General features: G+C 48.9%; 3 protein-coding genes and 1 pseudogene across 6 annotated transcripts in view; 1 reads left to right on the top strand and 3 right to left on the bottom strand.

The window, feature by feature from the left end:
- Positions 1 to 24,385: 24,385 nt before the first annotated feature.
- On the bottom strand, positions 24,386 to 40,422 carry LOC308578313 (U4/U6 small nuclear ribonucleoprotein Prp4-like). Of its 3 annotated transcripts, none has more exons than XM_081178592.1 (14): positions 40,372 to 40,422; positions 38,794 to 38,971; positions 33,530 to 33,716; positions 33,340 to 33,427; positions 33,071 to 33,150; positions 32,750 to 32,843; positions 32,210 to 32,304; positions 31,685 to 31,743; positions 30,710 to 30,833; positions 28,456 to 28,545; positions 27,737 to 27,859; positions 25,940 to 26,047; positions 25,416 to 25,534; positions 24,386 to 24,999 (listed from the first exon to the last, which is right to left on the bottom strand). In XM_081178592.1, the coding sequence occupies exons 1-14, from the start codon at positions 40,393 to 40,395 to the stop codon at positions 24,806 to 24,808; spliced, it is 1,563 nt and encodes a 520-aa protein (XP_081034718.1). In that variant the 5' UTR covers positions 40,396 to 40,422; the 3' UTR covers positions 24,386 to 24,805. The 3 variants fall into 3 exon arrangements, with proteins under 3 accessions (XP_081034718.1, XP_081034717.1, XP_081034719.1); XM_081178591.1 differs by having other exon boundaries at positions 40,363 to 40,419; XM_081178593.1 differs by lacking the exon at positions 40,372 to 40,422 and adding an exon at positions 40,164 to 40,349.
- Positions 40,423 to 40,718: 296 nt separating this feature from the next.
- On the top strand, positions 40,719 to 42,774 carry LOC308578248 (anaphase-promoting complex subunit CDC26-like). Its single transcript, XM_081178494.1, has 2 exons — positions 40,719 to 40,824; positions 42,343 to 42,774. Exons 1-2 carry the CDS (start codon positions 40,744 to 40,746, stop codon positions 42,487 to 42,489), a joined length of 228 nt encoding a protein of 75 aa, XP_081034620.1. The 5' UTR covers positions 40,719 to 40,743; the 3' UTR covers positions 42,490 to 42,774.
- Positions 42,775 to 47,128: 4,354 nt separating this feature from the next.
- Positions 47,129 to 47,692, bottom strand: LOC308577887 (barrier-to-autointegration factor pseudogene; annotated as a pseudogene). The gene has a single exon. The product of its transcript is annotated as a barrier-to-autointegration factor pseudogene (transcript).
- Positions 47,693 to 63,074: 15,382 nt separating this feature from the next.
- LOC308578163 (carboxy-terminal kinesin 2-like) overlaps positions 63,075 to 69,536 on the bottom strand; it is a gene marked incomplete at both ends in the record, with an annotated part of 7,942 nt that continues 1,480 nt past the window's right edge. The window contains 13 exons of the mRNA XM_081178421.1: positions 63,075 to 63,078; positions 63,240 to 63,335; positions 63,527 to 63,600; positions 63,932 to 64,071; positions 64,254 to 64,392; positions 65,564 to 65,731; positions 66,139 to 66,312; positions 66,762 to 66,878; positions 67,530 to 67,661; positions 67,741 to 67,887; positions 68,706 to 68,904; positions 68,996 to 69,212; positions 69,316 to 69,354. Coding sequence (XP_081034547.1) covers positions 63,075 to 63,078; positions 63,240 to 63,335; positions 63,527 to 63,600; positions 63,932 to 64,071; positions 64,254 to 64,392; positions 65,564 to 65,731; positions 66,139 to 66,312; positions 66,762 to 66,878; positions 67,530 to 67,661; positions 67,741 to 67,887; positions 68,706 to 68,904; positions 68,996 to 69,212; positions 69,316 to 69,354 — 1,646 coding nt within the window. The remainder of the gene's footprint in view (positions 63,079 to 63,239; positions 63,336 to 63,526; positions 63,601 to 63,931; positions 64,072 to 64,253; positions 64,393 to 65,563; positions 65,732 to 66,138; positions 66,313 to 66,761; positions 66,879 to 67,529; positions 67,662 to 67,740; positions 67,888 to 68,705; positions 68,905 to 68,995; positions 69,213 to 69,315; positions 69,355 to 69,536) is intronic.

The raw sequence follows: 69,536 nt of genomic DNA on the forward strand, positions 1-69,536 counted from the left end.
CCATTAATTATACAGCCTTTTGGGTTCCCTCTCTTTCTAAATTGCATAATCTTTGTCTTATCATAATTAATTTTGAGATTATTGAGAGAGCAGTAGTTTGAGAAACTCTTAAATAATTTTTTAAAACCCAAAACAGAGAGTGAGATCATTACAGCATCATCTGCGTAAAGTAATAAAAAAAGTGGGCTATTGTTTAAATAAGGAGTATGAGTGGTTGCATTTTGAAGAAATAATGGTAGGTCAGATAAAAATAGATTAAATAGGGTAGGGGCCAGGATACAGCCTTGCCTAACTCCTCAATTATTCAGAATAGGTCATGCAAGTCTACCATCTTTTGATCTTTCTTGGGGGAGAGCGCAGTAGGAATAAATTAAGTTATTTTCAAAACTTTCGAACCAGTTACCTTGGCTCGCCTCATATAAAGTCTCGGGAGAATCTGGTCTTTGAAGATCATTAGTAAGTAACTCTGGGTGGTGATTAGGCAAGTCCTCAGTGGCTTTTATATCAATTAAAGTGTGGTATTCAGCCTTTTGATGAGGTGCTGCAGTCGAGATTGCAGAACTGGGGACTAGTGGGGTAGGAGAGGCCTCATTTTTAAAGTACCTTGATATTTTTACACCACTTGTCCTTAGGTGTTCTCTATGTTTATATATCAGTTTTGCCAATCTCCGATCATGGAATGTAACCACCGCCCTGGCAAGCAAGCCATCGTAATATAGATATTCCACTTGGTCCAACTCCGAGGGATTACTCAAAATACCTGGCATGTATGCCTTAAGGAAGTTCAGTAGATGGACTTTGCGATCCTCTTGAGATAAAAATCCTGGGGGCTTAGGATAGCTTGAAAAAAAAAGCTTGTTTTGAAGCAACACCAGCTTCCAGTTCTTATTTGTTGGAATGCTCCCCTTATTGGATTTGGTGTTGTCTATGGTTAAAACATAGGCCCATGGATCTTGGGGCAGTAAATCTTGCTTAGAGCTTGGTGGTGGAGCAAGCGCTGAAGGTTTTAGACAATCCAGAGCTTTATCAGCACAGACGTTTGAGGGCAAGTCCTGTTTGACTGACTTCATGGCTAAAGACTTCACCAGGTTCCCTCTAGTCCCAGAGGCTGTTGTGCTCTCGAGTAGGTTAAAAAGCTTTTTAAAAACCATTTTTTAATAATACACTGTCTTAAGATTTTTTATGTTTTTACTTTTTAAACATTTTTTACAGCTGTGAATCTCCTTTTACAAGCATTAGCTCTGCAGACTTTCTTACCCTTCCTTAATGGGCCACTCCTCCATAGGGTGGAGGCGAGTCCCTGATTACTTTCCAGTTCTGCAGGCATTCCGGGTTTTCTCTAGAGAGTTTTACAGGAGTCAGCCATGATGGTAAGGATTTTTGTACAAGAGTCCAAGTAGGACTTTATGGATTCAATGTCCTCAGTAAGGAGCACTAGCCATTTGATGATTGAGAGACCCTCTTCATTTGTCTCGTGGGGATGAGGATAAGAGTCTTTCGAAGGTTTAATATTTCCCAAGGCCAATTCCGAAATTTGTTTTAACATTAGTTCCTCCATTTTTTGATCTAACGATGGTTCGGGGAGAACTTGGGATTTGGCTTTCAGTTTCGGGGATGCTTCGTCGACTGTATCAAGGATATTTTGTGTTGCTTCCATTATATTCAGGCTTTTATCACTGCTTTTAGTACACTCCTTTCTTTGCATAACCAGTCCTTCACTATGGCTGTAAGAGAGGTTGGTAGGAGAGAGTAGAATTTCTCTTCCCTTCTTGTTCTTATTCTCATTGATTTCAATCGTTTCCTCATTTGTCCCACATTTTACTCTGTTCATGTAGAAGCGAGTGATTTTTGTTTGTGCTTTCTTTAGAGTGGCTCTTTTAAAGGTGGGTCTTACAGCCTTCAGAGAAAAGCCTGAGGTTTTGCAGCCACTCCTGGTCGTCACCATTGTTTCTTTAAAGTTGTAAATTATTTCTTTTTGTTGTAATAAATACGCTACAATGCATTGATTGAGATAAATAGACAAGAGGTAATTGCAAAAGTGAAGAAAGACAACGCGGTGGAGAAAGACAACGTGGTGGAGAAGCAAGTGTGACCTTACTTCTTCAGTTGCTGCAAAGTGATTACCGCAGAGGCTCTGGCACTCCCCCGGTAATAATCAAGATGCTTAAAAATGATGTGGTGTGGTGAGCCAGTGTGGTGTAGTGGTTAAGAGCGATAGTCACGTAATCTGGGAAACCGGGTTCGTGTCTCCGCTTCTCCACATGCAGCTGCTGGGTGACCTTGGGCCAGTCACACTTCTGTGAAGTCTCTCAGCCCCACTTACCTCACAGAGTGTTTGTTGTGGGGGAGGAAGGGAAAGGAGAATGTTAGCCGCTTTGAGACTCCTGAAGGGGAGTGAAAGGCGGGATATCAAATCCAAACTCTTCTTCTTCTTCTAATATATATATATATATATATGCTTTCGTAGATTTTCACGGGTACAGGAATGCAGGTTTTGGTGTTTTCGGGTATCTTCCCGTGTAAGAGTTGGGGTGTCTAGGCGACGTTTCGACGAGGTCTCACTCGTCATCTTCAGGCTGGTGCTTTCGGCTTCTTGTTACTAGAACAGAGCAGGATCTCAGTGTTTGAGTTCCTATAAATACTGTTGAGGGGGTGTGGTGTATAGCCTCCAACGTTCTGGGCAGAGAGGAAGTTCCCAGGTTATTGTGCCTTTTCTTCTTTTGTTCATTAATTACTTGAGGGATATCTTGAGTGATTTCTTGAGTGATATTCTGAGTACCACTTAGGAGGGTCATTAGGTGTGGATTAGTTGCTAAAGCTTTCGTGTCTTGACCTCTTGAGCTTGTGAAGAGTTTTTCTGAGTTTTTCTGAGAAGAGTTTTTCTGAGAAGATGGCTGTACTGCACTTAGTTGTGCTCTTAGTTGATATGTTGACGACACCTTTGTAATTTGGCCACACGGGAAGGAAAAACTAGATAGCTTCCTCACACATCTCAACAGCCTACACCCCAAAATACAATTCACTATGGAAATAGAAGCCAACAACCAACTTCCCTTCCTTGACGTCCTAATCTACAAAAAACCTGATGGCTCCCTAGGACACACTATCTACCGAAAAAAACACACACCAACCGCTACTTACATGCACAATCACACCACCACCCTGCACAAATAAACTCCGTAGCCAAGACTCTCATCTCCAGAACCAAACGCCTGGCTGACAAAGACCACTTGACAACTGAGTTACAGAATCTCTCAAATGTGTTAATCGCCAACGGATACCAGCAAAACAGGGTTACGAAGCTAATCCAAAAAGAAACACCCCCCAAAAACCAAGACACAGAAGAAAACAATGGCATGGCCCTCCTTCCTTATATCAAGGGCACTACAGATAAAATTAGCAAAATCCTCCATAAACACAATATCAAAACAGCCTTTTGCACCAACCAAAAAATAGCCAATATCCTCAGAAACCCAAAAGATAAAATCCAGTTAGAAAACCAAGGGGTCTATGAAATACCCTGCAAAGTCTGCCCAGCCACGTACATTGGACAAACAAACAGACGAATAAATGCACGTATCGCAGAACACAAGAATGCCGTCAAAAAAGAAGAAAAAACTTCCTCTCTTTACCAACACATGAAAGAAACAGGACACGAAATTAATTTTGCAGATTCCAAATTGCTCTTTAACATGGAACATCACCACAAGAGAATAATCATGGAAGCCATCGAGATAGAGAAACACCCTCACAACATGAACAAGCGTGACGACACGTCCCGCCTGCCAGACATCTGGAAATTAGCCCTCCCCACAAAAACCGACACCAGAACCAGAGGCACACAGAACGCCATCTCCAATCAACCACACCAGACCCAAACCCAGACCCTCTCCACAGATAAATTACAGACACCATCCAGTAGCCAAACCATAGTGGCACCTCCGGATGCTGCACCCCCCTGCAATCCCTACACAGATCTGACTGGCACAGGGCACAAAACCACAGCTCGCCCCTATACACGAAGCCAAGCCAGAGCACAACTAAGTGCAGTACAGCCATCTTCTCAGAAAAACTCTACACAAGCTCAAGAGGTCAAGACACGAAAGCTTTAGCAACTAATCCACACCTAATGACCCTCCTAAGTGGTACTCAGAATATCACTCAAGAAATCACTCAAGATATCCCTCAAGTAATTAATGAACAAAAGAAGAAAAGGCACAATAACCTGGGAACTTCCTCTCTGCCCAGAACGTTGGAGGCTATACACCACACCCCCTCAACAGTATTTATAGGAACTCAAACACTGAGATCCTGCTCTGTTCTAGTAACAAGAAGCCGAAAGCACCAGCCTGAAGATGACGAGTGAGACCTCGTCGAAACGTCGCCTAGACACCCCAACTCTTACACGGGAAGATACCCGAAGACACCAAAACCTGCATTCCTGTACCCGTGAAAATCTACGAAAGCATATATATATATATATATATATATATTCTTTCAGGGCCTCAGTACCTTAAAACTTGGAGTTAAAAATTTAATTAAACTAAACTAGGATCATTAGCTCCATCACAGGGCTCCCTGCACGTCAGTTTTGGGTAAAAGGGAGAGGTTCCAAGGCCTCCCCAGGCCCTTATCAGGTAAGCAGTTTTTCTTTCCTCCCAAAGATTTCTCTCTAATCACGTTCTGTTCCTTTAGGGAGTTATACTCACTCGGCTGCAGTAAAAGTTCACAGCAAGGTTCCTTCAGCTATTAATCTCGGAACTGAATTTCGCAACGCTGTTTTTCACAACAGAGACCTACTTCTTTTTCTTTCTTTTTTATAATATTTTATTAGGTTTTATCAATAGAAAAGTTTAGAAAAATACAAAAACGAAAAAGATACAAAATTACAAAATACAAAAATACAGACATTGAACACAAAAAAGAAAAAGAAAAAACACATATAAAAGAAAACAAAAATTCCCTCTTTCTTAATTTCTCATCTTTAGTTAACTTATTTTCCTGACTTCCTCACGTCTCCCATTTTTGTATCCCTTTTAAAAATTGGTTCAGCAAATTCATGTCCTATTAGTTTATCTATTATTAATCCAATCTTACATTTTACCTTGTTGCTAGAACCCCTGCAATTCATTTCAATGTCATCAGCATTCAAAAATTTTACAATATTTCTGCAAATAAGTTTTAAATTTCCTCCAATCTTCTTCCACCAACTCTTCTCCCTGGTCTCGGATTCTGCCAGTCATAACAGAGACCTACTTCTTGTTGTCTTGTTGTCTTTGAGTCTCTCTTGCTCTCTCGAACTTTTAACTTGAGCTTTTAACTCAAGCCTTGTGAGTATATTAGTTGAAGAGCAGCTGCCAAATGTTGTAGATAAAATACTGAGGCTGATAAGAGCTGAATAAAAACTGATAAAACTAATAAAAACTAATAAAAAACTGCACAACTGCTGTGGAGCTCAAGTCAGTGCTTCCACTAACTTTCCACCAATCAGTCGACTGATTTTATATTGGGGAACCATTTGTCCCAGAGGAAGAGGAATGAGATCCTCAATGGCGACTATGTAGATATGTTTACACCTTCTCCCTCCTACCAAGCTAACTGGGAAAGGGGAAAAGAAGCGCTCTTTCAGTAAACGGAGGTATAGGACGAACGCACCTTTGAGACCTGGTTGGATGGGTACCAGGTCTTCATGGGAGTTATCTGTGTGGCTTATCCTAAACGTTCAATGGATCTGGATGCTTATTTGGCTCATGTGAGGTGGGCTCACACGCTGGCAGGTGAGACTGCGGCATTAACGTATGAGAATTTTCGTAGAAACGCTTCTCTCGTGCCCTCCACCCGGTGGGACCTAAGGGACCCCAATTACTGGGGCGAGGACATTAACCCCTATATCGAAAAGAAAAACCAGGAATTGGCCAAGTCGGGTAAGACAGAGGCAAAACGGTGCCGCCAGTGCTGGGAGTACAACAGGGGTGTGTGTTCGCGACCTTCCTGTAAGTATCTTCATGAATGTGAGCGGTGCCTGGGAAACCACCCCGCCTCTGTTGGGATTCGCAGGATACTGGATAAGTCTGCAGGCTTCAACAGGATGATGCAATACTCTGCTGGGTCAGAGTGACTCAGCAGGAGTGTGATTAGTGTAATTGGCTATCACCTGTTTTAAAAAGGAAAGCCTGTTTAACAGGGGGTGTGGTGGTTGTGCCGTAGTGTGGTGGTGCTGTGGTGGAGAGTATTCGTTTGTAAGTACTCTGTATGGACTGTTTCTTTTGTAAATGCCTGTATATAGCTCACATTAAAAAGGACTGCACTGAAAAACCTGGAACTCTTAGTGTTTCGCTGAAAACGCCGCGTGGAATACGCGACAGGGTTATGGGCCCAGCACGCTTCCGCTGCGCAAGAGTACAGGAGGCAGTTATCTAGCCGTGGGTGCTGGAGGAGAGCTGCAGGGATGGAGCAGTCCAGAACTGGCGTGTTGCTGGAGAAGCTGACGGCCACGAACTACAGCATCTGGTAGGTCCGCATGCAACACTTCCTCAAGCGTGAGGGCCTGTGGAAGGTGGTGGAAACTCCACCGCAGCCCCCTGAGGAGGATGAGGACGACGATGAAAAGCTGGCACTAGCAGAGGCCCAGCTTGAAAAGGATGAGAAAGCTTTGGCTACGATCATCCTTGGAGTGGATGACAGCCAGCTAGTCTACATAGATGATAAGGTGACGGCAAGTGAGGCGTGGAATGTGCTCAAGGCTGTCCATGTGCGAGAGACAGCTGGCTCACTGATAACACTGACCAGGAGACTGTACCGGTGTCGGAAGAAACCGGGGGACTCCCTGGTAAACCACCTAAAATTCCTAACAGGCTGTTTCCAGGAGCTAGCCTTAAGAGGGAGGCCTGTGGGGGAAGAGGACAAAGTCTTTATAGTCCTGAGTTCCCTTGACGACAGCTATGATATGCTGGTCAACTCCCTCGAGTCTGTAGAGACTGATAAGCTGACTCTGGAATACGTGACCGGACGGTTGTATGCAGAGGAGGACAGGCGTGCAGAGCGAAAGATGACCTCAGCCCAGCTGTTGGAGCATCCCAGAGGGAGCAACAGCCGGGAAGAGCAGAGGTGTCGGGAGCCGGAGAAACAGCCAGGAGGAGCTGCTGCAGACCAGCCGGTGGTCAACAAAGTAAAAAGGTGTTTTTGCTGCAAGTCCAGTGGACATCTGCTTCAGGACTGCCCGAGAAAACAACAAAAACAGCGGAAGCACAAGTGGCAGCAGAGGGAGTCTACCGCTTGGGTGTCTGCAGATGGTCAAGAAAATGAAGAGCTGTGGGTTCTGGACAGTGGAGCTTCTCAAACCTTTTGTAAAAGAAAAGGATTGCTAACTGATGCTAGGGCTTCAAACAAAAAACATGTAAGTCTTGCTACGGGCCAGAAAGCAAATGTGGTTTGTGAGGGGGAGGTTGTGTTTCCACAGCTGGGACACACATTCAGGAATGTGTTGTGTGTGCCTAGTTAGCAAAACAATCTCCTGAGCATTCCTGATTTGGCAAAAGCAGGCTTTGAAGTAAATTTTGTGGGAGATCAGTGCCAGATAAAGCAAAATGGGGCAGTGTTGGCAAATGCTAGCCTTAGAACTAATATGTATGTACTGCAGTGTGAATCTAAGGTTGCGAATGTGCAAAATGTCCTGACCCATGATATGTGTATTCATCTCCTGCACAGGCGTCTAGCTCATGCTAGCTATAAGGTGCTAAACAAAACATTGGAGTTGTGTGGGGGGATGAAAAACATAAAAAGTTGTGATAATTACTTAGACTGCAATATCTGCAAGGAGGTTAAAAGCAGGGCTTGCCCAGTAGCAAGAGCAAGCCAGAGAGAAACCAAAAAACCACTGGAGTTGATTCATGCTGATGTAACTGGTCCTTTTCCGCCAAGTGTCTCCCACAACAAGTACTGTTTGATCCTAGTGGATGATTTTTCTAGATTTGGCTGGATCTATCCATTAAAGCAAAAGTCTGGCATTGCCCAAACTTTGAAGTTCTGGGTAAGAAGGGTAGAAAGGCAACTTGGTGAAAAGGTGTGCTCTATTCAATCAGACAGGGGAGGGGAGTTTATGGCAAGCTCCCTAAGAAACTGGTTGCGTTCCCAAGGGATTAAACATAGGCTTACCAATGTGGCCACGCCTCAAAAGAACGGAGTAGCAGAGCGTAGGGGAGGTGTCTTGCAGACACAAATGAAAGCATTGTTAGCAGATGCAAATATCCCAATTAAGTACTGGGCTGAAAGTATTAAGACTGCGAATTATATTGGGAATCGCTTGTGGTCAAGGGTACTAGATAACATACCCTATAAAATTCTCTATAACAAAAGTCCCAGTTTACAACATTTAAGAATCTTTGGGACAAAGGCATGGGTTGACATACCTGTGAAAAACCGAAGAAAAGGTGGGAAAAGGGCACAGCAGTTGCTATTTCTTGGGTATGAAAGTGGTACGAAAGCCTACAGGTTTGAAGATGATAAAAACCTTTTGAGTTATAGTCGATCAGCCAGCTTTAATGAGCAAAGAAATTGGCCCAAGATACATGCAAACCTGCTGCCAGGAAAAGTTTTACTGCCGAGCATACCTGATAAGGCAGCTGAAACAAAGCTAAGAATTGGCAGCTCTCCCAGAGAAACTGAAAGGGAGGAAGTAAAGGTTGAGCATTTATCTCCAGCTGCTAGCATGGAGCAGGGAAGAGAAGAAAGTGGAACAGGGACAGGAGGAGGTAGTTCTACAGAGTCAATCCACCCCAAAAGCAGTCCTGAAGGTAGCCCAGGGGGTGAGATTAATGAACCAAGGAGGTCTGCAAGAAGTAATAAAGGTCAACCTCCAGACCGTTATGGGTTCCCAGCCACCATAAACCAGGTTGTGTAACTGAGCCAGAAAACTTTGAAGAAGTGCTAGAGTTACCTACTCTAGAGAAAGAGGCGTGGTTAAAGGCAATGCAGGCAGAGTATAACTCTCTGCTAAACAACAATGTGCTTGTACCTTCAGAATTGCCTGAAGGTAAAAAGCCCATAAGCTGTAAGTGGGTTTTTAAAGTGAAAAAGCTGGCTGATGGAAGTTGTCAGAGGAAAGCCAGGTTGGTTGCATGGGGCTTTACACAGAGGAAAATGATACATTATGATGAAGTGTTTGCCCCAACAGCAAAGGCTGAAACAGTAAAATCAGTTTTAGCAATGGCAAGTCTGAGAGGGTTAAAAGTTAATCATTTTGATGTTGCCTCAGCATATTTAAATGCTCCTATTGACGCTGAGGTGTATTTACAGCAAATACCAGGTTATGAGCTGGGAAAAGACAGCATGGTGTTAAAACTGCAAAGGGCACTATACGGTTTACACCAAAGTGCACGTCTATGGCATGACTGCATAGACACAACTTTGAAAAAGATGGGATTCAAACAAAGCCTGGCTGATTCCTGTTTATATTCAGCAATGGTGCAAGGAAGTGTTTGTTATTTACTTTTGTATGTTGATGATATCTGTCTAATAACAACTGCACAAAAGCATAGAATCATAGAATCATAGAGTTGGAAGAGACCACAAGGGCCATCGAGTCCAACCCCCTGCCAAGCAGGAAACACCATCAGAGCACTCCTGACATATGGTTGTCAAGCCTCTGCTTAAAGACCTCCAAAGTATCCAATATTTCCAGGCCTTTGACCATTTTGGTTGCCCTCCTCTGGACACGTTCCAGTTTGTCAGTGTCCTTCTTGAATTGTGGTGCCCAGAACTGGACAGAGTACTCCAGGTGAGGTCTGACCAGAGCAGAATACAATGGCACTATAACTTCCCTTGATCTAGATGCTATACTCCTATTGATGCAGCCCAGAATTGCATTGGCTTTTTTAGCTGCCGCGTCACACTGTTGGCTCATGTCAAGTTTGTGGTCAACCAAGACTCCTAGATCCTTTTCACATGTACTGCTCTCAAGGGACGGGTTCTCCATGGGATTTAGAATCCCAGTAGCATTCCCCCCCAACACCGTGGACCCCCAAAATCAGAAGTCTGTGCGGGAAAGGCCAGAGATAGTTAGGAAAAATATACAGAAGGAGATCACGGCAGGCAGGGTTGCAGGCCCTTTTCCCGAGCCCCCTCTGGAGGGACTTCACCTATCCCCTCTGGGCATAGTACCTAAAAAAGCTCCGGGGGAATTTCGCATGATCCACAACCTCTCTTACCCAAGGGGAGGTTCAGTGAATGATGCAATACCTCAGGAACTGTGCACGGTAAAATACGCCTCTTTTGACCAGGCAGTCAAAATGATTTGTAGATTTGGCCGAGGAGCGCTCCTAGCGAAATGCGACATCGAGTTCGCATTCTGCCTCCTGCCTGTGCATCCAGAAGATTTCCGTTGGTTGGGGTTTAGATTTGAGGGGGCGTATTTCATTGATAAGGCAATGCCTATGGGCTGCTCCGTCGCATGCTCTGCATTCGAGTCCTTTAGTACCTTTCTTGATTGATTTGTCAGAAACAAAAATTCTCATGTGCTTGATGTATGGTTTCTTGCCAAACATCTTTTCATAGGGGGTACAACCAATCGGTGATTATAATCTGTGATTATAGGTGTAAACAAAACAGCCGAGCGCTTCTGCCCAATAACTCTCTGGAAGATTGGCATCATGCAGCAAGGTTTTCAAGCCTTGAAGCAATGTTTGGCTTGCCCTTTCACAAAGTCCATTCATCCAAGGAGACCGTGGACTTGACAGGCCATGTTGAATTCCTTTCTCAGTCAGAAAAGCTTCAAACTGCTGAGAAATGAATTCTCCCCCTCGATCTGTAAATAAACATTTCACCTGTTTATCATGCACATTTTTCAACCAAGCACAGAATTCCTTGAACCTAGGAAATGCTTCTGATTTCTGCTTGAGATTGAACACATGAATATATCTGGGATATGAATCAATGAGAACCATAAGGTACCTGGCTCCACCCAAAGAGTGTGTTAGTGGACCAACGAGATCAGCATGCACTACCTGGTATGGTTCTGTAGCTTGTCTACTAGACACTTTACCTTTTGCAGCCATTTTGACCTTGTTTGCTGCGCATGCCTTGCACTTCATGTGGTACCTGCAGGGTTTAATTGTCATACCTTCAACTAAGGCAGGCATTTTGGAACTGCCTTGAAGTTTAAATGACCAAATTTCCTGTGATAATCATGGATACATCCTGCATGCAACACCTTGTTAGTATCTGCAATACAAGTTTCATCCTGCACAACATCAACAGAATCATCATAATGCAATACAAACAAATGATCAATATAATCAGCATGCAATACAAAGTCATCTTTCTTGGTGATGGTGCACTTCCTCTTCTTGAAGGAAACGTCTATGTCCTGTTCAGTCAGCTGCGAGACGCTCAATAGGTTGTGTACAGTATCTGGAACAAAAAGAATGTTGCGTATTGATGCATCCAAGCTGTGAAGAATAACCGTTCCATAGCCTTGAGTGGAGATCGTGTGGTCATCCGCTTGGTGAATTGCACCTTCCTGTGGAGTAAAGGACACGAACAGGTGTTTGTCTTTGCAGATGTGCCTCCCGAGTCGATGATGAAGAAAGATCTAGACGTCTTCTGGACCTTTGGAGTGAAGCGTGAGACCATTGCCTTGTGTTGCGTCGTCCTGGACTTCTGACCTTTGCCTTTGCCTTTTCCATGTGTTGAGCTTTCGCTGCGCTGCTCTGTTGCCTTGGCCTTGGGATGTTTGCAATCCCTCTTCATGTGGCCTAGACGTCCACACAAGTAGCATTTCACTGCCTTCAAAGCTTTGGTGCCATCTAGTGTCCTTCGGAATCGCCCTCTAACAAATAATTAATGACCTGAGCCTTTGATAAGGCTCCAAGGCACGTTCCCCCATTCAGCAGAGTTTCCAAAGCAGCAGAAGTGATGAGATTTATGGCTACATCACTATGCTTTATTTCTTACTACACAGACAGCAAAGAAATATACATCCTCTCTCTATGAAAGCAGAGAGCAACTGGAACAAAGGAAACAGGAAACCAGTAAACATCACATCCGTCTCCCTTCTCCCGTGAGACTTCCAATAGCCTGGACTGTCTCTGGAATGTAAACAGAGCCTTGTGACTCTAAGCAGCTGCTCAGTGGCAAACAGAAACTAACAGTCACTCCCTGCTGGGATATTCATGGTAACTACTCAATAGTCGTTATATTGACCCTACTCAATAAATATGACTAACTAGGGTATAGGGACGCGGGTAGTGCTGTGGTCTAAACCACTGAGCCTCTTGGGCTTGCCAATCAGAAGGTCGGCGGTTCGAATCCCCGTGATGGGGTGAGCTCCCGTTGCTCGGTCCCAGCTCCTGCCAACCTAGTACTTCAAAAGCACACCAAAAAGTGCAAGTAGGTATTGCTCCAGCGGGAAGGTAAACAGTGTTTCCGTGCACTGCTCTGGTTTCGGTGTTCCATTGCGCCAGAAGCGGCTTAGTCATGCTGGCCACATGACCCAGAAAAACTGTCTGCAGACAGTTTTTTTTGCTCCCTCAGCCTGTAAAGCGAGATGAGCGCCACAACCCCAGAGTTGTCTGCGACTGAACTGTCAGGGGTCCTTTACCTTTACCTTTTTAACTAGGGTATATGAATTTCAGTGTGTCTGCTGTCAAGAAAACTTAGTTGAATGAAAGCTAATGTTTTTAATTGTTTTTAGAAGTCTTAAAAAAGTCTTGAAAATTATTAATGACCTGGTTGCCACCTGGGGCTCCTTCAGAAGGAGCAGGATATAAATTGAATAAATAATAATAAATACATAATGTGTGCTTGGGACCTGAGATCTTTGTACCCATTTTTCATACCTGGCTGCAGTGCCTGATAAATCACTGAAATTGATATACCCTAGTTAAAAAGGTAAAGGTAAAAGACCCCTGACAGTTAGGTCCAGTCAAGGGCAACTATGGGGTTGCGGCGCTCATCTCGCTTTCAGGCCGAGGGAGCCGGTGCTTGTCCACAGACAGCTTTCCGGGTCATGTGGCCAGCAAGGCTAAACTGCTTCTGGCGCACGGAAACACCATTTACCTCCTGCCACAGCAGTACCTATTTATCTACTTTCACTGGCGTGCTTTCGAACTGCTAGGTTGGCAGGAGTTGGGACAGAGCAACGGGAGCTCACTCTGTTGCAGGGATTTGAACCGCCGACCTTCTGATTGGCAAGCCCAAGAGGCTCAGTGGTTTAGACCACAGCGCCACCCGCGTCCCTTTTCCCTCCAAGGTAGGCAGTGACTGATAAAGTACTTCTAGCCTTTCAGAAAAGTTGTTGTTTATTAAATTTGTATACCACCCTTCATCCATAGATCTCAAGGCTGTTCAAAACATAAAAATACAATATAAGAACATAAAATACTTAATAAAAACAATACAAACTAATACTCCCTCCCTCAAACACACGCTTACTCAGCCAAAAAGGCCTGGTTGAAGAGGAACATTTTTGCCTGGGAATTTAGAATATGAGATGCAGCTGACCAGAGAGACTTTGAGTGCATAGAGACATGCCTCACGGCTGTGCAGGGTTGGGCGATGTCAACTTTTCAACATTGTGGTGTTGAAAAATGGAGGGAAGAACAAGCTGTGTTGGGACCAGCCCTGCAAGGTGCTGGAGTGAAACTGCTGAGGCCCTTCATCCAGGTAGCATAATTACATCTTACTTGAACATATATAATGTGGTTAGTTTGGGGGATTCAGTGGTTAAAGTAGCCAGGCCAGCTTTTGGGTGAGTCAGTGGGCCTGGGCATGGTATAACAAAGGAAGTGGCTTTGTACCAGAGGACAAATGGGTGGGCCCTGGGCCCCCTCCCTCACCTGGCTGCTAGTGAGAAGGGCAATAGCCAGCGTTGTGTGAGAGAGCTGGGCTAGAAGCAGGCGGCTGGCAGAAGCCAGGGCGTCAGAGCTGTACCCGATTCCTGCTTGGAATCCAAGGCTGTGGTCGTGGGAGAAGCAAGACCCTTTCGGGGTGCTGATGCTGTGAGCACCTCCATTGTAGACTCAGGTTGTATATATGTGTAGATAAACCATCTCTCCTAAAGACATAACAATTGCTGCTGTCCATCATTCCAAGGAAACCGAACATGGGTAAGTGCCTGAAACCCCTGGAGTCCCACACCCTTCGGAGACTGGGGTAGTGAAGCACAAAAGAGGGTGTGTCTACTTGAATTTGCTTCAATTCATGCAAATTAGTATCAAATAAATTGTTGTAATAATTTTAAGGTGCACACGCTTAGTGGGCCACACTCCACAGAAAACCAGTAATAATAATAAGTTATTATTTATACCCCACACATCTCGCCGGGCCTCCCCAGCCCCTCTGGGTGGCTTCCAACAGGGTATTAAAAACACAATAAAACGTGAAACATTCCCTAAACAGGGCTGCCTTCAGGCGTCTTCTAAAAGTCAGAGAGCTGTTTACAGTATTCCCTTGACATCTGATGGGAGGGTGTTCCACAGGGCGGGTGCCATTACCAAGAAAGCCCTCTGCCTGTTTCCCTGTAACCTCACTTTTCGCAGGGAGGAAACCGCCAAAAAGCCCTCGGCACTGGGCCTCAGTGTCCAGGCTGAATGACGGGGGTGGAGACACTCCTTCAGGTCTACTGGACTGAGGCAGTTTAGGTGTGCTGGTCCAGGGGGGAGGTTACTGTTATTGGTTTCAGAACTCACAGGGTTAAGGAGTTCTGGTGACGTCTCTTTCCTGAGGCGTGGTTAGAAACACATACGGGAGTGGTTTGACGCTACGTGTTTCAGTCTGGTTTCGCTTTTGCGGAGGGAGGACGCAAGATGTGTGCGTTGTCACCGGGACAGATTTAAGATCTGGTTTACTTCATGATTAAAGGCTAACAAGATAAGGAACGCTTTGTGTCAGTTCTGAATTATTCACCCACATGCTGCAATTGCTTCACCGCTGTGTTTATCTCTGCTACCGGCAAGAGGGAGAGGCAGGAAGGATCTTTGGATCAGCACGGACAGACAACAGAGCTGCGCAAAGGGAAGCGTGCTGGACTCCATGTTTGTTTTTCTTGGAACTCATGGCAACACTGACCTCTCCGTTGCCATAGGTTATGGGTGCTTGCCAACGCTTTGAAGCATTGCAGGAACGTCTCACATGTGGGGGAAGCCAGCAGGAAAGTTGCTGGGGCCAGCCGGAGCTGTCTTTGAGGCTGGAAGGAGCTCGCTGGGAGGAGAAGCCGATCTGCCAGAGGCCGGAGGAAGCTGATGCTGTCGTGAGTACGCTTACCCCGGGGGAGAAGGAGATGGCTCAGTCCCAGGAACATGGCTTTGAGCTTAAGCTGCCATGTGCGAAGTTAACAACCCAAACGTGGTTGGAGTGGAGTTATTTAGCAGAGTTGTCCTTAGTTGGAGCCAAGCTCTGGGAATTGGTGAAGCCGATGTCTTCGTCAGCTGGGGCAGTTGGAAGCCAACGTGAAGCTGAGCAGCGTGTTCTGGTTTTCTGGCTGAGAATGTAAGTGCTGATTTAAGGCCTATAGTTCTGGATGCAAGGAAGCCGACGGTCGCTTGGCTAGCTCTCCAGGAAGTGTGCAACGCTGGGGGCGGAAGCAAGGGCCGGGAGATGGCTGCATCAGAACAGGAGAGGCAAGATGGAGCTTACCACCTTTGTGGAAGCCAGTGCACAGCTGGGAAAGGCTGTGGGACCCCTGAGGGGGGCAAAGGGACTATTACCACTACTGCTGCTGTTGCTGCCAGTTTTGCAGAGTCTAAAAGCTGCGTGGGTGATGCAACGTGTCTGCGTGAGGAGCTTGGAGAGAGGCAAGCTGCTGGGGGCCCTTTACCTACCACTGGGGGTGCAGGAAAGCGTCCTGGGAGCCCTGGGAGCAGTGGGGGGGCAGTGAGCAGTAAAAGAACAGAAAAGCCTCTTTTTCCAAAGGCTGCCAAGAGTTGTTTGCGTCGTGAGTCGAAGCCTGGGAAACAGGACAGAGCTAAATGCTTCAAGGTCAGACATCTGCTGCAGAGGGAGATAAGGCCTGCAGAGTTGTCTGGGAACTCTGAGATAAGTCCAGTCTTCAGAGCAACGCAGGATGTTGCGGTTTCGGACGCTGCCAAGGACAGAGGCGGCAGCGGGACGTTTGTTGCTGCTATGGCAACTTTGAAAAACAATGCCAGCAGGAACACAGATGTGAAGTGGGTGTTGGATTCGGGTGCCAGTCATCACCTCATTGGGACGCCATCTGCTGGGGAGCTGCGGAATTGCAGGGCTGTTTTAACTGGAACTGCTGTCACATTAGCTGACGGGACAAAACGAAAAGTTTCTAATGCTGCAAATGTATATGTTTCTGTTTTGCAGGCGGAGCTGGAGTGTTTCATTGTACCAGGGATGAAGTGTTGCCTGTTATCGATACCTGCTTTGGCGAAGCAGGGGTACAAAATTTGTTTTGAAAATAACACCTGTTCTATTTCCAGAGGGGGGAAGCTGCTTGTCAACGTGGAAGGCAAGGGCAATCTCTTTGTTCTGGAGACACCTCTGGAGGGTGGGGGGAATGCAGGAAAAGCACAGGCGCAGTGTGCTAGTGTTCCCAGTCATGATTCATGTGTTCATGTATGGCACAAGAGAATGTCTCATGCTTGTCTGGAAGATGTTAAGAGGCTGCCAGGCTGCACCAAAGGTTGTAAAATCACACCATGTGAGGGATCCCTAGTGTGCAGGGCATGCAGCAAGGTTCAAAGGTGCGGGTTTCCCGGGGTAAAGAGGGTAACCACAAAACCTTTTGAGTTGGTTCACACAGACCTTACAGGACCCATGAAGTGTGAGAGTCTGGGTGGGGCCAGGTTTCTGCTAACGATGGCAGATGATTTTTCTCAGAATTTATGGTGTTTCTCTCTCAGGTCACAGAGGGAGGCAGCGCAACTGATCCAGGATTGGGTTGCGGAGGTGGAACTAAGGTTCTCCACCAAGGTGCAAGAGTTCAGGAGCGACCGTGGGTCACAATTCACTGGGTCTGCTCTGAAGGAATTCTTCAAGGAAAAGGGAATTCGTCACCAGGTGACGGGTGCAAAGTCTCCTCAAGAGAGAGGCATGGCAGAGCACAGGAGTGAAGCACTGGCTGAAGCTGTCAGGGTTTTACTGTGTGACTCTGGGTTGCCTCAGAGCTTTTGGAGTGAAGCTTGGAAATTTGCCAGCTTTGTTTTTAACAGGTCCTACAATCATGATGTAGGTGACACACCGTATTTTCTGTTGCACAAGAGGAAGTCACAGGTGCATTTCTTCCGTTCGTTTGGGTCTAGGGCTTCAGTGCCGATACCAACAGCGCAACGGAAGGAGGGTGGTCCTAGGTGCCAGGACATGATCTTCTGTGGGTATGATCCTGCAACAAATGGGTGGAAGTTTGCATACCCAGAGGGTGATCAGACCAAGCTGCTGGTCAGCAAGCATGCTGAGTTCTTTGAGCAGGGTGGTTGGTCACAGCCTAGGTATGGTTCTGATTTTCTCTCAGAATGTCTGTCCGATTCTGAGGGGGAGAAAAGGGAGGAAGAAAGGGAGGAAGGAGAGTCAGAGGCGGAGCCTGTTGCTGATGACCAGGTTGCTGATGATGGTCAAGCACAGGGGTGGGTTTCTCCACAGGTTAAGATGGAACCCAAAAGTGAGCCTTCATCTCCTGTTAGCCAAGTGCAGGAGGCCCGAAGACGCAGCAAGTCAGAGGGGGAGTCCTCTGTGCTGGGAGACACACTTGCTGACCCCAGTGGGTCAGGAGGAGCGCCCGAGGTTGTACTCCGGCGGTCAACTCGGACCAAAAAGGGGATTCCACCGGAAAGGTTTCAGGTCACCAATGCGTGGGTTGGTTTCGCACAGTGTGATTCTGGGAGTGTGGAAGGGATTCAACAATTGCCTGGGATAGATGCCAGTGGGAGGCAAAAGGCAATGGGAGGTGAGTTGAACTCAAAGAGGTCTGTAAATAGGGGTTCACAGTTTCCCTCAGGGTTCGAGACGAGAGGGGGTGTTATTGGTTTCAGAACTCACAGGGTTAAGGAGTTCTGGTGACGTCTCTTTCCTGAGGCGTGGTTAGAAACACATACGGGAGTGGTTTGACGCTACGTGTTTCAGTCTGGTTTCGCTTTTGCGGAGAGAGGACGCAAGATGTGTGCGTTGTCACCGGGACAGATTTAAGATCTGGTTTACTTCATGATTAAAGGCTAACAAGATAAGGAACGCTTTGTGTCAGTTCTGAATTATTCACCCACATGCTGCAATTGCTTCACCGCTGTGTTTATCTCTGCTACCGGCAAGAGGGAGAGGCAGGAAGGATTTTTGGATCAGCATGGACAGACAGCAGAGCTGCGCAAAGGGAAGCGTGCTGGACTCCATGTTTGTTTTTCTTGGAACTCATGGCAACTCTGACCTCTCCGTTGCCATAGTTACCGTGGGGCGAGGTCCAGGACCTGAGTCGAGGGTCGGCAGACAGTTCTCCACGAGCGAAGCGGGGTCCACAGCGAGGAGCCGGGCAAGGACAGGAACAGGACTGGGTGCTGGCCGAAACAGCTCTTCAATGACGTTGCTCCCGCAACCTGGGACCGGGCTGACTGGCCTTTATCTTCTCTGAGGCCGGGGGCAGTCCCGGCCCCCAGGTGACCCGCCTCTCCTGGCCTTAAGGCGAGCACTCCTCCTGGGAGAAACCAGTTCCCTCCGCCTCTCTGTCCTGAGCCTCTGCAGCTCAGGAGAGGCCGGTGGGTTACTGGACCCAGGGGGAGACTCATTTTCCCCTGACAGGGCTGGGAGAGGCGCACCTGTAGGCAATGTGTCCTCAATCACCTCCGGAGCCAGAGTGGATTCACCTGGTGCCTGCTCCTGAGGTGCAGGCGCTTCAGAATCAAGGCCCTGCCCCAGCTCAGCCAGCCCTGGAGGCGGGGACTCCTGTGCAGGCTGGGATTCCTCCGGTTCAGCCTCTGAATCGGATTCCCAGGCCATCACATTAGGGCTTTAAAGGTCAGCACCAACACTTTGAATTGTGCTCGGAAACGTACTGGGAGCCAATGCAGATCTCTCAGGACCAGTGTTATATGGTCCTGGCGGCCACTCCCAGTCACCAGCCTAGCTGCCACATTCTGGATTAGTTGTAGTTTCTGGGTCACCTTCAAAGGTAGCCCCACGTAGAGTGCACTGTAGTAGTCCAAGCGGGAGATAACCAGGGCATGCACCACTCTGGCACGACAGTCCGTGGGCAGGTAGGGTCTCAGCCTGCGTACCAAATGAGTCTGGTAGACAGTTGCCCTGGACAGAGATTTGACCTGTGCCTCCATGGACAGCTGTGAGTCCAAAATGAGTCCCAGGCTGCGCACCTGGTCCTTCAGGGGCACGGTTACCCCATTCAGGACCAGGGAGTCCTCCACACCAGCCCGCCCTCTGTCCCCCCAAAACAGTACTTCTGTCTTTTCAGGATTCAACCTCAATCTGTTAGCTGCCATCCACCAACCGCCTCCAGACACACAGGACCTTCACCGCCTTCACTGATTCTGATTTGAAAGAGAGGTGGAGCTGGGTATCATCCGCATACTGATGAACACCAAGCCCAAACCCCCTGATGATCTCTCCCAGCGGCTTCATGTAGATGTTAAAAAGCATGGGGGAAGAGGACAAAACCCTGAGGCACCCCACAAGTGAGGGCCCAGGGGTCTGAACACTCATCCCCCAACACCACTTTCTGGGCACGGCCCTGGAGGAAGGAGCGGAACCACTGCAAAACACTGCCCCCAGCTCCCAACCCCTCCAGATGCTCCAGAAGGATGTCATGGTCGATGGTATCAAAAGCTGCTGAGAGATCCAGCGGAACAAGGAAACAGCTTTTACCCTTGTCCCTAGCCCGCCGGAGATCATCAACCAGTGTGACCAAGGCAGTCTTATGTGGATTAAGCTTCAGTTTGTTGGCTCTCATCCAGTCCATTACCATTTAATTTTTAAGATGGCAAAAATGGCAAATTTAGGATGATCTTGGCATTCATGTGGGAGGAGGCAGTTCTCTGGGGAAACTGATCTCCCAGCTGTTGTCAGACTACAACTCCCAGAATCTTTAGCAATGCTGACTGGGGCTGATGGGAGTTGGAGTTGAGGCTGATTTTCTACCCCTGGTGTTCATCATTTTGACAGAAAAGGAAGCTGTACTATGAATATTTAAAGTCATTTTCAGGCTTATTTAAAGGACAGAATGAATAGCTAGCTGAGCTTTCCTTCTGGTCCACCTGGGGGCAATTATTCAACACCACCTTCTTCATGAAGTTTGTTCACCATGATTTCTGAATCCCACTACAAATCTCAGCATCAGGCAAGCCATTCCCCCTCATGTTCTTGGCCCCAGGTATAATAATAGTGCTGACCTACCTTACAGGGCTGTTTCTAAGAATTAATGTGGAAAAGCCTGTGAAGAACCTTTGAGGACTTTGGTAGGCAGTTGTGCCTACCATAGTGTATAATAGCATGTAGCTACCTCCCAATGATAATCCTTACAAAAGCCCTGTAAGGTAACGTTTATTAAATGTTCAGCCTGTTAACTGATTGCCATGTAAAGCGTCTCCAAGCAACTTACAAAACTTTTAAAAAGCATAAAGCACAGCATAAAAGTATGTGGTTTTTTTCAGGTGGTTCACAATTTAGCGGAACCACCTGCAACATCGGGGCCCAATACGGGCCACATGTTCTCCTGCAATGATTTTGCAAAGTTTTTTGCAGATAAAATCGCTCAGATTCGGGAAGAGGTAGACTCCACCGTGGGAGCAGGGCGGGAGAGTGCTAGAGTTCTGTCTAGTCAAGTTGCGTGGGATCAATTCCAACCTGTTACCTCCGAGGATGTGGACAGGCTGCTTCGACGAGTGGAGCCAACCACCTGTCTCCTGGATCCTTGCCCATCCTGGCTTATAAAAGCTAGCCGGGAAGGACTGGGCGATGGGCTTCGTGGGGTGGTGAATGCTTCCCTCTGTGAGGGAGCCTTCCCAGACCTGCTGAAAGAGGCGGTTATTAAACCGCTTCTTAAAAACCATCTTTAGATGCGGCCACGATGGCCAATTATCGCCCAGTCTCAAATCTTCCATTCTTGGGCAAGGTGATTGAGCGAGTGGTTGCTGAACAACTCCAGGCACGCCTGGAAGAAGCGGACCATTTGGATCCCTTCCAGTCGGGATTCAGGCCTCACCATGGGACTGAAACTGCCTTGGTCGCACTGGTTGATGATCTCCGGCGGACTAGGGACAAAGGTGAGAGCTGTTTAATAGTTCTGCTGGATCTCTCAGCGGCATTTGATACCATCGACCATAACATCCTACTGGACCGTCTTGAGGGGCTGGGAGCTGGGGGCACTGTTTATATATACAGTGGTTCCGCTCCTTCCTCCTGGGCCGTGTTCAGAAAGTGGTGTTGGGGGATGAGTGTTCAGACCCCTGGGCCCTCACTTGTGGGGTGCCTCAGGGTTCTGTCCTCTCCCCCATGCTTTTCAACATTTACATGCAGCCACTGGGAGCGATCATCAGGAGGTTTGGGCTGGGTGTTCATCGGTATGCGGATGATACCCAGCTCTACCTCTCTTTCAAATCAGAACCAGTGAAGGCGGTGAAGGTCCTGTGTGAGTGTCTGGAGGCGGTTGGAGGATGGATGGCGGCTAAAAGATTGAGGTTGAATCCTGACAAGACAGAAGTACTGTTTTGGGGGGACAGGAGGCGGGCAGGTGTGGAGGATTCCCTGGTCCTGAATGGGGTAACTGTGCCCCTGAAGGACCAGGTGCGCAGCCTGGGAGTCATTTTGGACTCACAGCTGTCCATGGAGGCACAGGTCAAATCTGTATCCAGGGCAGCTGTTTACCAGCTCCATCTGGTACGTAGGCTGAGACCCTATCTGCCTGCGGACTGTCTCGCCAGAGTGGTGCATGCTCTGGTTATCTCCCGCTTGGACTACTGCAATGCGCTCTGCGTGGGGCTACCTTTGAAGGTGACCTGGAAACTACAACTAATCCAGAATGCGGCAGCTAGACTGGTGACTGGGAGCGGCCGCCAAGACCATATAACACCAGTCTTGAAAGACCTACATTGGCTCCCAGTACGTTTCCAAGCACAATTCAAAGTGTTGGTGCTGACCTTTAAAGCCCTAAATGGCCTTGGTCCAGTATATCTGAAGGAGCGTCTCCACCCCCATCGTTCTGCCCGGACACTGAGGTCCAGCTCCGAGGGCCTTCTGGCGGTTCCCTCACTGCGAGAGGCCAAGTTACAGGGAACCAGGCAGAGGGTCTTCTCGGTGGTGGCGCCCGCCCTGTGGAACGCCCTCCCATCAGATGTCAAAGCGATAAACAACTACCTGACATTCAGAAGACATCAGGGAAGTTTTTAATATGTGACATTTTAGTGTATTCTTCATCTTTGTTGGAAGCCGCCCAGAGTGGCTGGGGAAACCCAGCCAGATGGGCGGGGTACAAATAATAAATTATTATTATTATTATTATTATTATTATTATTATTATTATTATTATTAGGGGGGGATCCATATATTACAATAAAAAGCATACAAAATCTGCAAATCATGCTCTGTAAAACTGAAGAAAAACTTGGGTAGCAAAACAGCTTGGACCCGTTTACTCATGAGATTTCCTTACCCCACCTGTGCCCACTCGCTTTGTACAGTGGAATTGGTGCTGCTACAGCTGCCAAACAACACCCGTCTTTCAATTGCTTAGTGTGGCAATGCCAACACTGTGGAACTCCTGGCCTATTGAATTCAAGCAGGAGCCTTCACTGTACTCTCTTTCGTGCTTGCCAAGCCTACCCGGATGCTTACAAAGTAGAAGTAATTTTAATCTGTTTTAGTATTTTAACTTCTGTATACTTTTTAAGGATTGGTTGTGGTTTTTTCTTGATTTTACTTTTTTTGTAAATGGCTTTGGGGTTAAAGAAAATGAAAATAAGCCTTGCCCTCTTGTTTAAGCTTCTTCTTCCAACAACAACAACAACTGTAGTTGTTATTATTATATTTGTACCCCACTCATCTGAATGAGTTGCCTTAGCCCCTCTGGGTTGTTCCCGAGAAATAAGAAAAAGCATAATCAAACATCAAACATTAAAAAGCTTCCCTATACAGGACTGCCTTCAAATGTTTTGACATATGACAGGAGGGCGTTCCCAGGGAGGGTGCCGTTACCGAGAAGGCCCTCTGCCTGGTTCCCTGTAACCTCACTTCTTGCAGAGAAGGTTCTCAGAGCCGGATCCTGTGTCCAGGCTAAACGACGGGGGTGGAGATGCTCCTTCAAGTGTACTGGGTTGAGGCCATTTAGGGCTTTACAGGTCAACACCCACACTTTGAATTGTGCTCAGAAACGTACTGGGAGCCAGTGCAGATCCTCCGGAACCCGTGTTATATGGTCGCAGCGGCTGCTCCCAGTCACCAGTGTAGCTGCCACATTCTGGATTAGTTGTGGTTTCCAAGTCACCTTCAAAGTTAGCTCCATGAACATCATGTGGCAGTAGTGCAAGTGGGAGATAACCAGAACATGTACCACTCTGGCAAGACAGTGCATAGGAAGGTAGGGTTGCAGCTGGTGTACCAAATGGAACTAGTAGACAACTGCTCTGGATACAAAATTGACCTGCATCTCCATGGACAGCTGTGCATCTAAAATGACCCTCAGATTGTGACCTGGTCCTTCAGAGGCACAGTTACTCCATTCAGGACCAGGGAATTTCCCACACCGGCCCTCCTCCGTCCCCCAATACTTCTGTCTTGTCGGGATTCCACCTCAATATATTGACTGCCATCCATCGCCCAATTGTCTCCAGACACCCACACAGGACGTTCACCGCCTTCACTGGTTCTGATTTATATGAGAGGTAGAGCTGGGTATCCTCATACTGATGAACACCCAGCTCCAACCCCCAGATTATCTCTGTCCACGGCTTCATATAAATTATTCTGGGCAACCTTCTGAGCTCCACATGCCAGTGGTAGGTGGGGTGAGGCAAAAATGAGTAGGGCAGCTAATGTAAATGTTACCTCTGTGCAGCAGGCCAGTTTCCATATCCACACACGCCCTTCCATATCCTTCATCTAGGCAAGCAAGAAGTATTATCAGAGTGAAAGAACGCATTCCTGCCAGGCAAAAACTCTCAGGGAGGATGTGAAACATGGTTTGTGGAGGGTTGTGGCCAGGGGAGAGTCCTGAGGGCCAGGCAGGGAAGCCTGGAGGGCCACATCTGGCTTAGGGGGCCTGTGGTTTCACCATTCCTGGGCTAATGATCCTTAAGGTCCCTACCAACTTTATGATTCTATGAATGCAGGAGTGATAATAGGAAAGCTGAGCACTGATGGGTGGGGCAGGGGAGGCACCCCATCACCAGAGGCTGTTTGGCTCAAGAAATGTGTCAAAAACGCAACCCACACAGGCGTCACCATTTTCAAGCAGCCACTCTGCTTTAATGTTAGGGTGTCGTTTTTCAAGAAAAGTCTCTGTCCGAGTGAGAAGAAGCTGTGACCCCACTCCAAAATAACAACCAGAACAACCCACCCTACCATCTCTGTTAGCACCCTGGGTATTCCTAAAGGTTGGTAGTGCTGGATCAATGCAAGCCAATTCCACAGGGAAGGGAGAGGAGAGTACACAACTAAAGCAAAATGCAATAGGAAAGGCATTCTCAAACTCAGCTTGGCCTGACCAGAGGGTGTGTGCATGTGTTAGGAGGAGGCAGTATCCCAGAAGTGCATCAAACCATGCCCTGATCTGCAGCGGAGGCCCAGGGAGTCACAGCAGGCTGCCTTCCTTGGCTGCGGGAGCTGGGCAGGGCCAATCCGGCAGAAATGCTCCTTCCGCCTACTCTGCCATCCAAAGCTTGAAAGTCCTGTCATAAGAGCATGTGGCGATCAGCTGCCCGTCCAGGGAGATGTCCAAGCCCATGACTTTGCCCTCGTGTCCTGCCAAGGTTTTCAGCGGGGATGAGCCTGGGTGCGTCCAGACCTTGGCTGTGTTGTCGTAAGATCCAGTAAGCAGGAAGTTGCCATGATTTGCTGGGTGGCGGAAAGAGAAAAATAACAGGAAGTGGGGAGGAGGACTAAGGAGGTAATATAGAGATTTACCACTTACAGCAGGGGTGAGGAACTACAACTCCCATCGTCCATGACCATTAGCTATGCTGGCTGGGGCTGATGGGAGTCCAACAACTTCCAGAGTGCTACCAGTTTCCCCAAAACCTTACCCAAAAGCCAACCATAAGCAGGGAACGGGGGATGCAGGAAGAGGGAGGGTGAGTGACAGAGCATACAGGCTATTCTCAAGAGCCAGTGTATTTGGGGAGGGTGGGGAGCGGTATATATCCAAGTCTTGGGAATCTATGTTGCACATGGAAACCACAGACAAGGTACTTTTCAACCCATTATATATCCTCAGTTTCTGGGAAAAGGCATTAGCAGCTACAGAGACTTACGTTCAAACTTCACTCTGGTCACCAGGTTCTGATGGGCAGGGATGGTGTAGATGCACTTTCTCTGGCGGAGATCCCACACTTTACAGGTGTTGTCGCCGCTTTCAGTGGCAATGTGGTACCTATGAGAAGTACGGAAGAGGAGGAATTCGGGTTTGCGTGCAAGGGGGTTGTTCCCAGTTTCAGCCCTATTCATAATCCTACATGATTATGAAAAAGCTTTAATAAAATATATTGGAGGAGGGGGGAAGGCTATGTACCCATCATACATTTAAAGCACACGGCTTCTGCCAAAGAATCCTGGGAACTGTAGTTTACTAAGGGCATAGGGAATTATAAGCTCTGTGAGGGGGAAACTAAAATTCCCAGGGTGATTTGGGGTGGGAAATGTGCTTTGAATGTATAGTGTGCATGCAGACCAAATTAGTTCCATTAATTTCAATTAATCTACTCCAAGCAGAAGTTAGTTGTCTGTGTGTCAATATTAAGACCTGCACCCCAAGAGGGGAAGGCAAATTGGTTCTTACCCGTTAGGGGAAAAGTTGATCCCATAGATCTCCTTGAGATGACCCTCCAAAAACATGATACAACGCCCTGTGCGCAGATCCCACACGCGGCCAAATGCATCAAGGCCACTGAAAGGAAGAGAAAAACGTCAAACAATCTCTTTCTCACACAACCCCCTTCCCATGCTTCCACTCTGAATAAGAGGCATCACTTAAAGCCATCTTTGGATCTTCTTTCCTCTTTAGTTGTCACCTAGGCTGGATGCCTCTTAACATCACTAAACAGGAGCCAAAGGAGCTTCTGCGAACCACAGTTGTTAAATTGGAGCAAAGCCTTTCTGCAATGCAGCTCGGATTGCCTCCCATGTTACTACCACCTCCTGTCTGCAGTTCAGCGGCGTAGCGTGAGTTGTCAGCACCCGGGGCAAGGCAAGTAATTTGCGCCCCCTAACCTGGGGCAAAGCAAGTAATTTGCGCCCCCCTAACCCCTAACCTGCCGCGTCAGGTGATCTGAGGCGAGTTGCCGCTGGCGCTGCCGCCCAAACCACGCCGCTTGCCCGGAGGAGGAGGAGGGCAGAGAGGCGAGGAAAATGCAACATGGCCCAGCAGCTGCAGCAGCAGCAGCGGAGGCGGGGCTGTGAGTAGGGGCTGCCTGGCGCGTCCTCCGCGGCCCTGACGAGCGGGGACCACGACGAGCGCTGAGAGCCGCTGCCTGCCGGACGCCTTCAGCCCGGGCGCGCGCACAGCTCGTCGGTTCCACGAGACATGGGGCTCTGCTACAGCCTGCGCCGGAGGCTCTTCGGCGACTCCGGAGGTGGCGAGCGCGCCCCCCCAGATGTTGCGCCCGGTGCGGCCGGCCCCCCTGGCACCCCCCACGCTACGCCACTGCTGCAGTTCCAAGGTTTTGCAAGCAGGACCCAGATCTGACCTACCTGGCAAATCACATGTAGGAAAGTCTAATTAGCACACTTTGTTTGCATAGATTTAGAATATTTATTATGCACTTAAATCAAAAAGTTATCTAAGAGGAGTACAAAAACTGAACGTGAAACATAGCTAAAATCTACAGAACAATTAAAAAGCAAATATACCTAAAAGCCATTGGCATTATAAACACGCATAAAAATAAGTAGAACTTTAAAAACAAAGTAACTAAATTATGCACTTGGGTAGGCTTTTCAAGCCAAAAAAAAAAAAAAAGGATTCAGCAGGTGCCTACAACTATATAGCTTGCTTAATGTCAATAGGCAGGGAGTTCCAAAGCATAGTTACATGACAATGAAGGATCGACTCAATTACAAACAAGCTAAAGCAAGAGCTGCCCAGATCAGAATTTGCAAATTAAGAACAATGATGGGGCAAATCTTAATATTGCCCTAAAAAGTTGAAACTTTTATTTTAATGAGCAGTATAAACTCAGGAATACAGTCAAGCTATTAGGAACAAAGGAAGTTTCCTAGAAATGAGTCAGAACATTGGTCCATCTAATTCAGTAGTGTCTACACTGACTGGCAGCTGCTCTCCAGGATTATAGATAGGAAGATAACCATTGGGGATTGAAGCTGTGACTTTCTCCACGCAGAGCAGACGCTCTTATCGAAGCTATGGCCCCTCCCTCATTAGAATTTCCACCCTGTGACTTTTTAGCTCCAGGAGTGAAGACTTGAGTGGGATCTTCTGAAGGTAGAATCCCAACCAGTTCTCTCTCTTTTCTGGCATTTTAGAACTAGCAAGAATGAGCATCATTACTGACTGGCTGATACTTGCTCAGTGACACCCCCAGGGAGGGTTAGGACTTGCACATGCATGTAGATTTACCCAGTGGCAGAAAGGGAGCCGTCAACATGGAAGGTGATGTCGTAAACTCCTTTGCTGTGCCCCTCCTGGTGCAAGATTTCCTCCTGAGCCTCCAGGTCCCACAGGCGCCAAGAGTGGTCATAGCTGCAGGGGGGGAGGTGGAGAAGAGACAAAGACTCAAGTGAATATCTCACAAGGCCCCAACAGGTCCCCCCCCCCCGAAGTTCAAGCAGGTGGCTGGATTGTCTATCCTGATCTCCACTACAAGCTAAGACCATGGAATTAATCTAATCTGCCCCTGGCCCCCACAAACTTAGACGATCAGCCAACTGATACAGGGATATGTGTAGCATTTAGGACACATAATTCAATTCTCTGCTCAGTATTGGGATCTTCAACTGCAGCTTCCTCCCATTCTGACCTCTCACTTTCCAGTCTTGTGTAATGAGTGCTGGGCTGAGTGGAAAGAAGTAACATATCACAAGGGGATGACAACAACTGTTTTTCTATCGAGGGCAGAATTATTTCGAAGGTAACCCATGGTGGTGGCATTGCCAGTGGTGGTGAGACTACTAACAATGGAAGGAACTCTCTTTTCTTCCTTTTCTTTCTGCTGCTCTCTGCTCTTCCTCTTTCTCCATCACATCATTTCCCTATTTATTCACCTCCTTGCTACCCACAAGAAATTAGACCAGGTGCCATGTGTGGCCCTTTGGGCAGCACCCCCTCCTCTGACTTACCAGGTGGTGCCCAGAAACCTGCCAGAGGGATGCCATGCCACCCGGGCTACTCTCGCTGTGTGTCCCTCGATGTCAGCCACTGGTTCATCACTGAAAGAAACACAACATCTCACGGCAAATTCTTGATGATGCTGACTGTCCCATAAGAGAGACTAAAATAAAGAGGGAGCAATACAGAATAGGAGAAAGGGAAAGGTGCGATGGGTGGATCCAGCTGGCTGGCTGGAGGACAGAGGGGGGGGGGTGTGTACAGAAACTAATCTGCTGTGTGAAGGTAAAATTTACAGTAGTTACTCCACCCACCACTGGTAAGTGACCCCCCTGAAGGGTGCCCAGAAGAGAAAAATGTTTCAGTTGTTATTGAAAGATTCACAGACTAGCTTGGCTTTATCCAATGACTTTATTAACAGCTTAGTCATAGTATACTACTGTATAAGATTTGTACACTGCTTGCTGCCTTTCAAGCCTAAAATATGTTGTGACGGGGCTTTGCAAAACTAGTTCACAAGTAAACAAACAATGCTGTCTCTGACTGGCTGCAAAAATACACAGGCAGCTTGGGATGCTTCATGTAGGCTACTCCCCATTGTTCCCAGGGCTGCAAAGTACAAATATTAAAGTAATCAAAGGGCATTCGAAACAGAAGGGAAAACCCTGCCTGCCCAAGCAGAGCAGTTGTGGCTCAGTGGTAGACACACTCTGCAGGCAAAAGAATCCCAGATTCAATCCCTGGTGTCTCCAAGTACGGCTGGGAAATCCTCCCACCTGAAACTGTGGAGAGCCACTGCCTGTTAGAGCAGACAACAGTGGCCTTGAGAGGCAATTAGTCTGGCTTGCTATAAAGCAGCTTCCTATGGGGTTGTATTCAATTCAGTTCATTTCAGAGTAGACCCAGTGAAATTAATGCATGTCCATGCATTTCAATGGGTCTACAACCCTGTGTTCCAAAAGAAAGCAACTGGATAGTGAACCAGTAACCTCATTGGCAGGAGGAAGTCCTAATACTTCCTCAAGTATAAGAGCTACTAGACCAGCTCCACTTACTGTAGCTGCTCTCTTCAGTTTGATTGAGCCCCCTTGTTGCTGGAATGATCCAGTCCTGTACACGCAACCCTGACTTTCTTAAACAAAAGGTGAAGGAACTCAGGGAACTCCAGAAGGAAGCCTAGCCCAGTGGGGTTTGAATTTGACATCAATATAACAAGCCACAGAATGGCCCCAGAACAACATGTTTTAAAGCTCTTCTACTTGTTCCTTTTGCGGCCGTGTCTTTACCTGCCCCATGTTATACAAGATGTCAGGGGTGGGGCAGGTGTGGCTTGGCAAAAATGGCCCCATGGGCCATATCAGGTTCCCTGCCAGGCCCAGTCAGGCCCATGGGCCACAGGTCCCTTACTGTTGCATAAGAGGGTCTCGAGTTCAACAGGTGGGAAAAAATCTATCACTAAATATGAGTTTGAGCAAAAGATTCCTGCATTGCAGGGGGTTGGATTCAATGACCCTTGTGGTCCCTTCCAACTTGACAATTCTATGATTCTATGATTCTATGACCTCACAGGCACCCAAGACTGAGAGAAGGAGTGCGAATTTACCACCACTGATGCTTCGGCCCACAGCAACAGTATCTGACAGAAATAAACCTCTTCCCTGAGGCCCAATTAAAGAATCTGCTCTCTCTCTGTTTCCTTGGATAACGCACTGACAGAATCAACTGCCTTCCCCAAGAGTCACAGTGCCTTGACTGTTGGAACAAATGCAGCCTATCTGGGGACATAGCAAGACAAGAGGTGTAAAAAGTAAGACAAGTATGACATGGGGGAGAAGTGGGAACCCCCCACCTCACAGTTTGGGCCAGGGGGCACAACCAATAAGCCAAGCAAACTCGTGTCTCTATAAAGGTTTAGAAACAGTAACACAGAAAAGAAGCCTCATTATAAGGAGAGAGGAGCACTGCTGGATCAGGCCCCCAAAAGCACCCACAGCAAAATAACTCTGGGAACTATAGTTCACCCTCACAGGACTATAATTCCCAGCACTTGTAACAAACTACAGCTCCCAGGATTCTTTGGGGGGAGCCATGTGCTTTAAAAGTATGGTGTGGTCATGCCCCTGCCTCAATCACTTGTGTTAGTGTTTTGTTTGTTGCAGAAGGAGGTTAAGCAGGAAGCCATTCTTTAATATTTTTCTCTACCACCCGCAGCAGCCAATAAAATAAGGAAGGGAAGGCAACTGATTTTCCTGGGCCCAGGCGTACCTTTCAAGACTCCAGAGTTTGACAGAGCCATCTGCTGCGCATGAAGCCAGGTTGACGTCCTTCTTGTCCAGGAAGATGGTTGCCTTTGGGTGAAAGACAATGGCTCCAACGTTGGTGTTGTGCCCTTGGGAACAGACGAGACAGACAGACAGTTTGAGAGCCAGCCAATTTTAAGCTTGCTTCCTCTGTCTGAGTCTGGGCCTCTTCCTATTGCTCCGAAGAGACTCTTTGACTGGGAATCACTCCAAATTTAGTTTTTGTGCTAAAGCCGGGGTGGGGAACCTTGGCCCTGTAAGCCAAATGTGGCTCTCAAGGCCTTCCACTTTGGTCCTTGGCACTCTCCCCACACTAATTCACTCTTTCCCCTCAGGCCACACACTTCACTCTCCCTGCTTCACGCCCTTCTTGAGTGTCTTCTGCTGCATGCCAATAGTGGGAGGGGCCAAAAGCAAAAGAAGGTGGAGCAACAAATGCAGCTTTTCCCTTTGTATAGTAGGCTACCTGCCTTCACACTCCCATTTCTAGTCTCCTTCCAGGCCTGATCAGAATTCAAGGCCACATTCCACCCAAGTAAAAACACTAAAGGAGGGTGCCAAGCAGGGTTGGTGCAGTTTGAAGAGAGCCCCAAGGGCCAGAGAGGCTGTGAGGGCCACATGTGGCCCACGGGTCTGACGTTCCCATGCTCTGAATTAGTCAGCAGCTAAGCAGTGGACCTATAGGATATGACTCCCAACACTGATTATTAGAGTCAAGGCTGTCTTCCAGAAAGGAATGCCATCTCACCCAAGCCCAAGGGGGACAAACAAATAAAGGAAGAAGTTTGCACAGCACCACTCTCAAAATTCATAGCCTCCCACCCATGTAGCCTTATGCTCCTAATCAGCCATATACTGTAATTGCTCCAGTCATTTGAGGGAAGATAAGAGAAAAGCAGGCTGCTTTGGCAATGGGTGCGGTGGGAGTCAGATACTATACCTCGCAAAGTGCAGATGAGATTACAATCCGGCACTGACCACAGTTTACAGAGGCCACTCCTGGGAGAGAAAAGGCAGAAGGAAAACTGACTGGCATTTTATTTTATCTTAAAATGTTTTCTATCCCTTGTCTTTCTGTTTTACAAACAAAACCAATCAAACAAAAGCAATCAAGGAAGCTAAGAGAGTAAAAAAAAAACCAAACACATATAAAAACCAAGCAAAATTCAGTTGCAAGATAACAAGTCTAAAAACAAAACAGAAGATAGCAAGTCTAAAAACAACCTTCAACAAAATGATAAAATGCACCCACAGAACTATCACATTCTAAAAACTACTCCCACAATAGCCTTCCAGAACTTGCTAATTACAGGGCGTTGGACAAGATGACTTTCGGGATCCTTTCCAGCTCTACAATTTTATGATTCTATGACTGCTCCCAACAGCTCAGGCAGCCTCTCCTGTGCACTATAGGAGAACTTAGCAGGATTGGGAGGGACATAATGAAAAGCAGAACAAAGTTTACCAGCAAGCTGTAGCCAGGAGCTTGGAGTTGGGGCTGAAGTTGCAATAGGAGATAGGGCGGTCGTCTCCAATTTGGCTGCAGAAATTATTCAAAGACTGAAAGAAAAACAACAAAAAAAGATAATATTTTGCCACCAGAGGAAATGAAGGGCTCAATAAAATGAGATGGCGCTGAGATGGTAAAGAAAAGAGATGACGTTTCCTGCCCAGGCTGCTCCCCCACCTCACCCCCAGTAGTGTTTCCTACTGAGCTGAATTGTGGGACCCATTTAGTGCAATGTTATGTGCTCTGAACTGGCAGCTGAATTCCAAGCAACCAGCAGAGATCTTTCCTTGTCCAGGAGATGGAGATGCCAGGGAGTCAACCTGGGATCATCCACATGCAAAGCATTTGATCTACCATTGAATTATGCTGAGGAGGAGCAGAGGCACAGAAGCCTTCTGCAAGCTCATTTGAACCTCAGCATCTCGGGGGCCTTCTGGGCTGCAGCAGCCCAGTGCCCAGAACTTTTAAGTCATAGCAGAGATGGGTCCCACTTACCCTTAGAGATTTGTGCAGCTCCTGTTTCTGGGAAGTCCGTGTGGCCTCAGGGACCTCCTTGAGCAGCCGGGCTTCCTCCAATCGATTCATTGCCCTGTGAAGGGAACAAAAATTAATGCAACCAGGTCTTGCCCATATTCAACCCTTGCAGAGGCCTACAAGTTGTAATGGTGACAATTCTTCTGCCACGTGCCATCTGTCTTTTGAGGTGGGTTTGAAATCCCCCATTTCTCAACCATCACCACCACTCTAGTTAGGGACAATAGATATACAAGGCCTCATCAATGTTTGCGTTAGCATTTCTCAATCCCAGCCCCTTACCGAGGGAGGGAGTAGTTGGCGATCCACAGTCTGGCCGTCTTCAAGGTATTTGGTCCTTCGTGGTACCAGGTTTGCTGATACTAAGAGAAATGAAACATTAAAGGGGTGGGTATCTCTTGTGAGACTTGGGTACTATAGTGGGCACACATTTATAGCTAAGGGGAAAGGTCGGAGCTCAGTGGGAAAGTGTGAGCTCCCAGGGTTTGTGAAGACTCCCATTTGAAACCCCAGAGCTGCTGTCACTCATAACACACTTTAAAATTTATTACCTCCTCTTTTGATTTCTTGGACTTCTCATCTTCTTTTTGGGTCTTCTTCAATGCGTCTGTGCCAACCACAGACAGAATGTTACGTAGCCTGTTGAGAAATAAAGTGAAGATTAACTTGCCTTTGTTTATATGAGTCACATCAATGAACTGGAAAAGGAAGTGAGAGCAAGTCAATTTCATCCTCTCTCACCTCTCCCTCCTTTCTGCAGGGCCCTCTCCAAAAAGTGTGATGGGCTTCCCGAGGGCTCGTAAGCAGGCCTTGACCTCAGAGTCATCTGTGGAAACATTGATTTGCCTGGCACGCTTCCGGCGCTCAAACTCTGCCAGGACCTCTGCCTGGCGCTCGCTGATGTGCTCTTCCAAGTCAAAAACTTCACCTGATCATAGTAGAAAGCCAAAGGTTATAGGAAATACAACCCCAACAGGACCCTACAAAGCCTCAACACTTGACCCTCACTTCAAAAGTTTGCTTCATTCCAATGAAGCCACATTCAAAGAGCAACAATATGTGGTATATGCTGTGTCACCTCTCTCTGCTCCTTGAGTGTCCAGGTCAAAGCTTATGTTATCAGTGAGGCCTGTGGCTTAAGACTTTGACGGCTGCTGTTGCTGCTTGTGTGAGTGCTGGGAAGACCGCTCCCTCTCCTGCCAACTCCATCTGGCCTAGGGGGCGGGGCCTGCACTACCATTACAGTTTAGAGGACTGAGCAGCTACCGGCAGCAATGGACAAAATAGTTTTAAATGTTTTAATTGCTTTTAATTTGCAGCACCTTAAATGGGGGTTGTTGTTTTTTATAATATTATATTATTTCATTATCTGCAGCAAATGTTAAAGATGTTTATATATATTTTAAGTTGTTTTAAAGGTGTTTTTATTGTTTACTTTGTTGTACCACCGTGAATGGTGGTTTTTATCTATGTATTTTTGTTTGTTCCGTCTTGTTTTGGTTTTGGGGTTGGACATTTGAGTGGGGTGGGGACTGGTTTTGTTTGGGCATAATTGTTTTGGTTGTTTTGTTTTCTATTTTGTAAATGGAGGTTAGTATGAGGCTTGGGATTGCTACCGTGGAGGGGCGAGGGAGGTATGGCGGTGGGGGCAGATGTTATAGGCGAAGGGGATCGAGATACGGATATGCTCGTACCCCTTCCAATCTGCGCCCCATCCCGAGAGACAAGGGTAGGGTGAGCAAGGATTACTCACCTCCTTCACTGGTGTTGTGCAATGCCAGGTCTATAGGCAACAAAACCACTACCCTGCGAGATTTCTTTACCTCGCAGGGAGTCGACCTGGCTTGTGTGACGGAGACCTGGGTGCGCGAAGGGGTAACTGTTACCTTACGAGAGATTGCACCCCCGGGTTTCTCCGTCCTCCACCAGTCACGGACTGTGGGCCGCGGGGGAGGGGTGGCAGTATTAATCCGGGAAGATTGTTCTTTCAGGGCTCTACCACCGCCATCGATCCCCGGCATTGAATGTGTTGGTCTAGTGTGGGGCTCCGAGGAGAGCTTGGCTGTCTGGCTGGTGTACCGGCTACCTAACGCACCAGCAGCCACCCTGTCAGGCCTGCTGGAGGCGGTGGCCGGCTGGGCCTTGGAGTTCCCTAACCTATTGGTATTGGGAGACTTCAACTTCCATGCTGATGCCACTCCCTCCTCACTGGCTCTGGACCTGGTGTCTTCCATGGCGACAGTAGGGCTCTCCCAGTTTGTTTCGGGCCCCACACATCAAGCAGGCCACACGCTGGATTTGATCTTTGGCGCCGGTATAGATGTGATCATGTCTCCTTCGATGAAGGTGCCATGGTCTGATCACTATGCTCTGAAAGCCAGGATTGACTTTCCACCCCCACCCTGCTTAGGTGGCGAGCCGATTTGGGCTCGCCCGCAGAGGCTGATGGACCCGGATAGATTCCGTCAAGCCTTGCGGGACCTTGCTCCCCCGGCGACTCATTGACTGAGCTTGTTGAGGGCTGGAATACCCAGCTCCTGGCAGCCATCAATGAGATCACACCTAAGCGCCCTCTGCGACCCCGCAGAAACCGGGCTCCCTGGTTTACCGAGGAGCTTCGGAAAATGAAGCGGGACCTCAGACGGCTAGAGCGAGTATGGCGGGGTGCCCGTGACAGAGCCTCAAGAACATCTTATAGGGTTTTTATGAAAACCTATGAGATGGCAGTGAAGGCCGCTAAGAAGTCTTACTTCTCGGCCTCCATTGCATCCGCTAGCTCTCGCCCGGCGCAATTATTTAGTATAATTCGGTCTCTTAACGTCCCTTGAAGGACAGCCAAATTTAAATAACAATCTGACACACAGCTGTGAGGCATTTGCGAGCTTTTTTGCGGAGAAGGTCCTGTTGCTCCGCCATGACCTCCCTGCCAATTTGGATACAATAAAGGAACTGGAGGCCCCTCGACTGTGCTCGGGTCCAGTATTGGACCACTTTGACCGGATATCTCCAGCCGATGTGGACAGATTCCTCCAAGCTGGAAAGCCCACCACCTGTCCTCTTGACCCGTGCCCGTCATGGCTGATTAGAGCGTGTCCAGACGAGGTGCGGGGCCCCCTGGGGGATATCATCAATTTGTCCCAGGGGAACAAATTATTCCCAGGGGAACTGAAGGAGGCGGTGGTGCGTCCGCTCTTAAAGAAAACATCATTAGATCCCTCAGATCTATCCAATTACCGCCCAGTCTCGAATCTTCCATTCCTGGGTAAGGTGATTGAGAGAGCGGTTGCTGAACAGCTTGGTAGGTTTCTGGATGAAACATCTGCTCTGGATCCATTCCAGTCCGGCTTCCGGGCTGGTCATGGGACCGAGACGGCTCTGGTCGTCCTAACAGATGATCTCCACAGGCAGCTGGATCGAGGCAGGTCGGGGCTGCTGATTCTTCTAGATCTGTCAGCAGCCTTTGACATGGTCGATCACGAACTCCTGGACCACCGCCTTGCCGACGTGGGGATCCAGGGCACAGTCCTTCAATGGCTGCGCTCGTTTCTCTCTGGTCGGGGACAGAGGGTGGCGCTTGGGGGGGAATTGTCATCACGCCACTCCTTGGTGTGTGGAGTGCCTCAGGGTGCAATTCTCTCCCCGATGCTTTTTAACATCTTTATGCGCCCCCTCGCCCAGCTTGTCCGGAGTTTTGGGCTGGGTTGCCATCAGTATGCTGATGACACCCAACTCTATCTGTTGATGGATGGCCATCCTGACTCGGCCCCAGACACACTGACCAGATGTCTGGAAGCTGTGGCTGGATGGTTACGTGGGAGCCGGTTGAAGTTAAATCCTTCGAAGACAGAGGTCCTCTGGCTGGGGCGGGACGATATGGGATCGAGGGGGCAACTCCCATCTCTTGCGGGGGTGCAATTAGTGCCAGCACCGGCCGTTAAGAGTTTGGGTGTAATCTTCGATACCTCCCTCTCTATGGAGGCGCAGATTACAGCTATAACAAAGGCGGCATTTTTTCATCTCCGCCAAGCTAAGCAGTTGGCACCTTATCTCTCTCGTCCTGACCTAGCCACTGTGATCCATGCGACGGTCACCTCCAGACTGGATTATTGTAACTCGCTCTACGTGGGGCTGCCCTTGAGACTGACCCAGAAACTCCAGCGGGTGCAGAATGCCGCGGCGAGACTCCTTATGGGGTCTTCGCTGCGAGAGCACATTCATCCGGTACTATACCAGCTGCACTGGCTCCCGGTGGAGTACAGGATCAGGTTTAAGGTGCTGGTTTTAACCTTTAAAGCCCTATACGGCCTAGGACCCTCGTACCTACGGGACCGCCTCTCCTGGTATGCCCCACAGAGAAACCTACGGTCTGCAAATAATAACATCCTCAAGGTCCCAGGCCTCAGAGAGGTTAGGCTGGCCTCAACTAGAGCCAGGGCCTTCTCGGCTGCGGCTCCAAACTGGTGGAACGCTCTGTCCCAAGAGACTAGGGCCCTGCGGGACCTGACATCTTTCCGCAGGGCCTGCAAGACAGAGTTGTTCCGCCAGGCCTTTGGTCAGGGCACAGCCTGACTCCCTCCTCTGGCAACCTGCACAGAATTTTGCTTAATTGGTTGCCATCAATTCGATTTAATTAATTTTCATAATGAAATATTTTTAGATTGTGTGACTATTTGACTGATTATTTGATTGTTGTTAGCCGCCCTGAGACCGGCTTCGGCTGGGGAGGGTGGGATATAAATAAAATTTATTATTATTATTATCCCTCTTTTCAGCCAAAACTGGCTCCCCAAATGGCTTAAAATCAACATTCATACAAAGGCAAAATGTAATTAATGTTTTGCTGGGGGGGGGGGGTAAGAGAGCACAATCTCTTATGGCCACTGGAAGTACACATTTTTATATCCAGAGGGAACAAATAGGATCTGCAGATGCGCAGGAGCTAGCCAACAAGCATTTGTTCCCCTGAAACGAAACCTACCCACATTGATCTGCTGCCACCTGTGACACTCCTTCTCATCTAGTGTTTTGCTTTTTGCTACCCCTATCTAGATTTAAATTATAAAGACCTCAGGGCAGGGATTTGTCTCTTGCTTGCTTTCTCCTGTAAAGAACTACAGTGGTACCTCATGTTGCGAACCGTCCCCCTTACAAATTCTTCGGGTTACGCGCTCCACTAACCCGAAAGTAGATGCCCCTCATTGTGAACTTTGTCCCGGGATGCGAGCAGAAACCACGCTCCGGTGGTGCGGCAGCAGCGGGAGGTGCCATTAGCGGAAGCGCACTTCATGTTACGAGCGGTTTCCGGTTACGAACGGACCTCTGGAACGGGTTAGGTTTGTAACTGGAGGTACCACTGTATGTATAACTGATAGCATCCCTGGGATAAAGATAGCCTGGTCACATTTATCCATGGGCTGATTACTATAACGCACTGTACTTGGGGCTGCCTTTGAAGATTGCTTGGAAACTACAGTTAAAGCAAATAAATGGGACTGGTCATATGGAACCTATTTTGCCTGTCCTAAAGAGATACACTGGATTAAAGTTCATTGCCAAGCTCAAGCCAAAGTGCAGATTTTGACCTACAAAGCCCCAAATGGGTTGGGGCCAGGCTAGTTGAAAGATTACCTGTTCCCACATGAACCCACCCAAACATTAAGATATATTCTAGGTCCTACCACCCTTGGAAGTATGGTGGACAATGACACAGGCTTCTTAGTTGTGGCATTCTGTCAGCACCAAGTGAATGTCTTCTTTGTTTGCATGTGGTTTTATGTCAGCATCTCGTTTAATCTCATTATGCTGTGTAATGCTTTAGTGTGATTTGTTTTAAAGGACTTCCTGATTTAATTGTAATTTTAGTATTGAACTGAGAACTTCTCTGAGAGCATTTGCTGAAAATGGCCTGCTTGCAAGCATTCTAAACAAATTATCAGCCCCACTAAGCAGTTCTTCCCTCCATCCTTTTCCTTCCATCTCCCAGTCAGCTCACTACCATCTCTTACCACTGGTGATATTGATGTTGCCAGCCTCAATAGCTGCTTTGACTGCATCCTTGCCCATCAACCCAGACTCCCCTTTGAGGAGACGCTCTTGCTCTTTCTCCTCTAAGCTCCCATAGAAAATTGGGGCTTTCTTGGCTGGAGGAGCATCCCCTTGATCTGAAGCCTTTGTTTTTGAACCCTGCAAGAAGGAAACTCAGCAGTAGCCTACATGGAGAAGGAAGAGAGCAAATTTGGATTTTCCCCCACCTGCTGTCATGGGCTGGCTTGATGCAGAGAACTGGGGAAGAAGGCTCAGAGCCAGGGGGGCAGCGATGCATGGTCAGAGGGAGAAGAGGCAACAGGCTTTAGTGAGCAGGAAGAGACATGGGGCAGAGAGCAGTCCAGACTGAGGCAGAAGAGGAGGCTGGAGAGGAATGGAGCCAAAAGGCAGTAACCAGCTCCCCTCCCCCTATACTCCTGACTCATGACATCTGCGCACATCTGACAGCCCCCACCCCATCAAACAGTACATGAGACAATTTTGTTTTGAATCCCAGCATACTGTTAATCATTAAGGCTAAAACCCTAAGCCCACCTCTGTGGGAGTCAGCACTACTGAACTCAATAGGACTTTCTTGTGAGTTGACATTGTTAAGGATTATACTGTTTGGTAATATATTTATTACAGTGACTAACATAAAATATTCCACAGGAACAGTCCTGTTAGTCCATGAGTATCATGGTACAGTGGTACCTCAGGTTACAGACGCTTCAGGTTACAGACGCTTCAGGTTACAGACTCCGCTAACCCAGACCTAGTACCTCGGGTTAAGAACTTTGCTTCAGGGTGAGAACAGAAATCACACGGCGGGAGCAGGAGGCCCTATTAGCTAAAGTGGTACCTCAGGTTAAGAACAGTTTCAGGTTAAGAACGGACCTCCAGAACGAATTAAGTTCTTAACCCAAGGTACCACTGTACTTTAAAAGCAAAGGAAATCCATGTCTTGCTCTGAGTAGGCCCAATAAAACTAATGGGCTTGAATTGGTTATGTTTATTCATTTCAGTGGGTCTGCTCCGTGTAGAGATAGCACTGGATACAATCCTAACATATATATATATATATTTATTCTGGCATAAACTTTCATGGACTACAAGTCCACTCTAATAGGTGGTTTTGAAACAACAACGTTTGTTAGTCTTTAAGGTGGCAAAGAATGCCTTGTTGTTTTAATGCAGCAGAAATATTAGAACTCTTAAAGCATAACATTTTGCCTTTTGTGGCAGAAGCTGAAGCGTTGAGTTGCACCCAACTCAGCTCAACTGAAAGAGGAGAGCCACTGAAATTAACAGCCGCAAGCGAGTCATATTCATTAATTCAAATGAGTCCAACCTTGAATTGAGCTTTAGTTGGATACAATCCGTTACGCTCTAAAAACTTTTACTACCGACGTGAGGTTACGTTAGTCACTGCAGTAAATAAGTAGACACTGGTGTCTTTCAAACAGATTTTTCATTTTATCATTTCTATGAAAAGATACACGTTTTTTAAACAAAGAAACCACATTCTATCCCAGTTTCAAACCCCCTGCCTTATTCACCGCGGCGATCCGCGACGCAGCCATGGCGCTTTCCCGACCCCTGCTCTCAGACCGGGGCTCTGTAGTGGGGGAATCACACGCAACGGGCTCCCCACAAACACTTCCGGCACAGCGGCTTCCCCCGCCCTTGCAGAGCGCCACAGCCAATGATGCCTTTCCATTCCATCCCGGAGAGTGGGCCGCTCTAGCTTCCCTGGAGCTCCATGGTTATGCGGAGCGAGAGCTTCCGGGTTGCTGGCTGGCGACGTGGGGCGTGGTGGGATCGAGCCTCTGGCGTCGGCGTCTGAACTAGAGGTGCAGGTGAAGAAAAGAGCGGGGAGCTGCTGCGCACGTGCAAGAGAGCCGCAGTGTGGGGAAAGGTCTGCTTGCAAGATGCTGCGGCGGAAACCGACGCGGCTTGAGTTGAAGCTGGACGACATCGAGGAGTTCGACGGCGCCCGCAAGGAACTCGAGGTGGGTGAGTCAGCGGCGTAGCGTGAGTTGTCAGCACCCGGGGCAAGGCACGTAATTTGCGCCCCCCTAACCCCTAACCTGCGAGTTGCTGCTGGCGCTGCTGCCCAAACGACGCCGCTTGCCCGGAGGAGGAGGGGGGCAGAGAGGCGAGGAAAATGCAACGGTCCAGCAGCGGCAGCAGCACCGGCGGAGGCGGGGCTGTGAGGAGGGGCTGCCTGGCGCGTCCTCCGCGGCGAGCACTGAGAGCCGCTGCCTGCCGGGCGCCTTCAGCCCGGGCGCGCGCACAGCTCGTCGGTTCCGCGAGACATGCGGCTCCGCTACAGCCTGCGCCCGAGGCTCTTCGGCGACTCCGGAGGCAGCGAGCGCGCCCCCCCCCCGATGTTGCGCCCGGTGCGGCCTGCCCCCCTTGCACCCCCCACGCTATGCCACTGGGGTGAGTGGTTGGTTGGTTGGTTGGTTGCGGGACGGCAAGGCGCTCCTTGCCCACCTTTCTTCGGTGTTGGTGTTGTTGTTTGCGCACTCTGCACATGCTTAGAGATTCTCTTGGCCTTGCTTTCTCTTTTCTTTTTTAAAAACCTGTTTCTCCTCACAAGGGGAGTAGCCATCCTGTTTGTTATTGAGCTGCAAGGCCCGGTCTTCTCTCTCCCACTCAGGAGGGTACCGAGTATAGTAAACAGGCGGTGAGGTAGAGCCACCCGCTGGAGTTGGGCGCAGTCCCCCCCCCCACTGTTCTTACTTGGGTGGAACATGCACAAACAAGCTTATAAAATTATGCACAGTACGGAGAAAGAACACTGGCTCCTCAGGGCTGCCATTTGCTTGTTTTAATAAAAGGTTGTTGGCTGGGGAAAAGGTCGCAGCTCAGTGTCAAAGGGTTTTCTTTGCATTGAGAAGGTCCCAGGTTCAATTGTGAGTATCCCCAAGTAAGTTTGGAAGAGGCTTCCTGCCTGAAACCGTGGAGAAGTGCTGCCAAACAGGGTGGACAATACTGAGCTAAGTGGATCCAATGGTCTGACTCTGTAAAAGGCAGCTTCCTGTGTTTTGTTCCATGACCATAAGCTCAGCTGTAAAGCATTTCCTTTGCATGCAGAAGCTCCCAAGTTCAGTCTCCCAGGTAGGGCTGGGAGACTCCCTGCCTGAAATCCTGCAATATTGTTGTTAGTTAGAGTAGACAATACTGAACAAGATGAAACAATGGTCCAATTTGGTATAAAATGGCTACTTGTATTCCTGTGCAAGAAGGTGTGTTTGTGCGTACACAGTAGCAGATCTAAATGCCAAATTATGCTTGAGGTTGCCTCCATGTTAGCCCCCTGCACTCACGAGTAAAGGTGTTTGGCCCCTTTCTGTGGCAGAATTTTTTGACAGCTTGCAATGTCTTAAATCTGAAAGCAAAGAATCAGATTCATTACAGCTATATTTGAAAAAGAAAACATGTCATGGCATGGGCGGAGGAGGTACATATGTGATTGTCCTGGAGAAGTTTTCTTTAATTATGCTTTAATTATGTTTCCACAGAGTCGTAGGAAGCGCGAGGAGGTGGACATGGTGGGAGCCAGCGATGCTGAGTGTGCGCTGGGACTCAGCACTGATCATAAGAGCCGGGAGCAGATGATACATGACCGGATTGGCTACAAACCCCAGCCCAAACCAAACAATTGTTAATCTCAGTTTGGGAACTTTGAGTTCTAGAGCCCAAAGGGTGGACAGTGGGAGTGCCTGGTACCTGTGAGCTTTGGAAGAAAGCAGGAATTTGTTTCAAGAGCCCAACAAACTCTGTTTAGAAATAGCAGAAGAGACTGAGCTGCTCTCCTCTAGGTTTTAAATGGAGTTCCTCCTCCAAGCAGAGCAAGTCTTGCTTTCCCTACAAAGATGGGATCTTCCTTACTTGATGGTTTCTTTTGTGCAACCTTGCTAGGCTGCTGTGCTTAATAAAATATTTGTTTTTAACTTTGCATGCTTCATTGTATAAACATAGATGGACATTTTTACTTGTGAAAGAGACCTTGAGCCTTGCTGATGGGTGCAGCAACAGAAGTGAAATTGAGCATTTTTTACTTTTTACTTTGAGGTGGTTGTAGAGTGGGTTTATTTACAACTGAGAGGCCCTAGATTATTAGTGGAAGAGCAGAGACTGGATATGCAGAAGGTCCCAGGCTGAACTGCTGACATCACCAGTTAAAAATGCTTCTGAGTTGCCAGCCTGGGAAATGACCATTTGCTGCCTGTATCCCTGGAGTAGACAAGGAGTGCGGAAGCTGTGGCCCTCCAGACAGTGCTGAATCATAGCTCTCATCCTCCCTGACCACTGAAATAGGGTGGCTGAGGTTGATAGGAATTAGGAGTTCACCATTGTCTGGTGGACAGTGGCAGAATTTCGCCTACTTTAGAGTGGACTGTACTGAGTTAAGTGGACGAAAAGTCTGACTTCGAAGCAAAATGGATTTGGGGGGCAACCACACTATATTCCTCATCTTTCTCACACGAAGATGAGTTGACCACGGTTATGATCAATATGGTTTTATTTTCGGGGTGAAACAAGGTACCAAGATCTACTTGTTACAGAGATGCTCCAAAGGTGCAGGAGATGTTACTTAGTGTTTGAGGATTCCCCCTCCCCTTTTGTCTTGGGAAGAAGGCATTCTGTCTAAAGCTGCTGCATACTGACAAATTAATCTTCCTGCAAAACAGTATGCCACAAGAGGCTGCCTTACAAGTCCATGGGTTGCAATAAAACATCTGCTCCTGCCTTTTGTGCTTGAATTCTGTGTGATCCATTCATAAGCAATGGGCTGTAGCCAATGCTAGTCCTACTCAGAGTAGATACACTGAAATTAATGAACGAGACTAACTTGGGTCCATTACTTTATTTGGGTTTACTGATTAGAACAAGCGTTAGCTGGTAATGGTTTTCTGCAAAGAATTCTGGGAGCTGCCGTTTGTTAAGGGTGCTGAGAGGAGTCGTTTTAGTTAACACAGCTGATTTTTGGTTCTTGCCAATAAACTGAGTAGCATAAAAATTATAGCGGGGATCAAATACTGGAGAGAACTCACAAAAATACAGTGGTGCCTCGCAAGACGAAATTAATTCGTTCCGCGAGTTTTTTCGTCTAGCGAATTTTTCGTCTTGCGAAGCACGAACTCCCATAGGAATGCATTGAAATTCAATTAATGCGTTCCTATGGTCAAAAAAAGTCCAAACAAAGCCAAATTTGGTACAACAAGAGTTTATTAAGTGCTCTTTAAAGTCACACATACTGTAAAGAGCATTTCAAAAATTGAAGGAACAAGTAAGTTTCTAAACATGACAGAAAAACATTTAAAAATCAACAAAGTGTACAGTACATTTTCTAAGACTCTGGGGGACCACTCGAAGAAGGTTCCTCTTCCACTCTTTGCTTCTTGCTGAAGAACCTGCCCATGGTCTGCTGCTTCATCCGCCTTTTCAGCACCTCCCTGAAAGGCGACATGACCCTCGTATCAAAAGTGTTCGCGAGGTCATGTGCCACGTGCTTGTCAGGGTGGTGCCGCTGTGCAAAAGCCTGCACATCCTTCCACTTCAGGCAAATGTCCCTCAGTTCTTTGGAGGACGGCCATTCCTCAGTTGCTTCCTCCTCTTCCAGCGAGGCCTGCTCCTGCGCAGCCTCTGCCTGCAGTTCGACCAGCTCCTGGGTGGTCAGCTCGTGGTCGTGCTCCTCCACCAGCTCGCTGATGTCCTCCTCTGTGACCTCCAGGGCCCATGGTCCTCCCCAAGGCAACAATGTCCTGCACCACTGTTGACTCTGGTGCATCAGAGTCACTTGGTGCCACGCAGTCCGGCCACAGGCTGCGCCAAGCGCAATTCAAATTTCTCTGGCTGATCCCATTCCAGGCCGTGGTGATCATCTTCAAGCAGGTGACGATGTCAAAGTGGTCCTTCCAGAATTCCCGCAGGGTGATGGTGGTGCAATCAGTCACCTCGAAGCATCGCCTGAAAAGCTCCTTGGTGTAGAGTTTTTTGAAATTGGCGATGACCTGCTGATCCATCAGCTGGAGCAGTGGCGTGGTGTTAGGCGGCAGGAACATGATGCTGATGAAGCTGAACTCCTCCAACAAGTCCTCCTCAAGGCCTTTAGGATGAGCAGGAGCATTGTCCATCAGAAGCAAAGCCTTCAGCAGCAGGTCGTTGTCCAGCAGGTACTGTTTGACAGCAGGGCCAAAAGCAAGATTGACCCAGTCCACAAACAGCACACGTGTGACCCAAGCCTTACTGTTGGATCGCCACATGACACTCAGCTGCTCCTTGTCGACCTTGTGTTTCTTGAAGGCCCGTGGGTTCTCCGAGTGGTACACCAGCAGGGGCTTGATCTTCAGGTCGCTGCTTGCGTTGGCACAGAAGAGCAGGGTCAGACGGTCCTTCATGGGCTTGTGGCCAGGCAACGTGGCCTCCTCCTGTGTGATGAAAGTCCTTTTGGGCATCCTCTTCCAAAACAGCCCGGTCTCGTCACAGTTGAAGACCTGCTGTGGAACGTAGCCCTCCGTCGTCACAACCTCCAGGAACTCCGCTGCAAAGTCTTCAGCCGCAGAAACATCAGAACTTGCAGCCTCTCCATGCCTGACCACGCTGTGGATTCCAGATCTTGTCTTGAACCGGTCAAACCAGCCTCTGCTTGCCTTGAAGACTTCTGGCTCGCCTGAGGTTCCTGGCTGTTCCCGGACGAGGTCTGCGTGCAAGGCCTTGGCCTTCTCACAAATGATGGCCTCAGTCACTGTGTCCCCTGCACGCTGCTTCTCTTCTAACCAGATGAGCAGCAACTTCTCCACCTCCTCCAGAACAGCTGGGCGGTTCTTCACGATCCTGGTGACTCCCTTGGCTGCATCAGTCGCAAGGATCTTCTCCCTCACCTTCAGGATGGTCCCGATGGTCGATGGATTCCTCCCGTACTCCCTGGCGAGGTCTGTCACACGCATTCCACCGCCGTGCTTCCGGATGATCTCCTTCTTCATTTCCAGCGTAACCTTCGCCTTCTTCCCCTCGCCGGCCTCTGCAGCAGCAGTCTTCTTGGGTCCCATGGCAGCACAGCTCCTACCTTCGCAAACCCCCAAAAATAAATAAATCAGTGCTTCAATTCCAAAAAATTCAAAAGCACCCAGCCACCCACCACACAGAAATTCAAACCCAGAACCAGGTCCTTGAATTCCAAACACCCCAACCCAAAATCCAACCCCCCCCCCCCAAGTTTTAAAACTTTAACTTACCGATTGGCTGCAAAAGAAGTTTTGGAAAAGCTTCAAAAATCACCAAAGTCTTCAAAAACCTCAACTGTTCCCCCAGCCCCTCCCCAACTGTTGCAACCCCCTCCCCAACTGTTGCAACCCCCTCCCCAACTGTTCCCCCAGGCCCTCCCCAACTGTTGCAAACCCCTCCCCAACTGTTCCTCCAGCCACCCACCACACAGAAATTCAAACCCAGAATTTTTTTAAAAAAAAACACAGCAGAGTGGCCCAATGGTCACAGAAAATCATAAAAATGCAGAAAAAACCACACAAGCTTCCAAATTATTGCAAACCCCTCCTCAACTGTTCCCCCAGCCACCCACCACACAGAAATTCAAACCCAGTTTTTTAAAAAAAAAAAACCAGCAGAGTGGCCCAATGGTCACAAAAAATGCAGGAAAAAAACACACAAGCTTCCAGATTCTTACAAACCCCTCCCCAACACCAAGTCCTTGATTTCCAAACACCCCAACCCAAAATCCAAAACCCCCCAAAAAAGTTTTAAAAGTTTAACTTACCAAATGGCTGCAAAAGAAGTTTTGGGAAAGCTTCAAAAAGCAGCAAAGTCTTCAAAAACTTCAAAAAATACTACCACACCACGTGCTATGAGTTGCTCCTCGAAGTCAAGTCGCAACTGCACCTCTTCAAGCAATGCACCCTGGGTATTAACGGTTTTAAGAAAAAGGAAACAAACTTGCAATACGTTTTCGTCTTGTGAAGCAAGCCCATAGAGAAATTCGTCTTGCGAAGCAGCTCAAAAACCGCAAAACCCTTTCGTCTAGCGAGTTTTTCGTCTTGCGAGGCATTCGTCTTGCGGGGCACCACTGTAATAATCCTAATAACATCTTTTGTCTTCAGAATTGACGGGTAAATCTCAGTCTAACTGGAGCTCAAACAAAGGTAGTAGGGGAACTTCCATTATTGTTAGCAGGCAGGTCTGGTTCTGGAGTTGGGTGGCCTAACAGTGAGGGGGGGGTGTGCTATTAAAGCCACGTAAAAAACAACGACCTACTTGATGTTTAGAACATTTGATGTTTCTCAATCCTCTCCCTGGAGGAAAAAAGATTCAGTTACATTAAAAGGCAGCCGTGGCTTCCCCCCACCCTGCCCCAGTGTTGGGAGCAATAGCCCTCAGCAGCTTGTGTAGATGTTGGAAGGTTTATAAGAAGTAGGTGCTGAGAGAGATGGGGAGAAACAATCTCTATTCAACTACAAAAGCCCTCACAGCATCCACCAGGCTTTGGCCAACAATCACAAGAAAGCATCACACCATTCCTTCAGGCAGCCATAACAGTCTCTGGATTGCTTGGCGTTGGCACCGCATGTGTCCTTCAGCCACTCGCGGAAGAGGTCCTTCAGCACTAAGAACTGTCCCAGAACCACGTACGCCTTGTCAAAGCCTTTGTCTTCCAGCTTCCTGCCAAGTACATCTCCAATGCCAGCTAAAGTACCAAGAGACTTGTCCCCCATGGGCTCAGCCATGAAGTCCTGATGCTTCTGACTGGTGGTCATGTTGCCTGCAGCTCTGCCTGCTCTCTCGCCTCAACCACTGCTCCCATCAAAGGGTGCTGAGAGTTGTTAGAAGACCCACTAGTCTCTTCACAGAGCTACAATTCCCAGAGTTCCCTGTGAAGAGGGATTGATAAACTGCTCTGGGAGCAGAAAAGGGGTTCTCAGCTGTAATGGGTATGGGGTTGCTCATGCGTAAGTTGCTGCCTCTCCTGGTTATGTTGCCTTGTTAAACTTTTCTGTCTGCATAGCCCTTCAATTCGTGGCTGCCTCAGTCGCTAGCAGAATCCGTCAGTGGGCGTTTCTTAAATCTTTTCCAACATAAAAGTTGTTTGACACCCAGTCTCCTCCTACTCTCTCTGCGCGGAAGTCTTCTGTGCAGGGTGGGCGTGGGTAGCGGAGGACCCGTGCTCTCCCCGCTGGTGTCCGGTGAAGAGTCCTGGAGCCCTCTCGCCGATTCCCCCATCAGCCCCTCTATATCCCTGGTGTTGCGCTGATTTGCTTCCCCATCTGCGGAGCTGCATCTCTCCCTGCTGGGCCCTTCTCCAGCATCATTTAAGAGCCTTCCCTCCGCCTCTAGCTCCGATGTCAGTTCCCTGACATCAGCCCTCTTAGCAAATCAGTTCCCAGGATTCTTTGAGGGAAGCCATGACTATTTAAAACAATAGTGTTTTAAGTGTGTTTTGTGAATGTGGCCAGTATACAGGTGAAACTCGGAAAATTAGAATATTGTGGAGAAGTTCATTTATTTCAGGAATTCAGCTTAAAAGGTGAGAGCTGGACCATAAAGAAGGCTGATCGCTGAAGAATGGATGCTTTTGAATTCTGGTGCTGGAGGAGACTCTTGAGAGTCCCATGGACTGCAAGAGGATCCAACCTCTCCATTCTGAAGGAAATCAGCCCTGAGTGCTCACTGGAAGGACAGATCCTGAAGCTGAGGCTCCAATACTTTGGCCACCTCATGAGAAGAGAGGACTCCCTGGAAAAGACCCTGATGTTGGGAAAGATGGAGAGCACAAGGAGAAGGGGACGACAGAGAACGAGATGGTTGGACAGTGTTCTCGAAGCTACCAGCATGAGTTTGACCAAACTGCGGGAGGCAGTGGAGGACAGAAGTGCCTGGCGTGCTCTGGTCCAGGGGGTCACGAAGAGTCGGACACGACTAAACGACTAAACAACAACAATATATGAGATAGACTCATGACATGCAAAGCAAGATATGTCAAGCCTTTATTAGTTATCATTGTGATGATTAGAATATTAAATGAAATCAGCAAAATAAGGACTGCAAATAGAGCAAATCTCTTTTCTGATAAGAACAGCTTTTGCATCTCATTTGGAAACCAAGGACCCAGAGTCTGGAGGAAGAACGGGGAGGGACACAATGCCAGATGCTTGAAGTCCAGTGTGAAGTTTCCACAGTCTGTGTTGATTTGGGGAGCCATGTCATCAGCTGGTGTTGGTCCACTGTGCTTCATTAAGTCCAGGGTCAATGCAGCCGTCTACCAGGAGATTTTGGAGCACTTCATTCTTCATGGGGATGCTGACTTCATTTTCCAGCAGGAATTGGCACCTGCCCACACTGCCAAAAATACCAAAACCTGGTTCAATGCCCATGGGATTACTGTGCTTGATTGGCCAGCTAATTCGCCTGACCTGAACCCCATAGAGAATCTATGGGGCACTGCCAAGAGACAGATGAGAGACATAAGACCGAGCAATGCAGAAGAGCTGAAGGCTGCTATTGAAGCATCCTGGTCTTTCATAACACCTCAGCAGTGCCACAGGCTGATAGGCAGTAATTGATGCAAAAGGGGCCCAAACCAAGTACTAAGTACATATGCATGCTTCTACTTCTCAGAGGTCCAATATGGCTCTATTTGCAGTCCTTGTTTTTCTGATTTTATTTAATATTCTAATTTCCTGAGATTGTTAATTTGGGGTTTTCATCAGCTGTACGCCATGATCATCACAATTATAACAAATAAAGGCTTGACATATCTCGCTTTGCATGTCATGAGTCTATCTCATATATTAGTTTCACCTTTTAAGTTGAATTACTGAAATAAATGAACTTTCCCACGATATTCTAATTTCCGAGTTTCACCTGTATATAAGGAGGCAGCATCAAAATCTGTCTCCTGCATGTGGTTCTGAAAAATGTTTTGACACCGAAATGCATGAAAGATGCTGGCCTAAAAAAAAAAAAGAAGACACTAGCTTCATGGTACTGTTAGGTGCCATGCAGGGTGCTTTGAAACATTTCACACACATCCACAATTTCTATAAAATACATTCTGCTTTATTAGTTACATACACAGACTGTTCATCTGTACTTATATAATGTTATCAGATGCGCAATCTCAAACTGGATTTAATGAACATCTGCCATAGAATACTTTGCTAGAAGAGAGAGACAAGTCTGAAAATATATTGAAAGGCACCATTGTTTATTGGGCACAGTGGGGTATACAGCACCAGCAACACAATTCTTTAGCAAGTAAAATGAGGCCCCAACTGCACCATGTGTTTAAAGCAATATCACATTGCTTTAAGCAGTCATGATTTCCCCAAAGAATTTTGGGAACTTCAATTTGTTATGGGTGCCGCAGTTGTTAGGAAACCCCTAGTCCTCTGATAGCTACAATTCCCTGAGTGGTTTAACAGTCAATCCTTTTACCATGGGAACTTTGGGAATTGTAACTCTGTGAGGGGAAAAGGGAGTTTCCTAGCAATTCTCAGTACTCTTAACTGAGGTTCACAGGATTCTTTGAGAAGCCATGACTGTTCAAAGGGGGCAACTGGCAAGTTGAAGGCTCAGAGGTGGGAGGAAGCTGGAGGCCTCAAGTACACCCAGACCTTTATTGCAACTTCTCATGAGAACATTGTGGATCTTCACTCTCAAGAGGTACCACACTTCCACCAAAGGCACCCCACTCACAGAACATGCCAAGCAGTACTTGCCTGGGCAAACATGGGTTTGTGGGCTGATGGGAGGGAAGCAAGCAGAGAAACAGAAGCAGGCAGAAGAAAAAGGCTGGAATGTGGCTGCCGCCAAGCATGTATTGCTGAAAACACATGTTAAATGCACATAAGATGCAAATTGCCTGTTTTGCTTTGCTTCCGGTTATACATAAGATAATAATAATAATAATAATAATAATAAATTTTATTTATATCCTGCCCTCCCCAGCCGAAGCCGGGCTCAGGGCGGCTAACAACACTAAAATAGTGCAACATTATCAAAAACATCATAAGAATTAATTAAAATCAAAAATGATGGCAACCATAAACTAAAGTATTGTAAAGATTGCCAAAGGAGGGAGTCAGGCTGTGCCCTAACCAAAGGCCTGGTGGAACAGCTCTGTCTTGCAGGCCCTGCGGAAAGATGTCAAGTCCTGCAGGGCCCTTGTCTCTTGTGACAGAGCGTTCCACCAGGTTGGAGCCGCAGCCGAAAAAGCCCTGGCTCTAGTTGAGGCCAGCCTAACCTCTCTGTGGCCTGGGACCTTCAAGATGTTTTTATTTGAGGACCGTAAGTTCCTCTGTGGGGCATACCAGGAGAGGCGGTCCCGTAGATACGAGGGTCCTAGGCCGTGTAGGGCTTTGAAGGTTAAAACCAGCACCTTAAACCTGATCCTGTACTCCACCGGGAGCCAGTGCAGCTGGTATAGCACCGGATGAATGTGATCCCGCAGCGAAGACCCCGTAAGGAGTCTCGCTGCGGCATTCTGCACCCGCTGGAGTTTCTGGGTCAGTCTCAGGGGCAGCCCCACGTAGAGCGAGTTACAATAATCCAGTCTGGAGGTGACCGTCGCGTGGATCACAGTGGCTAGGTCAGGGCGAGAGAGGTAAGGAGCCAACTGCTTAGCTTGGCGGAGATGAAAAAATGCCGCCTTTGTTATAGCTGCAATCTGAGCCTCCATGGAGAGGGAGGTATCGAAGATTACACCCAAACTCTTAACGGACGGTGCTGGCACTAATTGCACCCCCGCAAGAGATGGGAGTTGCCCCCTCAATCCCATATCGTCCCGTCCCAGCCAGAGGACCTCTGTCTTCGAAGGATTTAACTTCAACCGGCTCCCACGTAACCATCCAGCCACAGCTTCCAAGCATCTGATCAGTGTGTCTGGGGCCGAGTCAGGATGGCCATCCATCAACAGATAGAGTTGGGTGTCGTCAGCATACTGACGGCAGCCCAGCCCAAAACTCCGGACAAGCTGGGCGAGGGGGCGCATAAAGATGTTAAAAAGCATCGGGGAGAGAATTGCACCCTGAGGCACTCCACACACCAAGGAGTGGCGGGATGACAGTTCCCCCCCAAGCGCCACCCTCTGTCCCCGACCAGAGAGAAACGAGCGCAGCCATTGAAGGACTGTGCCCTGGATCCCCACATCGGCGAGGCGGTGGTCCAGAAGTTCGTGATCGACCATGTCGAAAGCTGCTGACAGATCTAGAAGAATCAGCAGCCCCGACCCGCCTCGATCCAGCTGTCTACGAAGATCATCTGTTAGGGCGACCAGAGCCGTCTCGGTCCCATGACCAGCGCGGAAGCCGGACTGGAATGGATCCAGAGCCGATGTTTCATCCAGAAACCTACCAAGCTGTTCAGCAACCGCTCTCTCAATCACCTTACCCAGGAATGGAAGATTCGAAACTGGGCGGTAATTGGATAGATCTAAGGGATCTAATGATGTTTTCTTTAAGAGCGGACGCACCACTGCCTCCTTCAGTTCCCCTGGGAATGTCCCGGTGCCAAGGGACAAATTGATGATATCCCCCAGGGGGGCCCGCACCTCGTCTGGACACGCTCTAATCAGCCAAGACGGCCACGGGTCGAGAGGACAAGTGGTGGGCTTTCCAGCTCGGAGGAGTCTGTCCACATCGGCTGGGGATATCCGGTCAAAGTGGTCCAATACTGGACCCGAGGACAGTCGAGGGGCCTCCAGTTCCTTTATTGTATCCAAATTGGCAGGGAGGTCATGGCGGAGCGACAGGACCTTCTCCGCAAAAAAGCTCGCAAATGCCTCACAGCTGTGTGTCGAATTGTTATTTAAATTTGGCTGTCCTTTGAGGGACGTTAAAGACCGAATTATACTAAATAATTGTGCCGGGCGAGAGCTAGCGGATGCAATGGAGGCCGAGAAGTAAGACTTCTTAGCGGCCTTCACTGCCATCTCGTAGGTTTTCATAAAAATCCTATAAGATGTTCTTGAGGCTCCGTCACGGGCACCCCGCCATACTCTAGCCGTCTGAGGTCCCGCTTCATTTTCTGGAGCTCCTCAGTAAACCAGGGAGCCCGGTTTCTGCGGGGTCGCAGAGGGCGCTTAGGTGCGATCTCATTGATGGCTGCCAGGAGCTGGGTATTCCAGCCCTCAACAAGCTCAGTCAATGAGTCGCCAGGGGGAGAAAGGTCCCGCAAGGCTTGATGGAATCTATCCGGGTCCATCAGCCTCCACGGGCGAGCCCAAATCGGCGCACCACCTAAGCAGGGTGGGGGTGGAACGTCAATCCTGGCTTTCAGAGCGTAGTGATCAGACCATGGCACCTTCATCGAAGGAAACATGATCACATCTATACAGACGCCAAAGATCAGATCCAGCGTGTGGCCTGCTTGATGTGTGGGGCCCGAAACAAACTGGGAGAGCCCTAGTGTCGCCATGGAAGACACCAGGTCCAGAGCCTGTGAGGAGGGAGTGGCATCGGCATGGATGTTGAAGTCCCCCAATACCAATAGGTTGGGGAACTCCAAGGTCCAGCCGGCCACCGCCTCCAGCAGGCCTGACAGGGTGGCTGCTGGTGCGCTAGGTGGCCGGTACACCAGCCAGACAGCCAAGCTCACCTTGGAGCCCCACACTAGGCCAACACATTCAATGCCGGGGATCGATGGCGGTGGTAGAGCCCTGAAAGAACAATCTTCCCGGATTAATAGTGCCACCCCTCCCCCGCGGCCCACAGTCCGTGACTGGTGGAGGACGGAGAAACCCGGGGGCGCCATCTCTCGTAAGGTAACAGTATCCCCTTCGCGCACCCAGGTCTCCGTCACACAAGCCAGGTCGACCCCCTGCGAGATGATGAAATCTCGCGGTTTTGTTGCCTATAGACCTGGCATTGCACAACACCAGTGACGGAGGTGAGTAATCCTTGCTCACCCTACCCTCGTCTCTCGGGATGGGGCGCAGATTGGAAGGGGTACGAGCATATCCGTATCTCGATCCCCTTCGCCTATGACATCTGCCCCCACCGCCATACCTCCCTCGCCCCTCCACGGTAGCAATCCCAGGCCTCATACTCTAAGCCAAGATCTAAGCCAAGATTAGCCACACTAGAAGAGACTGGTTTCCTCCCATCTATATAAAATGAAAGTTTAAGTCTCCTAAAGCTGAGAGCACACCGATACTAGTTAGGGCAGAGGTGGGGAAATCTGTGGCCTTGCAGATGTTGGGACTCCAGCTCCCATCAGTCCTAAGCACCACGGCCCCTGGTCAGAAATGATGGGAACTTTTGTGCAGCAGTACCTGGTGGGCCCAAAGGTTCCCCATCCCTGTACTCTAGTATGAGCATCTTGCCTGTAAAGGGATGATTCAGAGGTTGGAAGCTGCTTGCACCTAGCTCAGTTACCTGCCATCTACTATAGACTTTCACCTTTTCAAGTGACTTAGTGTATAGTGAAATGTTAAAAACACATAAAACACAACAACATAGACCTGGGGAAGCCATTTGACTGTGACATTTAAACTATGACACAGTTTGTTTGCTTCATGCTAAAGACAGACTGCATGCGGAAATTCTGTAATAACCTTGCATCTCACTTTATAAAGTTACTAACTTTACTTGCACAGTATTATTCATTTGGGGCATGTAGTGATCTTGGATGAAAAGAATCACCCACACTCAAAGCAATTTACAAAAAAAAGACAACTTGAAGGAAATGGCTATCTAAATTCTACTCTTTTGTTGCCTCCAAAGTCAATTTTTGCAGAAGTCTAAAGCAGAAAAGTGGGTATGATTTTTATATGCAGGGACTGAAAGCCAAGCCTGCTCAAGAAGGGTTGCACATGCCTTTTAAAGAAATTATGCCAAAGAAGTCAATCCAGAATATTTCCATTACTGGTAATGGAGGTATAGACCTTCAGTCTTAAGTGTTTTATTTCAATTAGGACTCAATGAATGCGGTTGCAGGGAAGAGCTTAGGCAAATTATTTTTAAAAAGCCTCTCTTACTATATGCTAAGCAACATAACAACATATTAAATGACCAACAGTTAAATGATACACTGCTTTCATTTTTAGCTTCCAATAAACTTGCCCAAAGGGCTACTGTAGATGGGGGTAGCCAATTGGAGACCCTCTCCGGATGTTGTGAACTCCCAACTCCCATCAGCCCTAGCCAAAATTCACATGAGGCTTGAACAGCAAAACTCTGGGAGGAGTGCCAATAATAATAATTCTCCTGTCCACCCCTTGGCCCAGGTCGTTTGATTCACAAAAGAACTTTTTACACAGTGTTCATAAGAACCAATCAGATTTCCTCTGAGCATTTCAAAACCCCAACGTGGGACAAAGTCAGATCAGAAGAAATTCTTTTAACGACAAAGAAACTATTTCCTACTTGAGCATGCATATGTAGTTCAGAGTAAATAAAATAGGAATAAAAGGAGGAATGCATTCAGCAAAACCCTAGAGGTCGTAAACAGGAGAGGCAGGATGGCAGTATTTACTATCTTCTCGTGAACTCTCTTCCTGGCCCTTAAGATCTATCTAAAAATTAAACTACATCAAAGCTACCTTCTATCTTTATGACCCAGGATGCCTGATGAACAACTGGCCTGTGTATTTAGAATGTTTATACGTGCCTGTCAGGCGTAGAGAAAGCAAATGGCAGAGGTGGAGAGGCTTGTGTGGTGTAGTGGTAAAGAGCGGTAGTCACGTAATCTGGGTAACCGGGTTCACGTCTCCGCTCCTCCACCTGCAGCTGCTGGGTGACCTTGGGCCAGTCACACTTCTCTGAAGTCTCTCAGCCCCACTCACCTCACAGAGTGTTTGTTGTGGGGGAGGAAGGGAAAGGAGAATGTTAGCCGCTTTGAGACTCCTGAAGGGGAGTGAAAGGCGGGATATCAAATCCAAACTCTTCTTCTTCTTCTTCTTCTTTGTGGGATTCGATCAGAAATTATTGTCAATGAATCAACCCCCGTCAACGCGATGCTTTCATCGCAGACACAAATGGCTTGCTCCATATTTCATAATTCCTCATAGCAATCCCACCTGACCCCCACACTCTGGATATTTGCACCCCTACATCTCACCGCTTTTTATTTTTAAATTTTTTTATTTGTTTTTGTTTTTTGTAAGAAGAGCTTAAGATAGTAGAGGTTAAGGTAATAGATGTACTGTGTTCTCTTCATGTTCATGTATGTGTTCTTGTATCACATAACGATGTCTAGCAGACATTCCTAAAGGAGTGCTCGACAACCTCTGCCTATTCTTTTCTAAAATTGAGTGACTAGGCAAGACCAAAGTCAGTCTGCTGCGGCAGCACTGAGCATCAGATAAATTGGCGGGAATGTAGTTATAACTTCTTTGATTACACGTGAAAAACCAATCATCTGGCAAGCTAACATGAGCATAATTAAAAATAATCTGCTGAACATGTGAGCAATTCCAAGTTGGCCATCCTGCGTCCAGACAGCAAGTTGCTTTCTTACTGCAATTCCCAATCTGAACACAAGAGGTGTCTGGTGGTGCTGCAACTCTAGGTGTGTATAATGCTATCGCATCCAGAGGTAACTTTTGTGTCACCTTTTCCCAGTCATGGAGATTGGTATAACCAATGATACCTTCAGGAATCCATTTAGAAAACCACTTTCCCATGTGTGTGGCATGTGCCATATGAAAGGGTTGTGTACAAACAGGGAGTATACAATTTCCTAAGGTAGTGTGCATATCATATGCTTCACTCAGACAAAAATGAGAGACGTTAGCCACTTTAGCGAAACGCATCCACAAATTATAGTTATGACTAGAAGAAGTGCCAGGGGGAAGATAGATACACTGAGTACTTGGTATCAAGAAAACAAATAATACACATGTTAAAATCAGCATAGAGTTCATATTTAGCTGAGTAATCAAGGCTACTAAAAAAGTCCCTGATGCTTCTGGAACATCATGATGCTGAAGTTGTGAAAAGATAAAGTGCGAGACTGGCTTCATTACTATCAGATAATGGAGGCATATAATTTGGATAAGAAAATTGGCTTCCAGGTGGAAAAATCAAAATTAGAAACAGAACTGTTAAAACCCAAAACTAAGATTTTGTCAAAGATGTATAACTTGCTGTTGAAATGGAATACTCAGGATGAAACGGTGAAATCTGCTATGATTAAATGGGCACAAGATGTTGGACATAACATTATGTTTCCTGACTGGGAACAGTTATGGACCACAGGTATGAAGTTTACGGCATGTAATGCTTTAAGAGAGAATATTACGAAAATGATATACAGGTGGTACATGACACCAGTCAAGCTTGCAAAAATCTATCATTTGCCTGACAATAAATGTTGGAAATGTAAAGAAACTGAGGGTACATTCTTTCACCTTTGGTGGACGTGCCCAAGGATTAAGGCTTTCTGGGAGATGATCTATAACGAAATGAAAAAGGTATTTAAATATACCTTCCTGAAGAAACCAGAGGCCTTTCTCCTGGGCATCGTCAGCCAATTGGTGCCAAAGAAGGATAGAACTTTTTTTATGTATGCCACAACAGCAGCAAGAATACTCATTGCAAAGTATTGGAAGACACAAGATCTACCCACCCTGGAAGAATGGCAAATGAAGGTGATGGACTATATGGAACTGGCGGAAATGACTGGCAGAATCCGAGACCAGGGAAAAGAGTCGGTGGAAGAAGATTGGAAGAAATTTAAAGACTATTTACAGAAATATTGTAAAATTAATGAATGTTAGAATGATGTTGGATAGAAATTAAGGGGTTTTCAGCTGTAATATTATAAAGGAATATGAAAAATGGATTATTAATAGGTAAAAATTTAATGTTACAATAGCTTAAGATTAAAGACTAGGATAAACAAAGAGGGTAAGGATTTGCTGAACCAACAAACTGAACTGGAATACAAAAAAGGGAGGTGTGAGAGGTCCGGGAAATAAGCTAATGAAAAATAAGTAATGGAAAGAATGAGTTGTTTTTAACTATTTTTATTTTGTATTTTCTTACTTTTTATTTTTATTTTGTAATACTTTGAAAATCTTAATAAATATCTGTCAGGGGTTCAGAAGCAGAGACGCAGAGAAGGGAGGAGACAGAGAGCGAGGGGGAGGAATACGAAGGAAAGATGAGTGGGGATGACGAACCGAGATCACCGAGCTTATCCAGTGAGTCCGAGGATTCCCAGAAGGGAGCGCCAGCGGTCAGAGCAAGGGGGGAAAGCAGGGGGACACCCCAGGAAGAAGGGTCCAGAGAGGAATCAGAGAGCAGCAGTTGGAGATCGGGACCCACGTACCCAGCCGGGAGCAGCGGGGAGAAAGGGGACCAGATATCGGGTTCCGGAGGCTTTCAGAAGGAGGGAGGGCATGAGTCAGGAGTAGTCACGCCCACCTCGGGGAGCGACGAAACGATCAAGAGGAAGGTTGAGAGTTGGGCGCGCGCGCCAAGTTCAAATGTAGCGGAAGCTGGCGCAGTAAGCAGCCCAGAGAGTGAACCAGGTCCCAAAGCCCGCCGCAAGGAGGCGGAAGGGTCAGGGGGGTCCGCGTCAGAAGAGAGTAGGAAAGAAGAGACCCCGGGGGGCAGAAGGACCCAGAGACGGAAGGAAAGGCGCAGGAGGTGGAGCAAGGCTAGGGTATTAAGCTGGTGTGCTAGAGGCGGAGACTCAGACGGGTCTTCGCCGGTCTGACCTAGAAGAAGTAGGGCTGCACATTGCAGTTTGGAAATGGAACCTGTAATCCAAGAAAGACTCTTTTAACCGGAACGCTGGCTAACGTGGTCCTATGTGAGCTGGGACTGAGTGGCAGCCCTGACAGATAGAGTTGGGTGTCATCAGCATACTGATGGCAGCCCAGCCCAAAACTCCGGACAAGCTGGGCGAGGGGGCGCATAAAGATGTTAAAAAGCATCGGGGAGAGAATCGCACCCTGAGGCACTCCACACACCAAGGAGTGACGCGATGACAATTCCCCCCCAAGCGCCACCCTCTGTCCCCGATCAGAGAGAAACGAGATGTATTCAAGTCTCCAGGGTCAGATGAACTGCATCCAAGAGTATTAAAAGAACTGGCAGATGTGATCTCAGAACCACTGGCAGTCATCTTTGAGAATTCCTGGAGAACAGGCGAAGTCCCGGCAGACTGGAGGAGGGCAAATGTTGTCCCTATTTTCAAAAAGGGGAAAAGAGAGGACCCAAATAATTACCGCCCAGTCAGTCTGACATCAATACCAGGGAAGATTCTGGAGCAGATCATTAAGCAAACAGTCTGTGCGCACCTAGAAAGGAATGCTGTGATCACCAATAGTCAGCATGGATTTCTGAAAAATAAGTCATGTTAGACTAACCTGATCTCGTTTTTTGACAGAATTACAAGCCTGGTAGATGAAGGGAATGCAGTGGATGTAGCCTACCTTGATTTCAGCAAGGCATTTGACAAGGTGCCCCATGATCTTGTAAAGAAGCTGGTAAAATGCGGTCTTGACTATGCTACCACTCAGTGGATTTGTAACTGGCTGACTGACCGAACCCAAAGGGTGCTCATCAATGGTTCCTCTTCATCCTGGAGAAGAGTGACTAGTGGGGTGCCACAGGGTTCTGTCTTGGGCCCGGTCTTATTCAACATCTTTATCGACGACTTGGATGATGGACTCAAGGGCATCCTGATCAAATTTGCAGATGACCCCAAACTGGGAGGGGTGGCTAACACCCCAGAGGACAGGATCACACTTCAAAACGACCTTGACAGATTAGAGAACTGGGCAAAAACAAACAAGATGAATTTTAACAGGGAGAAATGTAAAGTATTGCACTTGGGCAAAAAAAATGAGAGGCACAAATACAAGATGGGGGACACCTGGCTTGAGAGCAGTACATGTGAAAAGGATCTAGGAGTCTTGGTGGACCACAAACTTGACATGAGCCAACAGTGTGACGCGGCAGCTAAAAAAGCCAATGCAATTCTGGGCCGCATCAATAGGAGTATAGCATCTAGATCAAGGGAAGTAATAGTGCCACTGTATTCTGCTCTGGTCAGACCTCACCTGGAGTACTGTGTCCAGTTCTGGGCACCACAATTCAAGAAGGACACTGACAAACTGGAACGTGTCCAGAGGAGGGCAACCAAAATGGTCAAAGGCCTGGAAACGATGCCTTATGAGGAACGGCTAAGGGAGCTGGGCATGTTTAGCCTGGAGAAGAGGAGGTTAAGGGGTGATATGATAGCCATGTTCAAATATATAAAAGGATGTCACATAGAGGAGGGAGAAAGGTTGTTTTCTGCTGCTCCAGAGAAGCGGACACGGAGCAATGGATCCAAACTACAAGAAAGAAGATTCCACCTAAACATTAGGAAGAACTTCCTGACAGTAAGAGCTGTTCGCCAGTGGAATTTGCTGGCAAGGAGTGTGGTGGAGTCTCCTTCTTTGGAGGTCTTTAAGCAGAGGCTTGACAACCATATGTCAGGAGTGCTCTGATGGTGTTTCCTGCTTGGCAGGGGGTTGGACTCGATGGCCCTTGTGGTCTCTTCCAACTCTTCTATGATTCTATGCCCTCCCAAGAGGATGGTACGGGGTCTGTTTTCCAGCCTACTTAATACCCCCCCATGTGGATTCCTGACCAGATTGCCTCTGCACTCCCTAGAAGGAGGCGTTTCGACTGACCTGGCAACAATTGCAGGTGGGAGTTCCCAGAATTGGGGCAAAAATCAGTGGCCTCCAGAAAGGATACTGGCCCATTATTCTCCAGCCTCATGGAATCGGGGAGAGAAAATCTCTGGGGCAAGGGGGCTGATCTAGAACTTGAACCGCGTAATCAGACTCCAGGCAGTGGTAGAGATTGTTGCTAACACAACAGCCACGGCCCTTAGGTTAATTGCCACGCAATTGGATGAGACACGCGTTTCTCTCAGTCCGCTTAGCGTTGGACTTTCTCCTGGCGCAATATGGCGGCTTTTGTGCAGCGTTAAATCTCACGGGTGGGGCCTGTTGCTTTAACATCTCTGATCATGGTGAAGCCATTCGCAATTTGGCAGCAGGACTTGAAACAGTGGCCCATATTCCTACCGAAACCTGGGAGGGATGGGACATGTCATGGCTTGACTGGTTGCCAAACCTAGGATGGGTAAAAGGCCTGTTTTTGCTGCTGCTTGGCCCACTGTTCATCTTGCTAATTTTTTGCTTTTCTGTACCTTGCCTGCTGCAATGCTTGCATACAATGACACGCAATATGATTTCACGCATGCTTCGCCCCCAGATTATAGCTCTGACCCGAGTATATCAGCCTGTGCCTTCCTGGGACGAGCCTTGGAGGCTGCCCAAAATTGAGAGGTGTGGAATGAAGGGGTAGTTAGGGTTACCCCAGAAAGCCCTAAAAACTGTTTGTGAATTCCCCCCCCCCCCAGCCAGGCCTCGGCGTACGCATTTTAAAACTGCATTTTCCTCTAAGACAAAAAGCATGAGCTAAGCAGTCCTCTCTGTAACAAAAACGCTGTAACAAACCTACAGCTGAGAACAGTAAAGCCTTTCGCTTCCCAGATCCAAGATAACCTTGTCCTGGTACATTGACTTGCAACATACTTCCGGGAACAGAGTCAGAGAACGAAAAGCAACATTTCTATGTAAGAATCTGTGAAGGGGGAGAGGGAAGGAGGGGCTTTGGAGAACAGGATAAAAACCTGATGTAAAATACTTTTTGCTGCGGCCTGTCTTTTGTGAACTGAATCACACAGGTGCCTCTGCCCCCCCCCCCCCATGGCAGAATAAAACACTCTTTCTCTGGATTAACCCCTTGGTGTCGTTTGGCTCCTTTTGTCTCTGCTCGGGTGCAACAATTTTTCCTACCCATGGATTAAAAAGGCTACATACCAAGGAGAGCCTAATCCCATCCCCAAACTTGCCAAGGGGCCAGACATGCAAAGGAAGTTCTGTTTTACTTTGGGTGGTGGGACTTCAGAAGTGTTTGCCTATGCTAATCTAACACCTGGGTCTTGCCCTGACATGTCTGCTTATGCTGATGTTGTACCAAGGACTTGTCTGGACATGTTTGCCAAGGTTAACCCCTCCCCTTTGAACTGTATTCTGGGATATGGTGGGAAAGTTTTAAAAAGTCGCCACCCCATCCTCGGGGTTCCAAATTCCTCTTTGACCCTGTTGCGCAATAAACTTTGGTCTACAGCTATTTGCTCCGGTTGGTGGCTGGACTCCTCCTTTATTCTGGCTCTGCCCGACCGGTTGGGGGACTGAGCAGCCTCCCACCTAGATTCTTCCGTAACAGTATGTTGTTTGTTACTATGGTGTGTATTTTTGCTTGGATGAACCCCCCAACTCACAAACAAGCCCTGACACAACCAGCATGTTTTTCTCCTCTGAAACACAGCTAAACTTTTATCTCTTCGTACATAAGAACATAATAGCCTGTTCAGGAGTCTCTGGCGAGGTGCTGTGGCAGCTTTTTGCAGGAAGGAGTTCAACAGGAGTAGCCCATCTTTCCTGGCGGGCCATTTCTGCATGTTTTGGCCTTGCTAGCAAAGCCACATCATGCAAGAGTTGGTTGCTGAGAGCCCTTGAAGCCTCCTCAGACCACAAGGGTCTTACGGTTACCTACAAGGCTTTCCTGCCTCAGCCACAGTTAAAGTCCTCCCGTTGCCACAGGATCCTTTCCAGAAGGGCCAAACTCAAGCTCAAGCCACCTATTTCCCTTACCCCTGAAGAAGAAGAAGAAGAAGAGGGGGAGGAAGAGGAGGAGTTTGGATTTGATATCCTGCTTTATCACTACCAGAAGGAGTCTCAAAGTGGCTAACAATCTCCTTTCCCTTCCTCCCCCACCAGAAACCCTCTGTGAGGTGAGTGGGGCTGAGAGACTTCAGAGAAGGGTGACTGGCCCAAGGTCACCCAGCAGCTGCATGTGGAGGAGCGGAGACACGAACCCGGTTCCCCAGATTACGAGTCCACTGCTCTTAACCACTACACCACACAGGCCACTGCACTGCTGCCAACGAAAGGGCAGGGAGGCTTGAGAGGGAGGAGACGCCCTGAAGTGGAGCCTGGGCACGCAGCTCACCGGAGGAAGACAGCAGAAAAAGCCAAATTCAGCAGTGGAAGAAGAAAATTTCAGAATATAAATGCAGAAATATAAACATTTATTACAAAAAAAGTATCATGACTTTAGAAGACAAAAGAGTAAGAATGGGAGTCGCTATCCAAGACGCAGAAAGACCAGCCGCCTCCGCCGCCCTCACTTCCTCTTTGTCGCTGTGCCAATGACACAGTCATTCACCTGCAAGGCAAGACCGGGCAGATTTGGGGGGCCAGAAACTGGTCCCCACAGCTGCTGCTGCCGCCACCTCCTCCATCCAGCTGCGGTCAGGATGCCCCTTCCGCAGAGGAGATTCTGCAAGCAGCCCAGAGAAAGGGACACCCCCGCCCCCCCCCCCCAGCCGGATGCTGCAGCCACTTACCTTTCTGGCAAAGCGAAGGGAATTGAGGGACTCGGCAAAGTTCTCCTCCGAGGGCGAGATGTTAACAAACATCAGCCTGGGGGGAAAGGCCAGAGGAGAGGGTGAGGAGAAACAGAGGCTGCCTCAAGGGGGGTGCATGGCCCCCCTGTCAGAGACCTCTGGGTTGAAAGGGGTCATCTAGCCCAACCCCCTGCGTTCCTGGCAGGACAGCGCAGACCAGGCCTCAAAGGGGAGGGGGAGCCATCAACTCCCTCCTTGCCGACTCACATCTTGGAATTGCCGCCTAAGGAGTTCTGGAGGAGGTAGGTCAGCTTGCTGTTCCGGTAGGGCACATGGGCCTCCTGCAAGGGGGCAAAGGAAGCGGACAAGGATGGGTGCAGGAGGGGGAAATGTGTGGGGACCCTCCTCCCCACTTAGGGCAGGCCGGTTCCGCCAGCATCATGAGGCTGTCCCATTCCCGATTGAATTGTAGAGTTGGAAGGAATCACAGCTCTAGAGCCCCCGATAGGTGGGCACCCCACACGTGAGACAGTGCTGGACGCCACATCCTCACCCTCGCAGAAGACCAGCGCACTGCGGGAGGCGGGCTGTGGGGCTGCAAAGGGCTGCCCCATGGCTGGCCAGGACTCCCCCCCCCCCCGGAGGCACACGCGACCCCCCTCTCCCGCCTACCTTGTTGCTGAGGGCGGTGATGACCAGGCCCAGGTTGGAGAGGCTGCTGTTGATGGCCTGGGTCTCCTTGAGGCGGTCGCCGGTGGAGAGGGACCTGTCCAGGCGCTCGCTGCCAGCCAGGTCCACCAAGCTCAGCACGGCTGCGGGGGGGGGGGGGACGACAAAGGAGGGGTGAGGGTGGAGGGAGAAGGGGGGGGTGCTGGGGACCAGGGACCCACAGAGGGCCTGGCCTAGAAGAGGAGGGAGAGCAAGGGAGCGCCTCTGGGCCAGGGCAGGGACAGAGGCCTCCGGCGAAGGGGGTCGTGGGGCCGGCCACACTCACAGGAGGTGTGCAGCTCCCGGTTGGGGTTGTGGCCCTCGATGCGCAACTGGAAGAGGCTGTGGCTGCGGGACGAGCGCTCGTTGAGATTGGTCTTGGCCACCGAGCGGTTGGCTTTGGCTCTCTGGAGCAGCTTCAGGACCTGAAGGGGCAAGCGGGGGGCAGGAGGCGGAGAATGGCGGTCGGAAGGGACCCCAGAGATCCTCTGGCCCTAGCCAGCCCCAGGCAAACAGCGTGAAGAGGCTAGCCGGGCACATTCCCCCCCCCCGGCTATTGGCTACTTGCGACCAGACTGAGATGCCCGGGCGCCCGATGGCGTTGGACATCACCGCCTGGAGGGGAAGCCTGGGAATCCTCGGAGCAAGACTCTTTCCACACACGAGGACCTCGTCCTATAGAATTCTATCCGTTACACAATCAGAATGAGTATCAGGAACCAAAACGGTTTCTCTCAGCAGCCTGAGCAGGAGCAGTGAACAATGGCAGCTCCTTGTTCTCACCTGACTTCACTCCCCCGCTGCCCCCACTGCCCCACGCTCAGCTGCAAAGAATATTCTTATATTCTGAATGTACAGTTAAGAAAGAGAAGTTGGAATAGGCCAAGATATGTGGACTGCCCCAATCCCAGCTCAAGGTGGTCATCTGAACTGGCCAGATGTTTAACTGAGAATCAGTCAGTCAGTCAGGCCATCATTTGAAAAATAAGACTTTAGAACGCCTGGCCCCAAAATGGCAACGAGACATCCCATTTGGGTGAGTTTAAGCTTGGTTTAAGGAGCCGCTTGGTGCCTAGCCTCTACACTGGAGTTTCTACCATTGCCTGCAAATAGAAAGGGAAGCATGGGGGGGGGGGAGTTCTTCCTCTGGGAACTCTAGGGCAGGCAGAAGCCCCATAAGGAGCCGAGGGGCCAAGACCCAGGTGATCTGAGCTCTCCAGACAGGCAGGATGGCTCAGGCCTTCATGCAGAAGCCTCTCAGAGAACGGCACAGTCGGAGGGGAGCCCCCAGGGTCATCTAGCCCAACCCCAGATTCCTCCCTCTGCTCCTCCCCTCAGAGGCTTTGGATGCAGACACACTCTGGCTGCCTTGTCCCCAGACCAAGGCCCTAAAACGGGTCACAATGGGGCTGGTTCTCTGGCTTCTGCCTCTCCTCCACCCCTTGCAAGCAGGCTGGTGGCCGGACACAGTGCAGAGAGCGGGAGAAGAGTAGTGTTGGAAGGGGACCCCCAAGGGTCATCTACCCGACCCCCTGCACCGCTGGAACCCCCCAGGAAAATCCCAGACAGACAGCTGCCCCCCCCCCACCGCGGTACCTCTTGCTCCGAAGCAACGGGGACGTAGCAGAGGTTGGGAACGTGCAGCTCCTCCGTGCATTGGCTCACTCGCCGGATCTCCAGCTCAGAGCCCCGCTCAGGGCGCAACACCAGCAGGTCCCGCAGAGACTCATTGTAGATCTCCAGGAAGTTGGCAGTGAAATGGTACTGGGAGGAGACAGGCAGAGGGGCAGGATCAGACCAGGGAAGGCGGCTGGGGTGGCGCGTGCCCAGCCAGCACATCGCTCCCAGCTCAGACTCGGGGACCAACTGGCATGGCTATTCCAAGAGGAGGCTTCCAAAGGTGAGGCCCAGGAGTTCAGACAGGCCAGCCCTCGGGTGTTCAGGGGATCTTGTGAGGCTGAACGGAAGGCCCTGCAGAAAAACACTGGCGGTCTCACCATCCTGTGGGGTGGGTGAGGGTGAAGGAGGCAGCCCTCTCTCACCAGCGCCCTCTCTGGGAGCTCCCAAGCCCAGTGCGAAACCCCCCTGGCAATTGCAGCATGGCGAGTGAATGCAGCGGGGGTCTCCACCCCCTTTGGACACCTGCATCCGCTTTCCCTCTCTGCCCCCACCTTCCAGCCTTTGGCCTCCATCTCCCGGGCTTTCCTGAAGATCTGCTGCACTGCGCGGGGGATCATGCCGGCCGTGGAAGGGTCCTGGCAGTCGGGGCCCTCCATGGTGTACGTCTTGCCGCTCCCCGTCTGCCCGTAGGCAAAGATGCAGACGTGGTAGCCGTCCAAGGCCGACTGCGGGGAGGAAGGGAAGCCGTCAGGCTGGCGTCCACCAGACCCCACCTGCCCCCGGAGGGGGAGAGCCGCCCTATGTGGAATTTCCAGACCATCCTTCAGCCACGACTCACAGGACAAACCAGCCAAATCAGCCGGGGAATCATCCTCACGATCATCATCATCATACAGTGGCACCTTGGTTGTCGAACCGAGTCCGTTCAAAAACTAAGGCTGCCAAAGAATGTTGGGGAGTTGGAACACTTACTTCCAGGTTTTCAGCGTTCAGGGGCCAAAGTGTACGAGTACCAAGGTGTTTGAGGGCCAAGATACGACTGTACCATGCTCAACATAATAACAAACTAGAAGAACTGGGCCGCTTCCCCCCTTAATGTATTTATTCTATATATTTATTTGATTGATTTATGTGCTCTTCAGGGTGGTTGACAGAATAATATGCTTTTCCTTACCTGCACAAGCAGAGAGATCTCCTCAAAGACCTCCTCCTGGGAGCTGGACGGAGGGAAGACCTGGTCAAAGTTGAACTCATAGACAATGTCCTCTTTTCGCTCCCGGCCAACGTGGGACTGGCAGAGAATCAAAGAATTGCAGAGTTGGAAGACCCACGAGGCTCATCTAGTCCACCCCCAAGCAAGACTTGAACCCACAACTCTGAGATTATGAGCCTCTACCGACTAAGTGGTGACAGGGGCCGCGTTCCCCCTTGGCCAGCTCTCCCGGGGCCACAATGCTCTCTCTCGCACACACACACATATCCTCCAGCTGGCATTGGGTCTGTTGGCCTTGGGCCGGCCATCAACATTTGGGTTTCTCCTGCTCCTGCAAAGGTCATTGCAGGAACAACACTGGCTTATTTGAAGAAGAAGAAGAGTTTGGATTTGATATCCCGCTTTATCATTACCCAAAGGAGTCTCAAAGTGGCTAACGTTCTCCTTTCCCTTCCTCCCCCACAACAAACACTCTATGAGGTGAGTGGGGCTGAGAGACTTCAAGAAGTGCGACTGGCCCAAGGTCACCCAGCAGCTGCATGTGGAGGAGCGGAGATGCGAACCCGGTTCCCCAGATTACGAGGCCACCGCTCTTAAGCACTACCCCACACTGGCTCTCGGCAGGCTTTGCGGCAGGTGGAGACTTCCTGACGTCCCCTGGCAACTGTGACAGCCCAAGATGCCACCAAGACTTCGACAACCGCCTTGTCCCCCCACCCCCAGACTGACCTCCTCCGCCTTGGATAAGACCAGGCTCTTGCTGTTGTCTGGCGGGAAGCGGAGGTGGCTCACCCCCTGTTTCTGGGCCTCCTTCTCGCTGCTCAGCAGGGGGCGCACGCGGCAGAAGACACGGATGTTGCCCTGGAGGGAGCGGGGAGTCGTCAGCACCCAGCCCCACAAAGGGTCCCCCAGTGCCAGCCCCCCACCACCACCGGCCCACCTTCAGCTCCTGGACGGCGTTGTGCAGGGAGCGCCGCTCCATCTCCGACTCGTGCTGCTTCTGCTCCAGCTGGGCCTTGTGTGCTGCCAGCGCCTCATTCTCCTGCGCCCGCCGGGCCAGGCTCTCCTGCGCCAGGCGCAGTTCCGCCTGCGTCAGAGAAACCCCAGGGCCAGTGAGGGACGGGCCACCTCAAACCCAGAGCCGCCCACCCGCCCTCTCAGCCAGGCAACAATTCAGGGAGGAGGCGGCAAATGCAGGCTTCCTCAGCTGGGAAAGGAAAAGCACCAGCAGGAACAGACACAGCAGAGGTTAGCAATTCCCCCAGACAGATATCTAGGGCCCTCTTGCGATGGATAGAAAAGGGACTTGTGTGAGAAACAGGGTGTGAGGCTGAGGAGAAGGGAAGCGCTTCCCGCGAGAGCCGAGAGGGATACACTTCTCTGTATGGGGGGGATTGAAGATTAAGATATAATTATGATAGAGGGCTAGACACATAAAATTTTGTGTTTTATTGCAATTATTACTATTACTGTTGTGATTTTTATTTATTTTCTTTCTTTTTCTCCTTATCTTCCCACCTTTTATTGCTTTTTTCTGTATTTCTTATTATCTTTTATTAAAAAATTCTTGTTTTCCAAAAGTGTTTGCAACATCTTTCTCTCATCTTATTATCTTTTTTAAAACTAGTTTGGTTTGTATTATATGTTGAAAATATTTAATAATTTTTTTAAAAAAACATTTTTTAAGGTATCTAGCTCTCTTTTCTGGGGCTGAGGACCCTTAACTGTGATCTTGAGTCTGGCATTGTGGAATCAGAAGGGTACCTACGGGACATCTAGTCCAACCCGCTGGAATGCAGGCGTCACAAGCGGATGTTGGCTAGTCCCAAGGATTCCTCGCCTCACCTTGGGATTCCAAGCACCATTCAAGGGCGGGTGGAAGGGTCCCCAGCCCCCCCCCCTCACCTCTCTGGCCTCCAGCTGGGCAGCCAAATCCTCCTTGTCCTCCCTGGCTTTGCGGCCAGCGGTTTCCAGCTCCTGGATCGTCTGGCTCTGGCTCTTGACGGTCTCCTCCAGCTGCTGCTCCTGCTTCACCAGCTGCTCCACCCTCTGCCGGCTCTCTGTGGCCTGCGCTTGGCAGGTCTGCAGCTCCAAGGCCAGGGCACTGCCAAGAGAGGGTAGGGCAGAGGTCAGGTCCTGCTGCAGGAGGAGCAGACGGAGCCCGCCATGCCCTTCTCAGGCTGCTGCTCGCTCACCTGTTCTGCCCCTCCAGCTGCTGGTTGCGGGCCGTCGCCTGCTTCAGCTCCCCCTCCAGCTGGCTCAGCTGATGCCTCAGGGCCTCATTCTCCCCGGCCAGCCCCTGGGCCTTCTCCTTGTAGGTCCCCCCTTTGGCCCGCAAGTCGCTCACTTGCCCCTTCAAGTCCCAGGGGGCCCGCTTCTTCTCACCCCCGCCAGCAGCGGCAGGAGCAGCGGCTGCCAAGGGGAGAGGGAGAGAGAGAGGACAGTGTGAGGGACCCGGTGGCGGCTCAAGGATGGCACGGGGGGGGGGCACCTCCCTCCCTTCTCTAGGCCTTACCTGGCTTAGGGGCTGCCGCAGCCACCGTCCGACGGGATCCTGCTGGGAAACAAGGAACGAGACATGAAGCAGTGAAAGGATTCCCAAGGGGACCCTGTCTCCCCTCCGTTGCTTCATGAAATATCTCCAAACAATAGTAATACTTCAAAACATAAAATCAGCAAGGAACTCAAGACAGATTAAAGCAACATATGTGGGGGTTCCCTTCCACGGATTGCGCC

The sequence above is a fragment of the Podarcis bocagei genome (genome assembly GCF_964188305.1).
Source record: "Podarcis bocagei genome assembly, chromosome: W".
NCBI classification, from domain to species: Eukaryota; Metazoa; Chordata; class Lepidosauria; order Squamata; family Lacertidae; genus Podarcis; species Podarcis bocagei.

What these genes read in the sequence shown, in the direction of transcription:
- LOC308578313 (XM_081178591.1), bottom strand. Translation starts at nt 40,395, where the DNA reads ATGGCTGCGTCGCGGATCGCCGCGGTGAATAAG. An exon ending in CAACATCAATATCACCAGTG is followed by an intron (nt 33,717 to 38,793) that starts GTAAGAGATGGT and finishes TACTATGATCAG; the next exon opens with GTGAAGTTTTTGACTTGGAA. An exon ending in AAACTCTGGAGTCTTGAAAG is followed by an intron (nt 28,546 to 30,709) that starts GTACGCCTGGGC and finishes TGTTTCTTTCAG; the next exon opens with TGATGAACCAGTGGCTGACA.
- LOC308578248 (XM_081178494.1), top strand. Translation starts at nt 40,744, where the DNA reads ATGCTGCGGCGGAAACCGACGCGGCTTGAGTTGAAGCTGGACGACATC. An exon ending in GCGCCCGCAAGGAACTCGAG is followed by an intron (nt 40,825 to 42,342) that starts GTGGGTGAGTCA and finishes ATGTTTCCACAG; the next exon opens with AGTCGTAGGAAGCGCGAGGA.